Source organism: Nothobranchius furzeri, chromosome 5 (assembly GCF_043380555.1).
Source record: "Nothobranchius furzeri strain GRZ-AD chromosome 5, NfurGRZ-RIMD1, whole genome shotgun sequence".
In the NCBI taxonomy this organism is placed as follows: Eukaryota; Metazoa; Chordata; class Actinopteri; order Cyprinodontiformes; family Nothobranchiidae; genus Nothobranchius; species Nothobranchius furzeri.
Genome location: NC_091745.1, coordinates 60,762,381 through 60,817,286, shown reverse-complemented (window position 1 = coordinate 60,817,286; position 54,906 = coordinate 60,762,381). Strand labels below are relative to the sequence as shown.

General features: G+C 44.5%; 4 protein-coding genes across 9 annotated transcripts in view; 3 read left to right on the top strand and 1 right to left on the bottom strand.

Annotated features, from left to right (window-relative positions):
• Window positions 1-4,624: 4,624 nt before the first annotated feature.
• Window positions 4,625-35,949, bottom strand: bag6 (BCL2 associated athanogene 6). 4 transcript variants are annotated; one of them, XM_015976617.3, is made up of 25 exons: window positions 35,824-35,949; window positions 27,959-28,049; window positions 27,626-27,743; window positions 25,600-25,811; window positions 24,318-24,380; window positions 24,123-24,245; window positions 23,428-23,624; window positions 22,281-22,413; window positions 21,169-21,369; window positions 20,866-21,088; window positions 20,536-20,586; window positions 17,808-18,142; window positions 17,660-17,732; window positions 17,237-17,577; window positions 16,428-16,701; window positions 16,181-16,350; window positions 16,016-16,069; window positions 15,697-15,805; window positions 15,502-15,626; window positions 9,409-9,543; window positions 9,150-9,206; window positions 8,811-9,035; window positions 7,312-7,419; window positions 7,062-7,208; window positions 4,625-5,511 (listed from the first exon to the last, which is right to left on the bottom strand). In XM_015976617.3, the coding sequence occupies exons 2-25, from the start codon at window positions 28,037-28,039 to the stop codon at window positions 5,416-5,418; spliced, it is 3,651 nt and encodes a 1,216-aa protein (XP_015832103.1). In that variant the 5' UTR covers window positions 28,040-28,049; window positions 35,824-35,949; the 3' UTR covers window positions 4,625-5,415. The 4 variants fall into 4 exon arrangements, with proteins under 4 accessions (XP_015832103.1, XP_015832105.1, XP_070407081.1 ...); XM_015976619.3 differs by having other exon boundaries at window positions 20,998-21,088; XM_070550980.1 differs by having other exon boundaries at window positions 25,687-25,811.
• Window positions 35,929-37,285, top strand: glrx3 (glutaredoxin 3). The gene has a single exon (XM_015976620.3). It carries the CDS (start codon window positions 35,975-35,977, stop codon window positions 36,944-36,946), a length of 972 nt encoding a protein of 323 aa, XP_015832106.1. The 5' UTR covers window positions 35,929-35,974; the 3' UTR covers window positions 36,947-37,285.
• A 2,284-nt stretch (window positions 37,286-39,569) lies between these two features.
• apom (apolipoprotein M) lies at window positions 39,570-44,493 on the top strand. 3 transcript variants are annotated; one of them, XM_070550981.1, is made up of 8 exons: window positions 39,591-39,640; window positions 39,710-39,752; window positions 39,956-40,095; window positions 41,346-41,416; window positions 43,110-43,244; window positions 43,863-43,961; window positions 44,041-44,068; window positions 44,263-44,493. In XM_070550981.1, coding segments are annotated over exons 1-7 (510 nt in total). In that variant the 5' UTR covers window positions 39,591-39,638; the 3' UTR covers window positions 44,061-44,068; window positions 44,263-44,493. The 3 variants fall into 3 exon arrangements, with proteins under 3 accessions (XP_054594677.2, XP_054594676.2, XP_070407082.1); XM_054738702.2 differs by having other exon boundaries at window positions 39,570-39,752; window positions 44,182-44,289; XM_054738701.2 differs by having other exon boundaries at window positions 39,572-39,752.
• A 10,217-nt stretch (window positions 44,494-54,710) lies between these two features.
• Window positions 54,711-54,906, top strand: part of lta (lymphotoxin alpha (TNF superfamily, member 1)) — a 7,567-nt gene continuing 7,371 nt past the window's right edge. Inside the window, exon 1 of the mRNA XM_070551820.1 lies at window positions 54,711-54,906. This exon is cut by the window's right edge and continues 358 nt beyond it. The gene's annotated coding sequence lies outside the window, so the exon portion shown is untranslated.

Sequence of the window (54,906 nt, the reverse complement as noted above, 5' to 3'; positions counted from 1 at the left end):
TGGGTCTGCAGGTGGGTCCAGCAGAGAGCTAGCCTGGCCTGCCAGACTCCTCTGTTTAATAATTTCTGTGCAGAATTTGTTAAACAGAGGACGAGTCGGGCAGGCCTGGCTAGCAGAGAACCAGGTCCAGACTAAAGCTTGCATTAATCATCTGTTGGTGTTTAAATCACAACTTCCTGTTTTTATTGTGAATTATTTAAAATGATTTGGGTAGAACCTGAATCAGAAGCTTTTAGCTGTCATAGTCAGGTGTCAGTCATGATGCCGAGCTCACACTATGGGGCAGAACCAGGATGTTGACGTAGGAACCGGTTCCTGAGGCGGTCTGACCTGTCAGTTCAGGTGTTTGTCAGTTGTTAGTTCAGATTAACCAAACAAACATGGAGGTGTTTGTGTTCAGCCTTTTTACTCTAACAGGAAACAGGTATTTAGGATGTTTGACTTTGGTTTTAACTGTTTTTCGTCATCTCTAGGGTTTTAATGCTTTCTTAAAGTTTAAAATATCAGAAAATGTATTTGAATAGAATAGAATAGAATTTAACTTTATTGTTATTGTACAGGTACAGGGCAACGAAATGCAGTTTGCATCCATCCAGAAAGTGCTTTAGCCGTGATATAGACGTATTACAATATATGTTAGCAATAATATAGATGTGTAAGTATATTACAGAAATGGATCTATAACATATGTTATAATGTACATGGTATTAAGTATGTTATGAATATTCTATGACTATAAGTATATACAGGCTGTAGTTAATACAAGCAGTCCATGAGTTTAACGTGGGTCATATGTCAGGAGGCAGAGTTCAGGAGTCTGACAGCTGTTGGGAAGAAACTGTTCCGGCACCTGGTGGTCTTAATCCGGAGGCTCCTGTAGCGCCTCCCAGAGGGCAGCAGGGTGATCAGTGCATGTGATGGGTGACTGTGGTCTCTGATGATTTTCCTAGCCCTTTTCAGACACCGCTTCCTGTAGATGTCCTTTATGGCAGGAAGTGGTGCTCTGGCGATGCGCTGGGCAGTTTTCCCGACCCTCTGCAACGCCTTCCGGTCCGAGGCGGAGCAGTTCCCATACCAGACTGTTATACAGTTGGTCAGGATGCTCTCGATGGTGCAGCGATAGAAGTTCACCAGGATGTCTGAGGACAGGTTGTTCTTCCTCAGAGTCCTCAAGAAGAAGAGGCGCTGGTGAGCCTTCTTGACCAGCTTGAAGCAGTTGGTAGTCCAGGTGAGATCCTCGGAGATGTGGACTCCCAGGAACTTGAAGCTGCTCACACGCTCTACTGCTGTCCCCTTAATGTGGATGGGTGGATGTAGGTCAGCATTCCTCCTGTAGTCCACGATGAGCTCCTTAGTCTTCTCAGTGTTGAGCAGCAGGTTGTTTGTGTCGCACCACTCAGTCAGACGGTCCACCTCCTCCCTGTAGGCGGTCTCATCGTTGTCACTGATGAGGCCAATCACCGTGGTGTCATCTGCAAACTTAATGATGGTGTTGGAACCATCAGCAGGTCTGCAGTCGTGGGTGAAAAGGGAGTAGAGGAAAGGGCTCATCACACAGCCTTGTGGTACACCAGTGTTCATTGTGATTGTTGATGAGCAGCGGCTATCCAGTCGGACATGTTGAGGGCGGTTGGTCAGGAAGTCCAGTAACCATTTGAAGGTGAGGGAAATGATCCCCAGGTCTGTCATTTTCCTGATGAGTTGTGAGGGGTGGATTGTATTGAATGCTGAACTGAAGTCTATAAACAGCATTCTGGCGTAGGTGTTGGTGTTGTCCAGGTGTGAGAGGACAGAGTGCAGTGCAATGGAGACTGCATTCTCTGTGCTGTTCTGGCGGTATGCAAATTGGTGGGGGTCCGGGGGGGGGGGGGGGGGGGGGAAGACAGGATTTGAAGTGTGCTAAGACCAGCTGCTCTAAGCACTTAGTGATGATGGGGTTGAGTGCTACCGGGCGGTAGTCATTGACTACGTTTACATGCAGCCAATATCCGGGTTATGATCGGGTTAAGGTCGGTATTCGGGTTTCTGAGTTGATCAGAATAACCCGTTTACAAGCATAAATAGAAAGAGTTACCCCTAACTTGGATAACCCAATTTAAATGCGGACGTTGGGGTAGCGTCAGGACGTATGGACTACGTCCAGACGCAATATGCGTCATTTCCGGTTCTTCTTGTTCCGGTATACGTAAAAACAACAACATGTTTCCCAGTTCGGAAGAGATAGCGACCGCGTTTGTTTGCGCTTTCGTTTCCTCGTCACTCCAAAAGTGTGGTGCTGTGCCGCGACTCGCCATGTTGCTCCCAACTTGTTGTTTACTTCCGGAGTTCTGGCGCATACAAGATGTCTCGCTACTCAAAAGACCAAGATTCTTTGCGAACAGAGCATGCCTAGAACACACGCTTTGATGGGAATATCCCGATATGCGTTTACGTGACCAAACATTCGGGTTAGAAAAGGGTTACCCCAGGTGTAGTAACCGGGTTTTTAAAACCCGGTTATGAGTATATCCTGGTTTTTGGCGGTGTTTACATGGACCTGCGGAACCGGGTTATTGTGAATATTCGGGTTTTAAAAGGGTTACTGGCTGCATGTAAACGCACTGATTGAGGCTAGATGGGTTGGAGTTTTTGGGTATTGGGACGATGGAGGTGGATTTGAAGTAGGCCGGTACCACAGCATGGGCCAAGGACAGATTGAATATGTCTGTGAGCACTCCTGCGAGCTCCCCAGAACACACTCTGAGAACACGCCCAGGGATGCCATCAGGACCTGCAGCCTTGTGGACATTGATCCTGCTCAGCACCGCTCGTACATCGGTGGGGGAGACAGTCAGAGGTTGGTGGTCTGGCGTCATGTCTGTTATAGTTGTGGTTGTGAGGTTCCCTCGCTCAAAACGAGCATAAAAGTTGCTGAGCTCGTTGAGGAAGGAAACATCAGAGGATGCGGGGGGGAGGGTTTGGTGATCCTGTAGTCTGTGATGGTCTGGAGTCCTTGCCACATGCGTCGGGGGTTGGAGTTGGAGAAGTGTTCTTCTATCTTCTTTTTGTAATGATGTTTGGCTTTTTTGATGCCCTTCTTTAGATTAGCCCTGGCTGTACTGTAGGCGTGTGCATCTCCTGTCCTAAAAGCAGTGTTGCGGGCCTTCAGTAGGAGAAGAACATCCCGGTTCATCCAAGGCTTCTGATTGGGGTACATGGTGATCCTTTTCTGGGTGGTGACACTGTCTGTGGTCACGGAGATGTAATCCAGTACAGATGAGGCGTACTGATCCAGGTCTGTGTTGGTGAACATATTCCAGTATGTGTTTTTAAATCTGTCCTGGAGCACCGCGTCTGTCCCCTCTGACCACACTTTAATTGTCCTCACAGCAGGTTTCACACGTTGGATGAGTGGTGAATACCGAGGTGTGAGGAACAGGGAGAGATGGTCCGATTGTCCGATGTGGGGGAGGGGTGTTGATTTGTAGGCTCCAGCCAAGTTGGAATAAACATGGTCTAAAGTCTTGTCTCCTCTAGTGTGGCAGGAGACATGTTGGTGGAATCTGGGGAGGACTGTCTTTAAGTTGGTGTGGTTGAAGTTGCTTTGCTCACTTAACTAAAAATATTTAAAAGGTTAAAGGTGTGGTTAACTAGTTTACTCAGTGCATTTGCAGCATTCTCTAGTGTAAATCAATGCTGATGCTCCTGTTGAGATGCAGACGTTTGCTGGTGCAGAGGTGGGCTGAAAACAGCTGGAGCCAAGATGAGCGAGTCCATAAATGCAAATTCAGTGTGACATCCCAATGTGAGGATTTTCAAAGCCTAGCATTTCACCATCTATTTTCTACCACAAGCTAATGCAATAGATTTGCGGAAGACCATTTTCATGTTCGGCTTGCATGAAAAACTGAGATTATAATCAAATTATTTTTAAAAAAAATAACGTTTTCAGTGTTCCACACCTGAACCCGTTATTCAAACTTATAATTTTGTACAATTATGAAGATGATTCGAAAGTGAACTAAATGTGTTTGGCATCCATTGATTCTCAAACACCAGCAACGTCATGGAGTTAGTGCTGTTTCTGATGATCAGCTGTAGTGGCCATCTTTAATTGACCCCAGCAGTTTGTTATAGGCTGGATCCAGGATGACTTCCTTCGTTTGAACACACACACCCATACTTGTACTTATATGTTGGTGTGGACCGCCATTCATTTAAGTAACTCCACTATGCCCAACCTGTACCACAACCATAACCAATGCTGTTCTTTTCCTTAAACTAACCTAAAGTAAAAGTTAGTTCCCACCGTACCACTAAAAGTTTTAGGGTGCATAGCATCGTGTGGACCAGCAAAACGTTCCCACAGTACAGGTTAAAGTTAAAAGGTGTCCACTTACACATATAAAGACACACACACACACACAACCTTAAACCAGCTTTAAATAACCTGCAATCTCAGAGGTTGGTGTGTATTTCTTTATTAAGCTTGCTGTACATTCATGTACCAAACAACACATGAAAGTTTTCTGTGATCGAGGAAGAAGAGGAAAGATGATCAGGAAGATGAAGATTTGGGCCCCAGAAGAAAACCAGAGGAAAAGAGGAGCACCAAAGTTCAAACACAGTCAGACTGAAACATAAATCTGGTGATTAGAGCTCTTTAATTAGGACCGTTTAGGGTTCTTTCTGTAAGAGTTGGACCACAAAGCAATAAATAAAAACAAGAAACTGTGTGTTAGCGGTGCAGAAGCAGCAGATCTCTGATGATTATTGTTTCTGTTAACTGAGGAGCATCGGTCATTAAAACAAACTTCCCGTTAACTACATTCTCTAGTCGACGTGTTCAGACCCAAAACCGGACTCAGGTTGTTTTGAAGCATCGATGTTAAACTCCTGTGAACAAAAACAGGAAGATTATTTTATTTATTAGCAGAATTTGGGCTGGAGAGTTTTATTAAAGCTGTTGTGAACTCTGATTAAAAACTCAATTTAGATTATTTTAAGTTAAAAAAAAATCCCTGTTTAGGTGTGCGTATGCATCACCGCCACTAGGTGGCACTAGCAATCCCACAGAACCATCATGATGCGTTTATTTTGATCAGTAATAATCAGTATGGAGACCATTTCAGGAGCAGAACATAAATTAACTCCGACCTGGACGCGCAGCTGGAGCTTTTCAGCCAACGCAGAACCACTCTGGTTCTGTTTGGAGACCCAACAGCTGACTCGGCTTATGCTGCCTGTTACAGCAATACGAGTTCTAAACCAAAGGTCTGTTTGTGTAAAAATCCTCCAGAGAGGTTCTCTGTTGGCTGAAAACAGCAGCATCAGACAGAAGGTTCAAGCTTCAGCTGCTCTCTCCTTCTATAATAAAGATCCAAAGAATGTAGCTGACGGAGAAAAACAGGTTTAATGTTCAGGGATCAGTCGGGATCAGGGGTCGGAGGAGAAGGCTCTGTGGGCGTTGGGAAACTTCTGAGGACTGAAGTCAGGATCCTCCCTCAGTCGCTTCTTCACATCAGCTTTGACCTGCAAGGAGGAGGAGGAGGAACAAAAAACGATGTAATTAATTCTATACATGTCTCTAAATCTAGAGTTCAGATTTTTAAACCGTTTATAGTATTTTTTGTCTGCAATAATTTCTGGTCAGGTTAACCCGGGGGTCGGCAACCCGCGGCATCTGATGCGGCTCTCTGTGCTTGTAAAATAATGAATGGATATTTAAATAAAAAGCTTTATATTTTACTGCATTAATTTTACACCTGTAAGCTAATTCTAAATGTAAAGATTGTCTGCGTAAACCTGAACAGTTCCAACCCGGTCTTGCTGTGAGATCGGGTTGATGGGTCACGCTTGTGCGTAATCATATAGGCACTTTCTGAGCTGAAGAGGATGTGAGATTCTGGGATTCTCCTCAGACGGCTCCTGGATGTGTCGCCACATTGGAGACAGGAACAAGCGCTATTCAGCCAAAGTTTCATAATCAGGGAACATTTTCTGTGACAAGTCTCTCTGAGAGACCGGGTTTGGAAAACGCTCGCTTCAGTCGGAGGAATCTTCCCGCATGCGCTCTGGTTCTGCGATGCACTCCAAGCCCCTCTCCACATCTTGCTGTCTGAGGGTAGGCCCCGCCCACAACGCCGCAGCTGCTGTGGCTCCCAGTGTTTTCTTTACTGTGGGAAACGGGTAATAATGGCTCTTTGATGGGAACAGGTTGCCGACCCCTGGGTTAACCCATCGGTAGGGTTTGACTCCGCCCCTGCTGGTAGAAACTAAAACCTGCAGAACAACATAAACTTTTATTTGAGCCCCGTAACCAGGTAACAGCAGCTGCATCAGCCGTTAACACAAGGTAAAAATTCTAAATCTAAACCTGATGGGAAACAAAAGCAACACAATCCTATGGTTTGTGTTGCTAATACAAAATAAACTCTTCATAGTGTTGATTAGACATCACCTTTAAACAAAAGGTTAAAACGTCAGCTAAGCTACACAAAAACACCACTGATTAACAGCCTTTAGACCAAATCTACAAAGTACTCATCTTTAATTTTTTACTGAATAAATTATTATTATTATATTTGATTTAAAAAGCGCCTTTATGACACCCATGGACACTTTACAACAATGAAGATAAAATAGAACAAAATAAACACGTAGGACAGAAAAATATAAAAACACTAACATGTTAAAAATAAAAAAAAAAACTATGAAATTAATATCAAGTGGGTTTTGAGTTTTGATTTAAAAAGTGGGAGAATGAGAGGTGCGAAGGTCAGGGGAAGGGAATTCCAGAGGCGGGGAGCAGAGTGGCTGAATGCTCTACTCCCCAATAATGAAAACTCTAAAATTAATTAGAGTTACAACCTGAGATGGATCCAGATTTTGTTTAAATAAGTGTAACAAGCAAAAGCCCGTCGTGACCCGGCGCCACATTAATGAACCCAAACACTGAAACCAGATATTCACTGAGGTTCTGATTAAATATTCATAAACGCTGCATCTCGAGTCTCTTGGGACCTTCTTGTGGTTTAAACCCCGTGATGAAGATGAACCCACTGAAAGGACGAAGGTCTCACCTGCTCCGAGTAGGCTTCCTTCACCTCCTCGGTCTCCAGATCTCCCTGCAGCTGCTCGACCGACGTGATCGGCCTTACCCCGGCGGTCCTGGCTGCCTGGCTCACCGCGTCAGAGAGAGAGAGGAGGCTGCCGCTGCCCTGCCCCGTCTGAACACACACACACATACGCACACACACACACACACACGTTCAACACTTGAAAACACAACTGTGCTGTGACATCACAACAAGCCCGAGCTGCTCTGAGTACCTTCCTGCGTTTAGCCGGCATGCCGTGGAGATAGGCGTCAGAGAGCGGGGGCTGAGCCTTCATCTTCCTCTGCGTCATCATGTCACACCTGATGATGGGAACCCACTCCTGCATAACAGGAAGAGACACTAATCAGCTGTTTCAGTGACTTTATGCAGAAGAAAGACAAAAAACGTTGATTCAGAAGGTTAAAGCAGTGGTCCGCAAATGGCGGCCCGCGGGCCCTCTCTTTGTGGCCCCCAAACCCCGCGCGCACCCCCCACCCCCATCCCAGACGGCCACGGCCGACCGGAAGGTGTAGGATAGATAGAGCTGAGGAAAATAATCAAATAATCAATGCATGAGATGCGGGCTAAACGGTTTAGCATCATAGAAGAGTACCATAATCAGTTATAGTGGAATGTAGTTTTGTTATTTTAACGGCGGCAGCGCAGCATCCACATCTGTCAGAGCGGTGTTCTCCACATTTACCGGGTAGGAAACTTTGATTTTCCTTTATGTGGTACTGCAGGGCTGAGCGCTGGAGTTGAAATTTGAGACTGAACCCGAATCGAATCAGCCCAACCCGTTCTAATTATGTTAATTGAGCGGGTTGTCGCGCGGCGCGCTCCACTCGCTCGATCAGCGACTGAGAGAGAGAAAGCAGGAGACTGTCTGCTCACACAGGAGAGAGGATCGGAGGACGCTCCTCCAAACACACGTTATTATTTTCATAATATCTATTGTTTCTCCTGGAAGCACTCAGTCAGACCGAGTGCTGTGATGTCTGGAGATCCGGTCTTGGGGAGGGGGCGGGGTGAGTGACGGCGGCTGTAGCGTAATCATCTGTCTCTTTTATTTAGGGACACGGAGAAGTTAAAAGGAGAGAGAAATAGAAGATAGAAGTTCTTGATCCACTTTATTCTTTTGTTTCATGAAGATAAACTGATGTTAAATTCAGCTTAGAGAGAAACTGGGAGGAAGCTTTGGTTCATTTTAAGTTACAGGAGGTCTTGTCTCCTATCTGCTCCTCCAGAGACAGCATGGACATGAGGGCTACATGGTGAGGGTCCCACAGGACAGGTTGGTGCAGTCACACAGCCGAGCTGGAGGGGGACAGGTGTTGTCCTGCTTTATATTGCAAGCTTGTGTGTTATGTGGGTTATGTGTTGTCTAGGTCTTTTTTGTGTGTGGCCCTCAGACCATTATAATTGAGGTCCCCTGGTTAAAGGATAAAATCACTAAGTTTGTTTTTATCCTGAAATAAAAATCTCCACAGTAAAAACTCTTGATTCTACAAGATGCAACTTTGTATTTATGTTTTTAAAATAAAATATTAAAAGTATTTTTTTGTTTTTTCTTTCATAAGAAGAAAAAAAGCTTCTGTCAAACGTTTATTGCAAAAGCTTTAATGAGGATGAATAAAAACGTTCTTTATCTGGTTAATGAGCTACACATGACTTGTGTATCAGGTCCTGTGTGTGTGTGTGTGTGTGTGGGGGGGGGGGGGGTTGCCTTACAGGAGGTACCACGGCAGCCCAGGTTTCAGACTCTCCTTCAGAATCCTCGTTGCCTCCCTCTGCTCCCGCCGCTGCCATGTCTCCACCTAACGGCGCGGCTCCACCCGAGGCTCCCAGGTCTGTGGGTAACGCCCTCATCTCACGTGACGACGACGCCATGTCGCGGGACACAGACATGGCTTCCTCTGCTGTGGTGGCTGCAGCAGGTGAGAGGGTGTCCCCAATCTGTGGGGGACAAAAACATGAAGGAGGAGATGGAAATGTTGATTTGTTTAAACAAACACACACAAACTCGCTCGCTCACACACCCACTGACACACACACACACTCTGAGCTTACCGTTTCGCTTTGAGCCCGCTCAGCTCCCTGTGTGCTACTCCCAGAAGTCGGATCCATCTGAGGACAAACACCATGTAATATTTATCAGCAGCAGTAAGGTGATGCCAAGCAGCCATCAGACAGGAGGGACAGAGCATGTTACAGCTGCTGCTGCTGCTGCGTCTAACAATAAATAAATAATCTGCAGTGTTAAAATCCTCTCAGGTTGGTTTGGCTTCAGCTTTTATTCTGAAAGGAACAAACAGTAACATCCGGTCACCTGTGTGTAAACGATGTAGCTCTGGATCTGCTCCAGAGACACGGGGATGTGCTCCAGGATGACCTGCAGCCTCATGGTCATCATACTGGTCATCCAGTTCACCAGACTGGGGCTGATGTCACTCGACATCCTCCGCTGGAAGAACAAAGGTCAGACTTATCTCCCAGTTACAGCGCTGGATCAGCTGGTGGGAACATGTCAGCGCCCTGCTCTAGACGTCAACACTTCTAAACACAATCACAACTTTTATGGTCATAAAGCACAAGTGAATTTAGAGACACTTAAAGACATTTAAACACTTCTTTGTGAATTTGAGCAAAATTCCACATTTAATCACCAAAAAATGTTTTATTTAACAAGGTGGGTTTTATTCATGTTTTCATTTTTTAAAGGTGTGGTTTACTCATTTATTCAATCCATTTGCAGTGTTCTCTAGTGTACATCAATGCCTTATGAGACATTAAAAAAGCTATGCTGCTCCTGCTCTGCGATGCAGAGGTCTGCTGGTGCAGGGGTGGGCTGAAAACGGCTGGATTACTCATTATTATTAACGATATGCACTAGGGCTGCAACAAACGATTATTTGGATCATCAGTTAATCGGATGGGGTCTCGATTAATCAAATGAAACGGGAAAATCAAATCAAACTTTATTAACTCATTCACTGCCAATGATAACTAAAGTCATCATTTGCATGTTTTTGCTGTGTGGGCGTCGGAACGAGCCCCCCACACAGTGAGAACAAACATCCCAGCTCTAAAGCTGATCTTCATCCGCATACGTCACACGTCATGTGATCAGGAAGCAGAAAATCCATGTGTTAGATCGTTTGGGGCTGCTGCTGTAAAATAAGTGAGACACAAATCGGAAAAGCTTCTGCCGATCACAATTCGATAATGGATTATGAAAGAACGGATAACGCTGGAAATGTGCGGATTCTTCCTGATGTAAGAGGTGAGCCTCCTCTTTGTTTTGGTAGTTTTGGCGTCGACATAATCCTAGCGTGCAACGTTCTGTGACTCTTACAAAAACAGGAAAAACACTAAACGCAGGCGAAGGGCTTTACCGATCAGGAAACGGCTGGCAGTGAATGAGTTAAGTGCTTTTCATACAAAAAATGTAACTAAGTGCTTTACAGATTAAAAAGACTCCACATATCCCACAAATGTCATTAACTAAATTACTTAATTTAAACTGCTAGGGATTTTTTTCTCTCCTTCCTTTACTTTAACAACAGCACATGATTAGAAAACAGTTCAATAGAGTGCAAAACAACATGCTATCATCTAAATATATCCATAATTAAACAATGATCAGTAAAACTATGTATTTCATTTACATGTTCAGTACTAAGCTACTGGAAATGCCAATAACATTTCATTTCTACTGCTTAAAATGTAATGGAGACATATCCATTATGCACGGTTTGGCAACAATTCAGTTTAAATTATGTTCAGATAGACGTGTTTATGAATTACATGCTACAGTGGCTTGCCATAATCCTGCTGCAGTGTTTAGCAGAGCAGACTCGACCCCGACAGCAGCGGTTCTGCTCCATAGCGCTGCAGACAGCTAAGAATAAACAGGATGATGGGGACTTTTCTTCCGCTTGAAGAGTTTAGATGTTAATAATAATAATAATAATAATAAAATACATTTTATTTATAATGCGCTTTACATTAGAGGTAATCTCAAAGTGCTACAGAGTATAGGGGACAGGTATAAGGTACACAGCTAGTTAAAAACAGTTAAAATTTCAGAATGCTACCAAGTAAAAACAGTCCCCAGAAATAGATAAAACTAGGGCTGCACAATATATCGAAAAATTATCGTCATCGCGATAACAGTGATATGATCGTATTTGCGTCTCCTCATCTAGGCCCGGGCAGCCGAGTTCTGGATGTGCTGGAGCTTTTCTATGCTCTTGCCGGGGGCCCCAACGAGGAGGACATTGCAATAGTCCAACTTGGAGGAGATAAATGCATGGACCAACTTCTCTGCATCTGGCTTGGAAAGAGTGGGGTGGAGTTTCGCAATATTTTTGAGGTGAAGAAAAGAGACCTTGCAGAGGTGGCGGATGTGGGTGTTAAATGTAAGATGTTCTTCGTTTCATGGCCATCATGTTTTTTCAGAACCCCACTTGATCGTGAGCCTGCTACCCGCTAGCATTAGCTAATCTGCCTGTAGTTTCGCTTTTGATCCCAAACCGTTTCTGCCTTTGTGTCTTTGCTAGTTTCTGTTTTCCTCCACACCACTTAGATTAGCACATGGTGCGTCGGTAATCAACTTCATCAATTTTAGCGATTCGTTGTTGCAGCCCTAATATGCACACACCTCGCTTCTGATTGGCTAACCATGATATATTGCAAAGTCACTGTCACTATCACCAAGACATAATCTGCTCTCTCTCCTCACTGCAAAATAATTTTTTTAAAAGCATTCCTGTGGGCAGGCGCGAGCCAAGATGGGCAAGGCCATGAATGCAAATTCACAGTGTGACATCACAGAGTGAGGATTTTCAAATCCTGAGTTTTACTGTCTATTATCTATCAGAAACTAATGCAGGAGTTAAGTGTAGAGCACTATTTTCATGTTCAGCCTGTATGAAAAACTCAAGAGTGTCTTCGTCTTCGTCCGCTTATCCGGGTCCGGGTCGCGGGGGCAGCATCCCAACTAGGGAGCTCCAGGCCATCCTCTCCCCGGCCTTGTCCACCAGCTCCTCCGGCAGGACCCCAAGGCGTTCCCGGACCAGATTGGAGATGTAACCTCTCCAACGTGTCCTGGGTCGACCCGGGGGCCTTCTGCCGGCAGGACATGCCTGAAACACCTCCCCGGGAAGGCGTCCAGGAGGCATCCTGACCAGATGCCCAAACCACCTCAACTGGCTCCTTTCGATCCGGAGGAGCAGCGGTTCTACTCCGAGTCCCTCCCGAATGTCCGAGCTCCTCACCCCATCTCTAAGGCTGAGCCCGGCCACCCTACGGAGGAAACTCATTTCGGCCGCTTGTATCCGCGATCTCGTTCTTTCGGTCATTACCCAAAGCTCATGACCATAGGTGAGGATTGGGACGTAGATCGACCGGTAAATCGAGAGCCTGGCTTTCTGGCTCAGCTCCCTCTTCACCACGACAGATCGGCTCGGCGTCCGCATCACTGCAGACGCCGAACCAATCCGCCTGTCGATCTCCCGATCCCTCCTACCCTCACTCGTGAACAAGACCCCGAGATACTTAAACTCCTCCACTTGAGGTAGGACCTCTCCCCCGACCCGGAGGTGGCAAGCCACCCTTTTCCGGTCGAGAACCATGGTCTCAGATTTGGAGGTGCTGATCCTCATCCCAGCCGCTTCACATTCGGCCGCGAACCTACCCAGCAAGAGCTGAAGGTCAGAGCTGGATGAAGCTAGGAGGACCACATCATCCGCAAAAAGCAGAGACGAGATTCTCCTGCCACCAAACTCGACACACTCCACACCACGGCTGCGTCTAGAAATTCTGTCCATAAAAGTGATGAACAGAACCGGTGACAAAGGGCAGCCCTGGCGGAGTCCAACCCTCACTGGGAACAGGTCCGACTTACTACCGGCTATGCGGACCAAACTCACGCTCCTCTGGTAAAGGGACTGAATGGCCCTTAACAGAAAGCCACCCACCCCATACTCCTGGAGCGTCCCCCACAGGGTGCCCCTGGGGGCACGGTCATAAGCCTTCTCCAAATCCACAGAGCACATGTGGATTGGTTGGGCAAACTCCCATGCCCCCTCCATCACCCTTGCAAGGGTATAGAGCTGGTCCACAGTTCCACGGCCAGGACGAAAACCACATTGCTCCTCCTCTATCTGAGATTCAACTATCGATCGGACCCTCCTCTCCAGTACCTTGGAGTAGACCTTTCCAGGGAGGCTGAGGAGTGTGATCCCCCTATAGTTGGAACACACCCTCAGGTCACCCTTCTTAAAGATGGGGACCACCACCCCGGTCTGCCACTCCCTAGGAACTGCCCCCGATGACCACGCAATGTTGTAGAGACGTGTCAACCATGACAGCCCTACAACATCCATAGCCTTGAGATACCCAGGACGAACCTCATCCGCCCCCGGGGCTCCGCCGCTGTGTAGTTGTTTGACTACCTCAGCAACTTCTGCCCCCGAGATCGGACAGTCCATCCCCAGGCCTCCCAGCTCTGGTTCCTCCTCGGAATGCGCATTGGTGGGATTGAGGAGCTCCTCAAAGTATTCCTTCCACCGTCCGACTATAGCCTCAGTTGACGTCAGCAGCTCCCCATCCCCACTGTAAACAGTGTGAGCGAGTTGCTGCCTTCCTCTCCTGAGGCGCCGGACAGTTTGCCAGAACCTCTTTGGAGCCGATCGATAGTCTTTCTCCATGGACTCCTCCTTGAACCGTCACCTTATCGTGGTGGAGGAGTTTGAGTGCCCTAATGATCCTAGGAGCTATGTTGTCTGGGGCACTTAGTGCCCCTGGTAGGGTCTCCCATGACAAATTGGTCTTAGGTGAAGGGTGAGACAAAGAACGGTTCGAAGGATCTTTCATGGCGGTTAAAACGAAGAGTCGGAGTACCCGGCCCGGAGGGTTACCGGGGTCCCACCCTGGAGCCAGGCTTGGGGTTGGGGCCCGTGAGCGAGCGCCTGGTGGCCGGGCTTTCGCCCATGGGGCCCGGCCGGGCCCAGCCCGAACCGGATACATGGGCTCGTCCAACTGTGGACCCACCACCCGCAGGAGGAACATGAAGGGTCCGGTGCAATGCGAATCGGGTGGCAGACCAAGGCGGGAGCCTTGGCGGTTCAATCCCCGGACAAGAAAACTAGTTTTTGGGACATGGAACGTCACCTCGCTGGCGGGGAAGGAGCCGGAGCTTGTGGCAGAGGTTGAGCGGTACCGGCTAGATATAGTCGGACTCACCTCGACACATTGCATTGGCTCTGGAACCCGAGACCTGGAGAGGGGTTGGACACTCTACTTTGCTGGAGTTGCTCCGGGTGAGAGGCGGAGGGCTGGGGTTGGCTGTTTGTTAGCCCCGAGACTCTCTGCCTGTGTGTTGGGGTTTACCCCGGGGGACAAGAGGGTAGCTTCCTTGCGCCTTCGGGTCGGGGAACGGGTCCTGACTGTTGTTTGTGCTTATGGGCCAAATATCAGTTCAGAGTACCCACCCTTTTTGGAGTCCCTGGGACGAGTGCTAGATAGTGCTCCATCAGGGGACTCCATTGTCCTGCTGGGGGACTTCAATGCTCACGTGGGCAATGACAGCTTGACCTGGAGGGGTGTGATTGGGAGGAACGGCCCACCTAATCAGAACTCGAGCGGCGTTTTGTTATTGGACTTCTGTGCAAGCCGCAGTTTGGCCATAACACCATGTTCGAACATAAGGATGCCCACCGGTACACTTGGTACCAGGGCAGCCTAGGTCACAGGTCGATGATAGATTTTGTAGTCGTATCATCTGACCTGCGGCCGTATGTTTTGGACACCCGAGTGAAGAGAGGGGCGGAGCTGTCAACTGATCACCACCTGGTGGTGAGTTGGATCAGATGGCAAGGGAACATGCCGCGTAGACCTGGCAGACCCAAACGCATAGTGAGGGTCTGCTGGGAACGCCTGGCAGAAGAACCTGTCAAGACGGTCTTCAACTCCCACCTCCGGCAGAGCTTTGACCACGTCCCGAGAGCAGTGGGGGACATTGAGTCCGAGTGGGCCTTGTTCCACTCTGCGATTGTCGAGGCGGCTGTTGCTAGCTGTGGTCGTAAGGTGGCCGGTGCCAGTCGTGGTGGCAACCCCCGTACCCGCTGGTGGACACCAGAGGTTCGGGGAGCCGTCAGGCTGAAGAAGGAGGCCTACAGGGCGTGGCTGGTCTGTGGGTCTCCGGAGGCAGCAGACAAGTACCGGATAGCCAAGCGTGGTGCAGCAGTGGCAGTTGCCGAGGCAAAATCTCGGGCGTGGGAGGAATTTGGTGAGGCCATGGGGAAAAACTCGAGTGACCAATTATAATCAAAAATGATAAAAATGGTTTTCAGTGAACCACACCTTTAAGGAAAACTAACAGTTCTAGTAAATACAATAAATCTCGACTCAAACTCACGATTCTGTGGTTGATGACGGCCGTTAGAGCTCGCTGGTCTCCTCTAAGGCAGTGCATGTTGAGGGCGAGACACTCAAACAGAGCCTGGTTACACATCTGCAGGAGCCTGGGCCCAAACGTCTCGTCTAGATGTAAAACAGCAAACCTTTAGCTCAGCGCGTTTCCTGTGAGAAACTAAACGTCACCTGGGCCCACCTGTGCAGCGCAGGATGTGTGTGGCAATTTGAGTCAGCTGCTGTCTGAAAAAAGACATGTTGGTCTGTGTGACGTCGACGCCGTCCAACACAGTGACTGAGGACTCTCTCTGCAGGAGACAAGGAGACAGAACCTCCATCGTTAGCGTCTCACACACTTTGATTTATTACTGGTCAAGTTAAAATAAAGAGCTGAAGCCTTCTGCTGCAGGGACTTCAAACACAACAGATTTGCTTCACTGGTTGTTTCTGACCTTTGACCTTTTCTAGAACCCAGATCTTGGAACATTGAATCTGTGAAAAGCATCAGTGGAACTCACAAAGCTCTCTGTGATGTACTCCTCCAGCTCGTTGACGAGCGTGTCGGCAGCAGCCTGCAGAGGAAAAACATTTAAACATCAAACCTGATTTTTAAACCACAAAGTAATGAACTAATGTGAATTTAAAGTTAGTTAAAAGTAATCAGATTCCTGAGTCCTACTGACAGTGATGTTCTCATCGGTGGGCTCTCTGCCGTTGAGGTAGTTCTGGGTGAAGAACTGGGACAGCTGAGGCTGGATCCGGCTCAGGGGCTGGTGCTGGCCGTGAAGCAGCATCACCAGATCAGACATGGTGAAGGTCTGACACACCAGCATCAGCAGCTCTCCGAAGAACCCTGGGGAGGAGAAGGGAGGGGTAAAGAGTGACCCAGATGAATCTAGCAGCTGAAAGAGGAGGACAGGTGTGTTGTACCTGTTGGGTCTTCAGGGCTAATGAAGATGTTGGTGGCCTGAGAGAGCCTCTGCATGAACTGAGCGATGCTCTCCGTGTCGTTCTGAGCCTGACCCAGAGAACCCATCATAGTACTGAGGACACCGCGGACGATGCCCGTAAACAGCTCTGGGTTCAGGGACTCAGCGCCAGCGGTGGCTGCTGTAGGGGGGTTTCCTGCTGTGTTGGGTTCTGACCCAGGAGCTGGAGCGGTACCAGAGGGATGTGGGGGAGGGGAGAAAATGGGCTGGGAGGCCTAGAAAGAGAAGCAGATGAGTGACCTGAGCTGCAGTTTCTATGTTTGTTTAGGATTTTTTTTTTCACATTTAACTAAAGAAAAAAAAACATTTTATGTAAAAACACAAATTTTAAGACAAAGCAGGTGTGAGACGTTTTTCTAGTTTAAAACTGAGTGACCTCTAAAAGCTGCAGCAACACCAGGCTCTGGTTCTGGAGCAGCTCTGACCCGTTGATACTGATTCACTTTAATAACAGAACATTTTATTTTTACAAAGGGGATTACTCAGCAATGATGCATTCAAGGGCTAGGAACAAGTCTGAAATGTTGCATTCATGAGCCCCAAAAGCACTCTGATTTCTGATTTAACCGATCAGGATGACTTCTGGATGATTCCAATAACCAGATGGTTTTCCAGGAGTTAAAGAGCAGACATGTTTAGTTGCATTACTACAGCTCCTCAGTTTGTTTTTCAGGACAAAAATCTCAAAATTTAGAATCTGATCTGAGCAGCTTATTGAGTTTGTGTGAGCCCCGCCGCTTGTGCACCCACCTGCTGCATGAATTCAGTCATTCCCTGGAAGAAGGCTGGAACACCGGATGTGGTGACTGTGATTGAGGGGGCCCCTGTGGGGCCACCACCTGCCCCTCCAGCCATCCCTAGGAGGGAACCGAGGAGCTGACGGAGATCCGGTGCCAAGTCCTGAGGCTCGCCACTGGTGGTCCCTGCTTGGTTCTGAGTAGAAGCAGCACTGGCAGCAGGAGGAGGCGTTGGACCAGTGGCAGCAAACGTAAAGGAGGTAGAGGAGGAAGAGGTTTCAGAGGAGGAGGAAGAAGAGGATGAAGTGGTTGTAAAAGTGGACGTAGAGGAGTTGGACGTGACTGCTTGACCAGCTGATAGAAACATAATAAAGATGTATTATTGCTCTGGTGTGTTATTTAAAGATTCTAATCTAACTAAGGAGGAAGAGCGTACCCAGCTGTCCCGGCAGCAGGAGTTGTCCCACCAGTCCACTGATCATCTGGTTCAGAGCAGCAGGGTTGAAAGCCTGAGATGAAAAAGTTTATTTTAGTTGCTAAAGTCCACGAGAACCCCAAGACCAGCAGGTGAACGTCATTCCCACCTGTCCTGGCTGCTGGGCCGGCATGGCAGCCCTCACGTTGATGGTGGTTCCCCGAGGCCCGAAGGCTGGAGGGGGCATGTTGGAGCCAAAGGGGGGTCGGGTAAACACAACTCTGGCCAGGGGCTGCTGGGGGCCAGCATGGGAAGGTGGTGGGGGGGCAGTAGGGGTGGTGGTGGGTGTGTTTGGACCAGTGGTAGTAGCTGAGGAGGTGGGTGTGGTGTTGGGAGGGGTGGGCTGAGGAGGGACTGGCTGACCAGTGGGAGCTGTGGCAAAGGCGGTGGCGTACTGGCTGACTTGCTGCATCAGATTCCTCATAAAGTCAGGAGGGACGGCACCTAGAGGGGGAGGGGCAAAGGTTACTAAATGTTTCCCCTTTAAGCATCCATTTATTCTCAACATTAAAGAGAAAACACACATAAATACAGACTCAGCCTTTTGTTAATGTTTCTCAGAAAACAGCTAATCCAATTAATGGGGGCGGAGCTACAGATCACATTTGACAGGTTATGTGGATCACAGAGCTGAACGATTTTTGGACCAAAACTGCGATTTCAAAAAACGCGATCACGTGATCGTCAAAGCTGCGATTTTTTGTAGTGCTTCTGACTGACCCAAGATCTGTTGTGTGAACTATTTTAGACATCCGGGGTTTAACCGTGTAATGGTGGTGGCAGCAAGCACAGGGGGAGTACCAGTACCGGAGCCGAGACCAATTCTTCAGCTGACAGAACTGCACACTTCGGTTATTTCCCTGTTTTTTTCCCTTACATAGCTCAGCTACAGTAAATATTAAAGGCTGTGGCCGTATGTCTTTGAGCGACCTCGAGTTGAAGAAAATCATGAATCAAACTTAAATCGCAATTTCTCCTAGAAAAATCTCAATTCGATCTTTTCCTGAGATCGTTCAGTCCTGAGGATTATTATTACGGACACGTTTGTGATGTCACATCCAGGGTTTCCCCCAGAAAATAAGTTAAACATGGCGGATTCGGCTATTGGGGAGCAGCTCTGTCCCGCAGCGCTCCTCCGTGAGAGCGGGGGTTGCACATGTTCCACTGCTGTTTCTCACCAGTATCAGCTGATGGAGGGCTCTAGTTTTGTTGCGCCATTCGTGTCAGCGGACACGGTAGGGTCTGGGAGGGGGGCGGGGCATGACGCTTAGCCTGGCGGGCCGCCAGACTTATAAAGCACTGGGGGAAACCCTGCACATCATCGTCGGAACAAAGAACCTGTAAATGTTGGGGGGAAATTAGACTCGAATTGGGCGGGTTCAAATGGCGATGGAGCAAGGCAGGAACGACTGGTTTGGTCTGAACTCTGAACTTCTCTCTATTGGATGGATCATCCACCAACCACATCAATACTGTACCGGTCCATGTACCAGTTCGAGTTAATTTACAGAGTACAACTTACAAAGCATTCAGTCCCACTAGAGACCACTGCAAATGTATCGATTAAACAAGTGAACCGCACCTTTAAAACAAAGAGTTGAAGAGGTATTCAAGCTAATCTGAAGTGTATGATTAATATTGAGTTCACATTTTTCTGATCCTGCACATCACAGATAAGACTCGTGAGCAGCCTTTCTTCTTAGAAAATGTAACATCTTTGATGACTGATAAGTAGGGTTGGGCATCAAGCATCGATTGGAACCGGGACCGACTTTAAAAGTTTTTTTTTTTATTTTGATTCCTAGCATGCCGACCAGAAGAGGAATTTGCAGCCGATCTCCGTGAAAAATAAACCTGATCTGCAAATTGTGATCAAAACCTTTCAGAGCTGATCACACCAGCTGTCTGTGTGCAGCACCGAGCCCCCCTGACTTTAATGTTTAAAATCGGTTAGATTGTTACTGACAAGCAGCTTCATTTAGGTTTCAGTTTCTGTTCTGACTGAATGCTGCTGCAGCATGGAGGTGTAGTTGTCAGTCATCCTGGACATGATCATCCTGAGAGTTTTAGCTGAAAACAGCTGGACGTTTCTGGATATGTTGGAGACATTTAGCCTCTCATCCCAGAGGCTTCTTCCAGACTTTGGTTGTGGTCAGAAACAAACACACTGGTTGTGCTGCAAGTCTTTTTCTTTTTATCTCCAAAACATGTTTTTGTCTAAATGAAGGTGATGTTAGTGTTCATAGAATTAAAATTCATGTTGAAGTTAAGATTATTTCATTCAAGTAGAACCTGTGGTTGGCTAGCTCGTTTAAAACATGTAATGTCTTAAAAGAATCGGAATCAGGAATCAATAGGAACAGGAATCGAAACGAGGAATCGGAATCGTTCAAAATCAAACGATGCCCAACCCTACGATAAGCAAAAAGCCAACTCAGAGTGGACAAGTGTGTTGCAGCCAACTTCAAATCCCAAACTTTAACCTCTCCATCATTTTTGGTTTCATATCCTGTGGTTGTTTGCATGGATTTCGGCAATTATTTACAAATGTAAACATCTCCAGGTGAATGTAGCGCTTCCAGGCCATCCTGGACTCGAGTCCCGCAGGAAGTTCTAAATAGTCTGATTCAAACTAAAAAGTCACATTTTATGAACTAAACTGCTGAAAAATCCAGATCAGAGTTGCTTACTTGGACTAGCCGTTAGCTTATCAGTCCTCAAAGTGTTAAACTTTTTCTGTGACCAAAGGCCAGTCAGAAACAGGTAAGGCAGGATTTATTTAGAACTTTTATAAAGTAACAAGAATCTTGGATCCAGTTAGAGTGGGGACTCTTTACCTGGCTGTCCGGGCATTTGTGGAGTACCTGCAGCTGAGTTTCCACTTGGGCCTGCAAATAACAGAAATAAACAGAAAAACTAGTATCAAGTGCTTTGGAAAAGCTCTACACAAGTGCAAGTCATTTATAATTACAACCCAAACAATCTATGCAGTTTTTCTAACAATGTGCCTTTCCAACATCAGAGTCATGGCTGGTTTAACAAACATGGGAGAAAACTTCTCATTAGTCTGGTTAGATCCACGCTTCGTCTTTCAGCAACTCTTATGGATGAAGTCCTCTGAGACACAAACACAGGACTCAATCAGTGGCGGGGAGGGGACAACACACCGTCCGTGTTCATCTGCATCATGACCACCGGGACTGCCTGGTGGCTGATCCTGATGACCCGGGGGCCAGCCTGTCCCTGTCCAGCCTGCTGATTGGACGGGGTAGTCTGTGAGGGGGAGGTCTGTCCCTGACCTGCCTGCTCCGACTGGCTGGCTGGCTGGGTGGGCGGAGTTTGTCCCTCAGTGCTGTTACCTGCAACAGTCACTGTGGCACCCAAGTTCATCTGTGGGTGACAGAAGCTCATTCAGTGTGGCGCAACCAGAGACACAACACCAATCAGCTGAACACCCCAACACCTCGTACTTGCACTGGGATGTGATGGTGCACGGCTCCAGGGAGGGTGACGGGGCTGGTGTAGTGAGAAAATGGCCGCATCACATGAAGGTGACGAGGGACTGGAGTCATGAGGTTCAGCCGCAGGTCACTCAGGGCAACCAGGGCGTTGCCAAGGAGACGAAAACACTCACAAATCTGGAAGAGTGTTCTTTGGTCTTCCTCTCTTTCCTGTGTGAAAAAAAAAAATCTGCTTTTAGTTCATGTTAGATGTTTAAAACCCTTTAGAACAAGAACCAAAAGCGATTTCACCTCAGGATAAGTAAAACAGAGCTAACCACATTCATAACAAAAACTACATATGCATCTAAGGTTGCATTATTTCGTCTTTTAAAACAAAGCTAAAATCACCAACAAGCTGGTTGACTAATTATTAAAGGTAGATGTTCAAGATTCAAGATGATTTTTGTTGTCATTGCACACGTCAACGACACTGACTTTGTGCTCATTAACTCATTCCCTGCCAGCCGTTTCCTGATTGCCAGCGGTTTTCGCCGTCACAGAACGTTACGCGCTACGATGATGTCAACGCCAAAACTACCACAACAAAGAGTAAACTCACCTCTTACATCAAGAAGAATCCACAAGTTTCCAGCGTTATCCGTTCTTTCATAATCCGTTGTCGAATTGTGATCGGCAGAAGCTTTTCCGGTTCGCGCCTCACTTATTTTACAGCAACGGTCCAAAACGATCTCCTAACACATGGGTTTTCTGCTTACTGATCACGTGACGTGTAACGTACGTGGATGAAGATCGACTTTAGAGCTGGGATGTTTGTTCACGCGGTGCGGGGGCTCGTTCGGACGCCCACACAGTAAAAAAATGCAAACGACGAATTTAGTCGTCAATGGCAGTGAATGAGTTAAAGACAGCTCATGTAAGGAGGTAGTAAAATATAAGCTACATAAAATAACAAGGCTAAAATAGAAGTCATGCCCACACAATCACACACACACACTGAGCCAGTTTAAGGAGCAAAATAATTTGAAGTATGTGCTGCTGATTCAGAAGTGTACGGATCTAAAAGCAGCTCTTCTGGTCATTCAGATGTATTTATGGTGGCGGGAGAGTTTGGACCCTACCGTGTTGTTGTTGTACTCTGCCGTGGTGGCCGTCTCCAGAATAGTGTGACCCCTCTGGATAAAAGGCTGCAGCCTCTCTTCAACTCGCCGCAGTTCAGACAGCATCTCTGCCAGTTCAGCTGGACTGGGATGACTGGAGGAGGACAAGAAAACAAACTGGTCAGAGTGACGGAAACCCATTACACGTTAAAAACAACCGCACCAGTTCAGATGAGGCTGTTTGACACATTTATAGAATTACCGAAGACTGGTCGTGTGAACTATAACTAATTCCCTCGAACAACAAACAAAACGCACCGCTGTAATGATTCTAACCTTGTAGCATTTATGGAGAACACCTGAATGATGCTCCACCTATTACCTGTTTCACACTGGAGGCATCAGCGGCGTGGAACGTTTTACTCCCAGTTCAATGTGGTCCATTACACACCGGGAGTGTGTAAGCTGTGGAACGGCTTTCTCGCTGTGCTCCTCTCTGGACTCGCAAGACCACAAAATCCCTCGAGACTTCAAGGTTGGTTTGTTTACGCGATTTACGATAAAACCAAATAGAAGAAAATAGCATTTGATGTCGTATGATGTTGTTCCTCTCCACTGCAGGGATTAAAGCCATGAAAAACACACCGCTGCACTTCTGGAACGATGCCGGGAGTAAATAAGCCATTGGGTCACACGTAAGCTTCATATATAAGAAAATGCATCACTGGAGTACTTTTATTTTGACATTTACCGAGGATTTTACACTGAAACTGTGTGTAATTTCCTGTTAAGTCCTTTGTTAACTGCAGAAATTGACGTGTCCCAGAAGCGGCTCACAGCAAAAATAGAGTGCAGTCCTATCTTTAGCGGCACTGCGCTCCTGGGACGCACCTGAAAATTGCAACGATGCGACTGGAAACACTCCATAGACTATAATGGATTCTATTTGAAGCAGCGCTGTTACGAATCGTTGATGATTTCAGTGTGAATTAGGCTTTTTTCTGACCTCTGTGGTCTAGTTTAAAGAACTTTTGCAAAAGCAGCTCAGATTAAAGCAGGTTAAAGAAGCAAATGCAATCGGAACACATGGAAGACAACACTCAGGCCTAGAATAATCTGGAGTGGCTGAGTCTGAACCAATCTCAGACTGAATAAAAATTTGTCTCACTGGGGTCCGGGTTGTGGAGTTGGTCCCTCGGACTCAGCAGAAGAAGTGGAAGGAGGTGGGGGGGTTGTTGGTGGTGGGGAGGTGTCCATAGGCTGGGCTGATGGAGATGGAGTGGAAGTGGTGGATGAAGAAGAGGGAGGTGGCGGAGGGGCAGCAGCAGATGTTGTCTCAGTTTGGGAGGAGTCACTTGTCCGACCCTGGAAGGACAGTAGATGATTTGTATTTGTTTGTGTGTGTGTGTGCGTGTGTGTGTGTGTGTGTAAACAAGGTCACAGAGGGTTCTCCTTGGATCTTTTAATGATCGTGCTTTTATTTCCTGTCTGTTGTTGCAGATGTAAACAAATCAAGGAAATTTACCTGATTTAACTGGAAGATGAAATAAAACAATGCTTAAATGTTTCTGTTATTTTCAGCTCTGAGATGCAGATCTGCAGCTGAGTGGAGAAAAGACAAATGTATTTATGTAGGAAAACCTATGAAAACAGGAAATTCCAGTGAAAATGTCTGTAAAGACTCTGGATTTAACTGGATTAAATGTCATTTAATTTAATTATACTTTTACATTTGTGGAAAACACTTGAGTTTTGTCATGAATTGGCTCTGAATACATTGTGTGTGTGTGTGTGTGTGTGTGTGTGTGTGTGTGTGTGAGCGTCCCTCTGCAGCACGACCGACGCCAAAGGCTGGGATCTCACCTCCATTCTGTTGATGACATTATTAACATCTCGCAGCAGGTTTTCTGCCAACACCAGCCTCAGCCTGGGCTCGCTCTGGATGGGCTGGTCCATGTCGATGTGGACGTTGACCGACCCGTTGGTCTGAAACAAGAACAGCATCGGTTAAAACCTCATCAGGTGTGGTTGAGTAGAGCCACAGGAATGGAGCCTCACCCCGGAGCTGGTGGTGACTCTGGCATTCTCTCCCATTCCAGACACCATCTGCTGGACTGTCATCTACATCAGAACAGAATCACACAGTTTATCCCACATCTACTGACCCACCAACAAAACAAATGCTAGAACGCTCATTTAAAAAACCTGCCACAATCTTCACGGCCCTGGCAGCTTTGCAGTATTTATGATAGTATTTAGATAGTAATTAGCAAGGTATAGGGCTGGGCGATACATCGAAAATTTATCATTATCGAAATTTCTGACTATTATCGAGATCATTTTTCCCACGTCAATAAATTTGATAATAAAAAAATGAAAAGATGTGTGTAGGTTGGCAACATTCATGTCCCTTCAAGAAGCTGTACCACCTTGAGTCACTAAAAAATGTGACTCAACATAATACTTGCGACAGCTCCATCTGGTGGACAACTTTTGTCTCTGCGCACACCTGTAGTTATTGTCCATTTATTGTTATCGAGGTGAAATCCTCAATATATCGTGATATTGATTTTAGGCCATATCGCCCAGCCCTTGCATGATGGTTAATCAGCCTCCACGTCTTCTCTTCCCACCTTCACACCTCTCAAAAAAACCCAACCCAACATGTAACTCAACACTCTAAAGTTTGGTTGAACAACCTAATTATTCAAAACTGATCGACTACAACCTGTACTCCAACTCTGGAAACTCCGCTGCCCACGCGTTTAGATGTTTGACGATTAATGCCATTATCGCCTGTTATTTGTTACTTTCCGGCACATAATCTGATAAATGCCCACTTCACACCGCAGTGGGAAACTTCTGTCTAGGTGAAAGTGCAGCTGGCCAATTTACCTGCAACACTCCTGGTTTGTCTCTGAATAAGCAGCCTGAAAATGTCCTTTTATAAATGTTAAACCCAACTTCTATCAAATATTCAGTAACTCCACCAAGACCATTTACACACAAACAGAAAATCTAACTCTACAAACTGAGATTAGGGTGAAAATATTAGACTTTTGAATTCCTAAAAGAAAATTTGAAAGTGTGAGGATTACATGCAAGAATGAAGGAAAGTAGATCGGAAAGAAAAATGGTTAATTTTAGACATAAAGGAATGAGAGGCTATGAAAATACAAAAACACAAACTTTAATCTTGATTAGTTTTTAATTTGTTAAAATAAAAAAAAGTTAATTCAATGGAAGATGAGTCTCGTTGAGGTGGTAGAGCTGATCAGATTCATGAGATGTTAGCCTGAAATGACCTTTAAAGGAGAGTAAAGCCCAGATGCAGACCAACCTGTATCTGCTGGGGATCCATGATGTTCACAGGCAGGTTGAATGTACCTAGCATAACGTAGCTGTTAGCATTGCGATCGTGTGGCACCTGTGACGTTCCCTGGGAGGATGAAGATGGCCCGCTGTCGGCTGAAGTGCCCCCTGACCCTGAGCCAGCCTGGGAGGGTGGAGGCGGGGCCCGCTCCACAAGATGGATCACCTTTCCGCCCACATCTGCAAAAACACCAGAACATTTTCAGTTTAAGTGTCTGGAAAAGCAGAACACCAGGGGAAATTAACCATTAAAGTATTGAAATCATAAAATTGTTCATGGATTAAAACAGCAGCTAAATATCTCCAGTCAGCTGGTTTTTCACTAGTTGTTCACTGGACTCCAGCTTTAGGCGACAAGTCAGAGATGCACAATCAGCTAAAATGAGCTAATTAAACACAGAAAGGGTAGGTGTGACAGCTTTGCAAAGAGTTTTGATTACAGCCAAGACACAAGAATTTCAACTGAGCGTTTTGCTAAGGATTCCATGCAGTTTAGTAACAGTGAGTCTTAATTGTGTCCCCCATGTCAGGGCTGTCGCGGTTGAGGAATTCCTCCTGCGGTGATTCAGGGTGGCTTAATATTGCGGTGTGCGATATTATTGCAGCCCTTTTTTTTTTATTGCAGTACTATCTAAACATAATGTTTACACATTTAAAAAAGGTTAAAAATTGCCATGCCTTCTTTTATAACACTTTACTGAATGCAGATCAAAGGGCAGTAACAACACAGATCGCAGTAACGTTTGTTTCTCCGACAGTCGGAGTCCGACTGAACTTAAAAACAACAAAATTCAGGAGAAGGTTAAACTTTTAAATGCAAATTTGGCTGCAGCATCTAACAAATAAGAAACAAGTCCACATTTTGTTTAGTTGTTTAAAATCAAGCATAAAAAAATTACATGTACCGGGCGCGCGCGCGCCAGGGGGGTGGGGGGTGGGCGCACTATCATTTCACTTTCACACACACGAATGACGGTGATTTATAGCTCGGTAACGTCCTTGTTACCCACAAGCAAAACCAGCATGTTAACCATATACGGTTTGAGAGAGGATCTGAGAGGGGTGGCAACATTTCCAGCAACACTGAAAACCCTCTCGGATGGTGCGCTCGTTGCACTAACGCACACGTACTTGCGTGCGACTCTGGCGAGCAAAGGGAATCTCTCCCGGTTGTTGCTCCACCATGTCAGGGGGGTTTCTTTAGGGTGGATGCGTTCCTCCTGCAGGTAGCGAGTGAGCTCCAGCTCGGCTCAAACTCTCTTCAGGACGGTTGCAGAAGCAGTGCTTGTCTGGGACTTCAGCAGGTCTCCCAGCGTTTATTATTATTTTTTGCCGCTGGTGGCAGCTCTGTCTCGGCCAAGGACTCTGGCTGCGCAGCAGCTGACGTACTGAAAACCAAAGTGCTCCCAAAGGAGCGAAGTTGATACCAGTGCAGCCATCCTTCTCAACATGCATCACTGAGTTGAACCAAGTTCAGTAATCGCGGTGGCCCATGATGCAGCGCGGTGGGTTTCTTCATATTGCGATATTTCATTTTTGCGGTTACTGCGACAGCCCTACCCCATGTCCCACTTTAATTCCAATTTGGTTACCAACTCCTGTACAGAGCTGTCTGTCATCTTCTGATGCACACAAATGAAGTAGAAAACAACTGAGATGGTTTTGGTTTGAGGTGAGATACTTGTGTGAACTCTGATTTGCTCATTTTTCCTCATTTTCAAGCATCTCAGCAGGAAATCTCCTCAGGAAATTTAGATTCCTGATGAATATTCGGAGACATTTTAAAAACTCTTTCATGGATCTTGTTTGCAACTTGTCTCCCACAGTTGCAGCCCAGTGAGACAAATGTAATTAACCCACTCATAGTAATCACATCAACATAAATATCAGCATGAAACATATCACTAAGAATAACCCAAAAATTTTGATTTCTGTCTGTATAAAGGGATAAAATTATCTCCTGAGCTAAAGCTGAATGGAGTCAAAAGGTTTACTGTAATCTGCCAGCGTCCGTTCATCCTGCAGCACTCTGCCTTGGTAGATGAGTCTTTGTTTATCTACAGGGATGCCAACTGAGGGGGCAATGTGCTCCTTGAACTCTTTCACCGTCAGCTGCAAAATGATAGAACAAAATGTGTGAGTTTATCTCTTTTTAAGTGCCCAAGTACAGAAACATCATTCAAATAGAGCTGTGCTGCACCAGATTACAGCTAAACATCAGCTGAAGTCTTGACTGCAACACAATCATTACATCATGAGCTACAATAAGATACACAGACAAAATTATGAACCTCTGAGTAAAAGTGAAGCAGCAACTTTGCCGTTACCTGAGAACCAACCGTGTACGTTCTGCTCCGGGAGTCGAGTGTTTTCACCGTCACTTCTATGTCAGACGTTTGTTCTGCCATGGTGATCCTGCTTTAAAAATAAAAAGTTTATGTGAAATAGACTTCTAACGATTCCCTCGGACTGGTTACAGGACAAGTCAAAGATTTAATTTTATTAGTGAGTCAATTCTAATCTAATTCAATTAGTCAAAGTGGATGGACACACAGAATATGTCCAGTAGGGCTGCAACAAACGATTATTTGGATAATCGATTAATCGGATGGGGTCTCGACACGATTAATCGATTAATCGGATTACATGGGGAAATTTTTAAAAACTGCTAGGGAAACGTTATTTCTCTCCTTCCTTCACTTTATTTAACACAACATTATTAGAAAACAGTTCAATAGCAGAAAAACAACATGCCATCACCTAAATTGTCTTATAAGGTGTATAGACAGAGACCCTAAGCTACATCTATCTGTGACCTAAAATGCTTGGTCCAAGTTAAACAGCTTAAGGGCAATTCTCATCTGTTTTGTTTGATCTCATCTGTTGACATTTATTTTAAATGTAATTAAACATAGGCTGTGAATTAATCAAAATTGATCACTATTTCCAAAAATGACTGAAAAAATACCAAATAAAACAAAAGTAAATGAATGCCATCCTCCTTGCGATGATGCCCTGGGCAACTGCCATAAAGTCACATCAAGAAATGCTGCTGATCATTCCAATGATCCCAAATAGACTCACATTAGGCCACATGAAAGCAACTGAACCCAAAAATATATTAACCAGTATATAACTGCACTCTCACACAACACGCCTGCAGCAACAGTTAGGACTCCTCCCTCCCTTTTAAAAGCGTTTTTGCTTCTGAGGACATTGTGGTTGTAAAACCACACGCTAGTAGTCTGGCCCCGGTGTGATCAACCAGTTTCTGCGGGAATGTGACGGCGGAACCAGGGCCAGATTAACACTTTGTTGTACCCTGGGCAACAATATTCAAGGGCTCCATCATCACGACCCAAGGATCACCATAATGTGGTCACATACAGAATATTTTACTGTAATATGCAGTAAATATACTCAATACTTGAATGCCTGACAACACGTAACCCGCCCAGAGTAACCTTTGACCCACCTCGTGTGGACTGACCAATGAGGAGAGGGTCTTAACTTGAGGCCCTCTCTTCATTGGTTAGTCTGCATGAGACTGACTCTCAACTGACGTTCAGTCATAGGCAGCGAAGCGTCTCTGTGCAGTGCAAAAGCCCGGGTGGACAGTTTAATGTAGGGTGATCATATCTCCATTTCCAAACAAGAGGACAGGGGATCTGTGCCTATGACGTCACACTATGGCAACGCCACACAAACCATGTTGGGACCCATTTTTTGTAAGAACTAAATTAATATCAGATTCTGCCAATTAAAGGGCTCTAAAACAATTCATATGTAAATATTTTGCATATTTACTGCAAAATCTAATTTTTCTGCTTTAGTGCTGCAACAAGGTTTTATTAATAATAAATTATTATACCTTTTGTTTTACTACAGCATCGGTAAGCTTCCTATGCACAGATTATTAAGGATGCTTGTTTCAGCTGTGAGATTAGACGATAGGATCAATGAAAAAATAAGTTGTCACACACTCCATGGAAACTTTCAGAGAATCCACAAATAGTGGCTTTCAAATGGTTTTGTTACTTTTTGCAAGTTTATAAAAGAAGCAGATGAGACAGCATGTCTGATAATTTAGTTTTTCATCTGATAATATTAGAACATGTCAGTAATGTCTGAGGGGCTTTTATAAACACCATATAACTAACACTACTGGAGAGGGCATGAATTACACAGAGGCTTCTGGGGAGCCCAGTTATTTGGGGGGGGGGGGGGGCATTTTGCCTTGGCCCCCAAAATGTCTTGAAACGGCCCTGGGTGTGTGACTGAGTTTTGAAGGTGATCTGAATTGTATCAGATGTGTAAATATGGCATGTGTATAACTTATTGTTTTTTTATAGGTAAAAACGTGTAGTGGTGATAAATCTACCTACATTTTACTTTTCAACACTTTGTTTTGTTTTCTTGTTTTTATTGAACTATTTTCCTGTCCTGTCTGTCTCTCATCTTCCTGCATCTCCTCTACTCTCCAGAAAATCTGTTGCCTGGATTCTTACCTTTTCACCTCATCAGTTACTTTTGAGCAGATCAAAGGGATCTCCTGACCGAAAAGCGCAGAGCGCGTTTTCGATGCTGCGTGAGGTGACATCACCACAGCACAGGTGATGAGCTCCGCAGTAGCGAGCTTCAGGCACAAATAAGACAGAAAATAGAGAACATGTGCGGACATGAACGATCGTGTGCTAATTATAGTTTTTTGGTTGCGCCACTTTGAGAATGGACCGTGCGCTGGAAGCAGCTGCCTGGATCGCTGTGCAACAATGCGGAACCGGTTTGCAGCAGCTCAAGTCTGCCGGCTCTCCCTCGCGCTGATCTGCCGCTACCGGCTCTCCCTCACGCTGATCTGCGGCTCTCCCTCGCGCTGATCTGCGGCTCTCCCTTGCGCTGATCTGCCGGCTCTCCCTTGCGCTGATCTGCGGCTCTCCCTCGCGCTGATCTGCGGCTCTCCCTCGCGCTGATCTGCCGGCTCTCCCTCGCGCTGATCTGCGGCTCTCCCTCGCGCTGATCTGCGGCTCTCCCTCGCGCTGATCTGACTTGCTCTGGTCTGCGCGCAACGGCGGGCGGGAAGGGGGGGGGGGGGGGCGCTTTTGGAAGAGTTGTGCGACACAACGAATCGATGACGCAATTCGTTGCCAACGCTTTTAGTAATCGATTTTCATCGAATTTATCGATTCGTTGTTGCAGCCCTAATGTCCAGTAGGAAATATATATATATAGGAGTTGCACATCAGGTACCAACCGGCCCAGATTACATATATTGTTTTCATACCTCTGTCAGAGCGCTCCAGGGCAGCTGTGGCTACATTGTAGCTCATCCCCACCAGCGTGTGAATGTGTGTGTGAATGAGTGAATGACCGATTGTGTTGTAAAGCGCCATGGGGGGTTCCAGGACTCTAGAAGGCGCTATATCAAATACAGGCCATTTACCATTTACCTGGGTGGCCTGGTACTTTTCCCCATCCTACTGGGCAGTTTTTCAGCCCTTATCCTCTGGTGGTCTTCTCAGGGCTTGTCCGGGCTAACACACCCACCACAACTGATTGGCCGGCTCAAATGCACACCTATTTGGAGGGGGAGCCTCTGATTGGTGAATAGAATAAACCAGCGGGGGCTTTTTGCGACTGCGCAATTCATTATCACTCTGGATGCTAGGAAGTAAACGTCGCCTTTGACTGAAGCTGCGGCAGCTCTGTCCCTCTTTTTCACTGCTGTGAGGAGCACACATGCTCACGGCCGCCTTTAGTGAGACACCACAGCCTTTTCCACAGTCCTTTGCCCCGCCCACATGCTTGAAATTTCCCATTCCTTAGAAGTGTGTGTGAACAAACCCTATCAGTGCTGGGGCTGGACCAACGCCACCCAGCCCAGTCTATGCTGGTCCAGATGGGAAACTGATAAAAGACTGATCCAGGAACTACTAGGCTGACTTGTTGCTGTCATGGTGAAAGGTCTGAAATAAAGTTTAGAGTTTTACCTTCAGAAAGTATGCCAAATTCAATTCAATTCAAAAATACTTTATTAATCCCAGAGGGAAATTAGAGATGAAATGTGGACGTTGTCGTCAGTAAGTTGTATTTTGAACAAATAAACCACATTATTCACTTCCCTTTTCAGAGGTAATTGAGGTTTTTAATAGTCAATGTGTTTGCGATTCTGCTCACATCAGGTCATTCTACAGAACGTGTTTCATATCATTTACCCGGGTACTGACAGCAGAATGATGTATTAGGTAAAATCTCTGCTGACTGGTTGTTTCAGTATGAACACTGTTCCCTTTATTGACTCACTGCAGAAGTTTTAGTGGTTAAGATTTTAGTAGAAAATCTAAAGTTGGACCAAACATGAATTTTTGGAAACATGTTGCAATAATTACCCGCTCAATCTGATGTGGCTTGCTATGGATAGTGACTAAGATCAATCAATCAATCAATCAATCAAAGCTTTATTTATAAAGCGCCTTCCGCAACCCTGTCAGGAAGCCCAAAGCGCTGAACATGGTACAGTTGTAAGTAATTATACTGAATAAATCAAAATAAAAGAAATTCAAATTACAAAATAAAAATTACAAAATACAAAATGGAAATAACAAAATAGATGAAACATTCCGGTAAAATACAAATGTGTGAAACACAATTGGATTGAGTGGATGGATTGAGTGTACCAATGAAAACTGTGGAATGGATTCAACATAATAGAGGGCCATAATCAAACATGTTCTGGAAACGCCAAGCGGAGGAGGTGTGTTTTTAGGTGATTCTTAAAGACTGGCAGAGAAGGGGACAGCTTGATTGAGGGTGGCAACTGGTTCCAGAGTAACGGTGCTAGGACTGAGAAAGCCCGGTCCCCACGGGTACGACACCTAGACCGAGGGACAGCGAGCAGGCCTTGGTCAGAGGAGCGCAGAGCGCGTGATGGGGAATGTCTGTTCAGGAGTGTGGCAAGATAGGGGGGAGCACCACCCTGGAAGAAATGATAAACAAAGACGAGTATTTTGAATTGTGAGCGATAGGAAATCGGAAGCCAGTGCAGGGAGGCCAGAACTGGACTGATGTGGTCCCGTTTCCTGGTCCCAGTCAGGAACCTGGCAGCGCTGTTCTGCACAACCTGTAGGCGACGCAGTGTTGACTGACACAACCCTGCATAGAGAGAGTTGCAGTAGTCAAGCCGAGAAATTACAAAGGCATGCAGTACCCGCTCCAGGTGGGCTCTCGACAGCATATGCTTGATTTTAGCAAGGCGTCTCAGGTGAAAGAAACTGGACCGGATCACAGAATTGATGTGAGCATCAAATTTAAGTCCTACATCAAGTTTCACCCCCAAAATGGTAACAACTGGTTTTGAGTATGGAGAAAGAGGGCCAAGATCAGCATAACGATCCACATTCCTGCTGTTGGGGTGAAAAACAATGAGCTCTGTCTTTCCCTCATTCAGATGTAGATAGTTGGACATTAGCCAAGACTTCACCTCATTAACACAGGAGACAAAGGACTGAATAGAGTGACCTTTCTCCTGACACAATGGAGAGTAAATCTGGCAATCGTCAGCATACAGATGGAATGATAGGCCATGTTTACGAAAGATTGACCCCAGAGGTAGCAGATAAATGGCAAACAAAAGTGGACCAAGGATCGACCCCTGCGGGACCCCCCACCGGAGCCCCTCCCAAGAAGAAAAAACATCACCCAGTTTAACACAGAATGTCCTGTTTTGGAGATACGATCTAAACCAGTCCAGAGCTGACCCTTTGATCCCAACCCATCGTTCCAAGCGATCGAGTAGAATCGCGTGGTCAACTGTGTCGAAGGCTGCTGTCAGGTCTAATAACAGAAGCAGCACAGATGTTCCCTGATCTAGTGATAGATAGATGTCATTTAGGACCCTCAGTAGAGCAGACTCTGTGCTATGGCCAGACCTGAACCCTGATTGGAAAACCTCAAACAGATCAGAGTCAGCTAAATGTGAGACCAGCTGCTGATAAACGACTTTCTCAAGCAGTTTAGATGTAAAGGGCAGGGTAGAGATAGGCCTGTAATTTTCTATCACAGAGACATCAGCACCAGGTTTCTTCAGGGTCGGCCGAATAACTGCTGCTTTCAAAGCAGCTGGGACCACACCTGTGCTGAGGCTCCCATTGATAATCTGACCAAGTGAAGGGCCAAGGCACGGAAAGGCAGCCTTCCAGAGACGAGGCGGTAGAACATCAAGTGGAGAGCCAGATGGCTTCTGCCTCGCAACTGGCTTACTCAGCTCGGAGTATGAAACAGTATTGAGGGAGCTCAGGGTGGGTGGTAATGTAGGAACTGGAACAGGGTCAATTGTTCCTAAGATGTGACAGTTGATCTTGCAGGGATCTCAAAATTAAATTTAAGACTTTTTAAGACCTTCTAAATATAAAAATTATCGCAATGAACTAATCAACTGTTAAACACTCATTGTTTTGAAATACTGCATTGCTTTGTTTTTCACTTAATCAACTGGCAGGTTATGCCACATCTGGGATAGCAAAGCTGTAGCAATGGTACGTAAAGCCACATGGTACAAAAACACAAGCAAATAGCTGGTATAGAAGAACAAAAAATAATTGTATTAGTTGCATCTATTTTCTCATACCTGCAAACTCAGAAGCTGAGAAAAAGGTGACAACTAAAATCACCCCACCCCCTCAAACATGGTCCTTGCATGCTGCAGATTTGCATCTATTCTACAGTGGGTTTGGTGGTGACCTCTGACATTTACATACTTTTATTTCATTAAGAATATATGTTTTTAAATATTTAATGTGATTTCTTTGCAAAATGCAAGCAATGTTCTACCAGTCGTACTGTTCAAATGAGCTAAGAAATATAATAAACTTTAAATAAAAAACTTAGGTTTTGTGTGAAAATAAGGACTACAGTATTGGGGCAGCAGTAGCTCCACAGGTTGAGTGGGTTGTCCAGTAATCGGAAGGTTGCAGGTTCGATCCCGGCTCCAACAGAGAATTCCTTGGGCAAGACACTTAACCCACCTTGCCTGCTGGTGGTGGTCAGAAGGACCGGTGACGCCTGTGCTTGGCAGCCTCGCCTCTGTCAGTGCAAACCCCCCCCCCCCCCCCAGGGCAGCTGTGGCTACATTGTAGCTCATCACCATCATTGTGTGAATGTGTGTGAATGGATGAATGATACACTGTAGTGTAAAGCGCTTTGGAGTCCATACTCTGAGAGGTGCTATACAAGTGCGGGTCATTTATCATTTACAATGCGCTTCACGAAAGTGACGTCATCAAACCAGCCACGGAGAAAAACAGAAATGGCTGTAAGTTTAGCCAACTTAAAATCCTTCCTTCGGGAGGAAAAAAAAACACCATAAATCTGGCCATTTTGTAAATAGCAGCTATTCTAGATGAGAAGAGATTCTGTGGTAACGTCATATACTGTATGTGACGTGCTGATGTCTAATTTGTAGTTATGCTAATTACAAACTTTTACAAGCTGATAAATCTCAAAGTATGTCACTTGCATGGTCCAAACACCCATTATTAGTTTTCGTTTAAATTGCAGTGCAACATATGTGTGACACTGGGCCTAAGGCAAAGCGGATTAGAAAATAGCTCTTTTAGCCGCATTGAGTTGCATTCATTTTTTCGTTTTTCCGGGAACCCATGAGCTGACCGGAAAGGGATGAGACTTCTCCCTACTGCTACGGTTGGTCTGGATTTCTAGGCTAAAAAACACCCCATTTTAAAAATTTTACGGAGAGTTTTTGTTGCGTCACTAAAATATTACAAGCTGAGCATAAAGTTAGAAAAATTCACATGTGAATACAGAAATTTGTTTTACAGTCTGTTCAATTAATATTTTAAGTCATGTACAGATGTTTACCAACAACCTAAAAGGCTAACGGTAGCCCCTTAGCAACCGAAGCTACATCCCGACAACTAGACACCAGAACAACGTAGCTCTTGCACTAAATTCCTCTTGCATTTTAATCCCGACTAAACAAACAACACGTCTAACGTTTAGCAGTAGTGAGTTACTACTAAGAGCCAATAAACCTGGAAATATCTGAGTTTCAACCATCGGCATATATACGGCTAACTGGTCAAATGGCTAAGCTCGTGCTAAAGCAACTGAGCGTAACAAGAAAAGAAAAACATTTGGAAAGTTGGATTTACAAAACGATGTTTCATTTAATGCTTACTTTGTCGTTGCAACTTATCCGGGACGCGCAGCTGGTTTTTATCTCCCGGTAACAGAAAACTTTCCGGTAGTTCTTACCTCCGGTTCGTGCTACTAGGCTACACGGAAGTGACGTCAGATCGGCAGCGGAAAAAGCTCAAGGAGAAGAAAAGATGGCGAATCTCGTGGAAGCGACAAGTCAACAACAGTTTGAGGATATCCTCTCTAAAGCTGGAAAACGACTGACCGTGGTCCACTTCTACGCTCCATGGGCTCCTCAGTGCGGCCAGATGAACGAGGTGATGACCGTGCTGGCCAAGGAGCACGCGCACACCACGTTCGTGAAGCTAGAAGCGGAGACGCTCCCGGAGGTTTCGGAGAAGTATGAAATCTCCTCGGTGCCAACGGTCGTTTTCTTTAAGGCGGGAGAGAAAGTGGACCGACTGGACGGGGCGCATGCGGCGGAGTTGACCAAGATGGTTCAAAGGTTGGCGGTGGCCGGGAGCCCGAATGAGTCATCGGGAGGAGAGGACCTGAACCAGCGGCTAAAGAAGCTGATTAACGCGGCCCCCTGCATGCTGTTCATGAAGGGCGCCCCACAGGAGCCCCGCTGCGGCTTCAGCCGGCAGATAGTGGCGCTGCTGAAGGAGCACAGCATCCAGTTCAGCAGTTTCGACATCCTGTCCGATGAAGAGGTCCGGCAGGGCCTGAAGACCTACTCCAACTGGCCCACATACCCGCAGCTGTACGTGAACGGGGAGCTAGTGGGGGGACTGGACATCGTGAAGGAGCTGGCGGAGTCAGGGGAGCTGGAGAACGCCTGCCCCAAGGCCGTGAACTTGGATCACCGTCTGAAGACCATCATCAACCAGAGTCCAGTAATGCTGTTCATGAAGGGCAACAAGGAGGCTGCAAAGTGCGGCTTCAGCAGGCAGATCCTGGAGATTTTAAACGCCTCTGGGGTGGACTATGACACCTTTGATATCCTGCAGGATGAAGAGGTCCGTCAGGGGCTCAAGACTTACTCCAACTGGCCCACTTATCCCCAGCTGTATGTGAAAGGGGAGCTGATCGGAGGCTTGGACATAGTCAAGGAGCTGAAGGAGAGCGGGGAGCTGGCAGCAGTGCTGAAGGGGGAGTCGTAGATGGATCCAGACAGGAACAGGCAGCATCTTATCTAAAGAGGGGTCAGGAAGGGACACAAACAAACAAAACATCACTATCAGATTAGAACATGGAGCTGCAGAGAATAAAAATCACTCTTGGTTTTTATTTTGATTGTTGTAGTTTAGCTCATTCATGAAAGTCACGTGTCAGGAACAATTTGTTGATTAAATAAAACTGGGAACCGCTGACTCTAGGTCAGATTTTCCTCTTCTGTTTTCTTATCCTCATTCTTCAGATATGTTTGGGTTAAAAGTGTTTCCTCTGTTATGGCACCTGTTCCACGAAAACATGAGTAAATAAAAAAAAACATCAAGATGCTTCCTTTTGCTTTTCTCAATCATTTAACAAATTAAATGTAGAAGAAAGTTCCGTCTTTTCAGTTTCCTTGAGAAATAAAACAAACTTAGAACATAGATCGGCTAAGAATTTTTCATGAGGAGAAGCTACATGTTGAAGATAAACGTGATGCAAATCTCAAAACTATTAAACTTACTTCAAATTATAAAGAGTATTACCCCAAAACATTTAAATATTAAATCCAAACAGGAAACTCGGGGTATGAGAGTTGTTTTGTCGCCACCCAGTGGACTAATTAGAGAGCAACAATCCTTGTGTGCTCCAGAAGCTGCTCAGGAAATCAAACAGATTTAACAAGTTGTGTAAGCTCAAACCAACCACTGGAGACATTTGCATTATGGAGACTTGTTTTTGACAGGCAGCATACACTGACCCTGAAATGCATCACATAATTTATTTAACAGTTCATAAGGTGACTTTCTACAGCTCAAGTTTTAAACACCACCTAATGTGATTGTGATGTCACTATGTGTTAACACATGCAGATGTGCAATAAGGGCTGAATTTCTGCAGCCAATTAATCACTTTTATTATATTGTTAACAGTTTGTATTAAACACCAGAGGTTTTTTTGTAAACCTATTTAGAAATCTAACCTATGAGGATGCATGACAAAAGTTAGATTTGAGAAAAGAGTTCAAAATCAGGTTACAAAAATATGATTTATGATAAATGTCATCAATAAAAGATTTAAAAGGCTCTTTTTCAAATGAAAACATTAAAAATGTGATTTAATAGTTTTTTTTCTTTCAATAAACAATAGAAACTTTGGGTTCACCACAATTATCTAATCAGGCAACAGCTGACGATCACACTGAGCATCATGGATTGGAGATTTAAGGGAATTAACATGGCATTGTTGTTTATGCTGATCTACTGGGATTTGAACCCACATACTGGTCAGACTGGATCTATGACAGCAGCTCAGATCAGCTCTAGATCCTACCAAGCTCTGCAGCAGCTCACCTGCTGCTCCTGATGGACTCCAGCAGCAGAACACCACAGGAACAGGAACCTGAGGCTAAATGTCACACAGGATCACAGAACTGGACCAAAAGAGACTGAAAACACCTTTGCTGGTTCTGATGAGTCTGGATTTCAGAATTTAGTGTTACCAGCATGAAATTATGGATCCATCCTGCCTGGTATCAATGCTTCAGGCTGCAGCTGGTGGCGTAATGGTGGAGGTGTTCTTGTCCTATGTTGGTCCACTTAACTCCACCTGAGTTGACTGACCATGTCCAACCCATATTCTTATGGCTACTTCCAGCAGGATAAAGCACCATGTCATAAAGCGATCTCTAACTGGTTCCTAGAACATGACCACGAGTTCACTGGTCTCCAACTGTCTCCATCAGACCTCAGTCCAGTCCAGAACCTTTGGGCTGTAGGGAAATTGTATGGATTGCGCTGATGCTGCAATGTCAGGATGGAGCAGAACCTCAGAGGATTGTTCAGTTATTTGGATCCATGACATGAAGAATTAAGGCGGTTCTGAAGGTAAAAGACGGGTCTGACCTGGTACCGGCCTGGTGGGCTGAATAAAGCATAAATTTAGTCAAACATTATGGAAATAAATACATTTCAAAATCAACAACTTCTTGAGAACCAAATGATAGTTTTATTAAACCATGAAACAAAGTTGTTGCTGGTTTTCTTGTAGGACCGCTGGGCCGAAGTTAATGATTCCTAGCAGAAACAAATCATGTTGACAGAGTCAACCTGACAGCAAACACTAATATTCTGCTTCTGTAGAGTTTCTAAACGGAAGTCAAAGTCATGTAAGTTAACCAGACTGTCTATAATTAAATGATGTTTATTTGAAGAGGGTGGAAGAAAACCACAACCTCCTGCATGACAGCGATCCACACAGAGAGAGCTTTTTCGAGGCGGGTTTCACAAAGAAACCTCACCTTGGTGATCGTTTGATTAAGCTTACAAAGTTTTGATGCCAAACCTCAGCGTTTGCTCTGAAGATGAAGAAGAAAAGATCTTTTTTATAGCGCCTGTCAAGATAAAAATCACGAGGCGCTTCATCAAAAACAAAACATGCAAAATACAAAAAAGAATTTAGGAAATTATTACAAATATGTTTTAAATGAGCAAAAAATAGACAATTGTGATTAAAAAATGTAAAGAAAGAGCGAGAGTGAATAGGAAAGAGGGAAATCAGCGCTGCAGGAAACCTCACATTTCACCTGAAACCAGAGATTAGCAGCAGACAGAAGTTAATCATTACTGCTGCATGCTGGGACATTAAACACAGTCCAAGGGAATATTTGATCATCACTAGGTGTTGATCCCCGCAGTAGTTATGTTAAGTGAAGCCGGCACTTATTTCTTGTATCTTTTGACTTTTTTATATCAGGTTTTTGTTCCCTGCAGGAATCCCGAGCAGCTGTTTGTGAACTCAGTCGATCGTCAGCAGGTGAGAGGACCAGCTGTGTGATTTCTGTCAACAGCTGTTTATGTTGCATCACGGTTAAACTCGCCGTGTGCGTGGTGGCTCAGGTCTCTCACTCCCCCTCTGCTGTTTCCATAAGTGGTCTGCAGCAGGCTGTGGGCTCAGGTCTTCGTTGTGTTCCATTAATGTTCTCGCCCCACGCTGACACCTCTGCTTCTCGGTTTTAGTACCTGGGAAGATGGTTCTTCCAGGCCGCCGTCAGCCACAGAGAAGCTGACATCCAGAGGTTCAAAGCGCTCGACAGCACTGTGTTCATCATGGAGGAAACGGCCAACGACACCCTGGTTCTGACCGGAAACATGCGCGTGTGAAGAGGCACATTCACACAAAAACACACAAAGACATTAAAGGGATGCTTTGGAATTTTTTCATATTTTGAAATCATTTTCTTGAGCCAGTATGTGCTAAAATGACCCTTTACAAGGGTAATGAAATGTTAGTCAGACCCCACTGCTCCCTGTGGCACATTACACTTGCAACTTCAGAGTTGACAGGCTGGGAGTGGGGGGGTGGGGGTGGGGGGTTTCGGAGTGGCTCGGAGCTGACACACCTGGCGCTGCAGTCTGCTTCCAGCTCGTTTCCTGCATGTTTTAGATCATGAACACAGCTGATTTGCTTAATTGATGAATTACTCCTCTAGAAACCATTGTAAAGTGGGAGGGATTTCAGCAGTTAGATTAAGGTGTTAAAAAGACAAACGCACAGCGAAGAGGAACGTTTCATTTTTGGTTTAACCACAGAGGATTATTAACAGACACTAGAGAGTGCTAAAAGCAAGCAATCCTGCCTAGTACCCCTTTAATCTGACTTAGCTAAAGTGGCCATCTTGAAATGGACTAACACCAGGAAATAATCAGTTGTTGACAGTAGTGGACAGGTGTTATGTCGAAATGAGTCCTCCAGTCAAGATTTGTGTATTTTCCATCCAGCTGCAAGTTGGAATCATCCACTCACAAAAAAATAACCCTCACTCTAACCCTAACCACCCCATCACCAAAAACGTACGTTTTGCATAATTATACTTTATAAAATTCATCTGCGTAGGGTGAGGTGGGGGGACAGATATCCACAGGGGGACTCATATTGACAAAACACCAGAACTGGGAGTTTCATTAAAATCCACCCGGATGTTCTCAAGATATCTAGCTAGCAGGCTAATGCACGGCACCCAGTGTTTAGGACTAGTTATAGACAGCTTTGCTCTAAATAGCTTGTCAATTATTAGACATTAAATGGAATTCATTTTGTAATTTAACCAAAAATTAAGTGAATTGAAATGACACAACATAAAACATAACCTCTAATTTCTGCAGGAGCCCTGAATGTCCAACACAGATGACGTGTTGCTGAATTTTGACAAGAATAAAACTTTTAATTGTTGTTGAAAACAAACATGAGAAGGAAAACAAGAAACCCGGGATTGTAAATAGGTACCAGGACAGAAGAAGTCATTTAAAGGAAGTTAAAATTTAAACAATATACGTGTTCCAAAACTGAAAGTTGAACTCATCTTTGTTGGAACAGCTTCACTTCTATTTTTAACTTTTTTCTTCATAGAGGAGAAGATTGCAGGAAACAAATGTGGACCTATCTCATCAAACCTGAGAGGGGAGATTTGGAGCTATTAGGTAAAACAACAGATTAAACACCATTCATCTTTTAGAGTAATCTACCTGATGCAGGTGTGGATCTGATTCTCAGCCAAAGAAAAATCATTTCACTTTTTGCTTGTTTCACCTCCAAATTTAAGTCTTTGTGTAAAAACCTCACAATGCGTCTGTCCCTTTGACATTTATGGGAAACTGCTTCATAGTAGAAAAGAATAAAAATATCCTTTACTCGTTTAAAACTGGACATTTGTGTTTATTTATTCATCCGACACCAAAACTAAACAATTAATCTAACATGCATGTTTTTGGTCTGTCGGGGGACACCAAAGTTCCCAGAGTAAACCCACTCACACATTCATTTCTGTTGAATGTAAAAAAACAAAACATTTTAATGGGAGACATTTTATTATAAAACTGGTGTGTAGTTTAGTTGTATTAAACAAGGACAACACAAAAAGGAAAATGTACACGTAGGAACAATGCAGCCGCGGTTGTCTAGAGGTTTTCTGGCCAATGACAAATCTGCAAACCTAGTTCTGGTTGGAATAACAATAACAGCGCTTACTAGTACACACACACACACACACACACACACACACACACACACACACACACACACACACACACACACACACACACACACACACACACACACACATAATTACAGCAATATTGAGGCTAAGTCTGATCAGCTTGGTGCCACCTGTTTCCACAAACCACCAGAAAGGGGAAAAACAGATGAATATTTGTCTTTCTGAGAGCTAAAACTGGGATGGGTTTTGTCTGTACATGTGTTAGAGAAAAACTACCCAACAGCAAAATAACATTTCATTCTCCAGAACTATACTCTGAGGTTTTTGGGAAAACCTCAGAAATTATTTTACGTTGTCAACATGAAAACTTGAATAAAGTGAATATTGTCAATATTTAAATGAATTTAGTTCCAACCTAAATTATAATAAGTGTCTTGAGCATCTTAATGGATTTGTTGTTGTGGCTTTATCTCATAGCAAGATTATAATTTTAGTGGATGACAATGTGGAGCACCACAGGGTCCCATGTTTGACCCCGCTGTTTTGAAAAGATCTTATGATCCAAATATTAATTAATATATTGGCTTTACTTTCTCAAGATTTTTACAGCTTATTTAGCCAAAGTTCATCTAACATTTGTGAGGGATCTAAAACCCTAATTTAAAGGGACTTTCTGGCCATTCTGAGGTGATTTTCCATTTTGTAAAGTATACTTATCTCAGCTGTTTATTGACAGCTTCTGAACAGCCTCTGTTCAGAGAAATGCATTGAGTTGGCCAATTTGAGTCTAAACAGGAACAAAGGGGTCTCGGTGAAAGAACGACTGAAAATCTCCCAAGCGAGTGGAGCCACCAGCCAGGTGGATGTGTGTTTCCTTAATCTAAAACTTGTTCTCAATGCAGATGAAGCCAAGCTGATTCAAGGAAGTGACCAGTAACAAATCCCTCTGTAGGGGTGATAAAAGAGAGCTGGTTCACACATCTGGATGTCTTGTTTGATGACTCGTTCACCTTCAAACCACCTGTAGACAAACCCATGAAGACACTGGAGTTAAAAATAGGGTTTTATTGTAATACAAACAAGGGAAAGCATTTTTTATTTAAATGGAATAAAAATAACGAAATCAAATCCATCTAAGTCTAGGCTTACTGGTGTCTTCTCTGATGGTTTTATTCTAGGTAGGCCCCAGCGTAGAAACCTGCTCTGGAGTGGAGTGTGGGCCAACTGCCTTGACTGCATCGTTTTCCAGGAGATAGAGCCACCGCTGAGGGAGACGGACTCAGAGGACTCGCTCAACAGATTCATGCTCTACGGTTAGGCAGCATCAGCCAGTTAAACAGATTATAACCTCTACAAAGCTAACGGTGACTAAAAATATCAATAATCTCACAGTGGAGGTAAAATTAAGTCTCGGGAGAGTTTTTGGAGGACGGTTGGGTCTCTCTCTTATCTAGATCATTTATTATTTATTGCCATTTATCTCTTTTGTGGTCAGTGTCATTTTTCAGATTTGCTTTAAAAAAGGGCACATAGAATGTTTTTTGTCAGATTTTACCCACAATTCTCGGTTTGAATCTATCTTGTTGGGAACAGAGTGAATAAATCAAACAGGTCTGAAATTCTGCATGTTGGGTCATGTGACCTGATAACGACTGTGAGCGCGCATCACTAACACCTAATGGGACACATGTCAGTAGTCTGAAGCCAAGTTTTAATATTTTTAGTGAGTTAAAAAGAAAATGTTGAAAATTCCTCAAGAGGAGTTTTGTTCCTGAGTTATGATGGGATGGAGGAGAACTGGATTGGTGGTTCGGAGCATCGTCTGCCCTGGTCTGGTTCCAACCCTCATCTGCGCGATGCGTGAAGCTCAAATAAACTCTTTAAATAGTTTGCTTCCATAAAATTTATGTAGAACTTGTTTCTCTTTCAAGCTCGACAAAAGGATGTCCCTCCTGAGATGCTAACAGCATTTCTACGCAACTCTGCTTGCCATAAGATGACGGAGAGCGTCAGACTTCCTCAGGAGAAAGGTTTGGACGGAAGAAGAAAATCGCCTGAGAGTAAAAATGCTTTCGTATTTATTATAGATATTTTATCCTTTTTCCCCAGAGTTTTGTTCCCAGTTGTGAACACAAAGGTAAGAACAATTAAGACGTGTAATAATGTTTTTATTTTAGCTGAACAAGGTCACAGAGGGTCTTCCTTGGATCTTTTAATAACCGTGCTTTTATTTCCTGTCTGTTGTTGCAGATGTAAACAAATCAAGGAAATTTACCTGATTAAACTGGTAGATGAAATAAAACAATGCTTACATTTTTCTGTCATTTTCAGCTCTGAGATGCAGATCTGCAGCTGAGCGGAGAAAAGACAAATTTATTTATGGAGGAAAACCTATGAAAACAGGAAATTCCAGTGAAAACGTCTTAGACTCCAGATTTAACTGGATTAAATGTCATTTAATATAAATTATACTTTAACATTTGTGGAAAACACAGAGTTTTGTCATGAATTGGCTATGAATAAATTAAACTGACTTGTTTAATGAAATATAATTATTTGTTTTAAAATGTTTTACATTTCATCCTTTTAAATTTATTTGTCTTATTTAAATAATAAATTTAAATTCAAAATGTAATCTTATTTCATAAAGTCCAATTCAAAACAAACCAATTTCACTGATGCTGTAACGGGCGGAACATGAGGACCCTTGAGGACACCAAGACACAGTAAGGCACTTTGAAAGTCTTTATTAGCAAGACGCTAATAGGCGACATTACCGGAGAAAACTCAGGTAAGGGCAGAGTCGAAGGCAGGCGTGGGTCGAAACCACATCGGAACTAAGCAAGTATAGGGAGCAGACTGGAGACATGGTCATAGACAGGCTAGGGTCGTGATGGCAGAGTTCTTGGTGATGGTCAAGGCGTGGAAACAAAGTCAAAGGACTGTGATCAGGCAGGCAGGCAAGAAGGAAGGAAGGAAGGAAGGAAGGCAGGCAGGCAGGCAGGCAGGCAGGAAGGAAGGAAGGAAGGAAGGAAGTGTTGGGGTTATTAGGAGCGAACAATTAGTAAGCTTCAACTTACTTTTGGATTCTTCAATAAATTCTGTAAATATGGGAATATTTACTGATTTATTAATTAATTAAGATATTCTTAGATATACGGGGCACCATTCCCCTTTTACCGGGGAAAAATTGAATCCAAAACTCTTATCAGTCTTTCTTGAAGTTCGTAGAATCCTTGGAGCAGAGACTTCTCTTCGACACAACAAAGCTACTGGAGACGAAAATCTGAATTTTATAACGTTTAATTAACAATTTGTCAAATGAATAAACAGTGGCATAAATGAATAATAACCATGTGATATAATAAAAGGATGTATATTCAAAATAATGTTCAAGGTGTTTGTGTGGTGTGTGTGAGTGAGTGTGTGTGTGTGTGTGTGTGTGTGTGTGTGTGTGTGTGAGAGATGAATGGGTCTTTGTTTCCCCAGAGTAGGTGGGGAAAAGTGAGCTGTGAGTGTGTGTGGGGCTCTTCCCCTCCCCTCGCATTCAACAGGAGACCTGGATGTGTAAAGTTTTCTACTTTCCCGAACACTTAGTGGCTTAGAATCACAGTAAAACTTAACTCAAACACTTCAAAAGTTAACAAACAACAAAAGGTCACTTGTAAATTATTTAATCTAAAAGGAGTCGGCAGCCTGGCCAGAGCTGACGACTAAAAGCGATGATCAATAAGCAGTTTATTCTTTCAAAATGACCCGAAGGACGAATTGGGAGCGAAAGAGGAAAACACGAAGCTACTTTTTAAGCAATAGCGCGGTTTTATTGCTTATTCTGGACTATAGAGGAAACGGGAGAAGAAAAGGAGAGAAAAAAAATGAGTTTTCTGATCACCAGATGAGCAGCAAGGCGTCCCCCGCTGTTATGACTTGACGGTTCTCCGTTTTTCTCCGCAGTTTTCAGCGTCATCCGTCGGTTTGATGCTTTCTCCGTTGTTTGGCTCCACGTGTGTTTCTCCACGGCTGGACACAAAGAGAACGAAGTTTCTTTTGTGCTGAGTTTGACAACCTACAGCGTCTCTGAGAGCTGAATGGAGCTCCGCTCGTTCCCAGTCAGGTCCCGATGGAGTTGAGTGTAGTTTCCAGCGGTTGCGTGGGCTCAACTTGGCACTTAGAGCTTCCGCGTGCTCAAGTTGTCGGAGCGTTGACAAGCATGTCCTTACCGCCAGGTATCCTGGGCAAAAGAACGAGGATTCTTTGTCTCTGCTGAAGATTTATGGTCTTAGTTCGCGGGAAAAGCTCCACGGCTTCCCGCACATGCGCAGAACGTGTTTCTGGTACTAGGCGGTGACGTCATCACAATGCTTCCGTGTGCAAAGCATCATGGGAAATGAAGTTTCTTGGCGCTGATGTGATTATTTGCTTTTCAGAGCAATTTAAGCACAGTCATTTTGGAGAAAATCACTGCATAGTAATTTCCTCATGAGGTCAGACCCTCAACATTCCCCCTTTTGGTTTCGGGGATCGCGCCCAAAGCTCGATCGTCGGAAGCACAGATGGGTTTGTTCCTCATGAACGTAGGTCGACTTGATTGTCGGAAGCACAGGTGGGTTTGTCCCTTAGGACGTTGGTCTCCTTGGACGCCTTTGTCTTTGGTCTTTGTCTTGGATCCTGGCGCCTTTGGTCTTTGATCCTGGTCAGGCACAAAGAGGATAGGAAACGGGATAGTCCCCAACGCGCATAACGAGAAGAAGCCACTCACGCAGGTGGTACGCAATGATGATGTCGTCCATGCGAGAGGTAGTAGTGTAGAAGGAGGAAGGTCGGTGGGCGGTAAACTCCACGAGGGGACACAAAGGCATCTCACCGCCGGCCATACAGTTCAGTTTATGGATCACGCGGTGATGTACGAGGTCCATAGTTCGCAAACGCGCATTGACCTATGTGGTCCCAAGAGAAGGAAGGAAGATTTAATGGCAAAAGCATTCAATAATCTAGCACCGGTTGGAGAGCAGGCTGGGTCTTATAGAGCAGAGAAGGCAGGTGTGTGGCATGAGCTGATGACAGGGTGCAGGTGATGATAATTAAGTGGCTGAGGGCTTGATTGAGGAGGCAGTTGAGGCAGAGGAGGGTGGCAGCCTGGGAGCCATGACAGATGCAGCTTTACATTATCGTGTGATCTTCAAGATCCTGGTGCTGACTCAGAGAGCTCTGCATGGACAAATGCTGTGTGTGTGTGTGTGTGTGTGTATGTGTGTGTGTGTGTGTGTGTGTGTGTGTGTGTGTGTGTGCGTGAGTGCGTGTGTGTGTGTGTGTGTGTGTGTGTGTGTGTGTGTGTGTGTGTGTGGGTTGGGTTGGGTTGGTCTTGTTCTACATTAATGTTTCAAATTTTTTTCTACTTGAGATTTTTTCTGTTCTGAAAAGAATAAAACAAGTTTATTTTCTTATAAAACTTCTAAATAATAATACAATTTGACAAATTAAACTTTATTTAATGTGTAAAAAAGCTGAGAAACGAATAAACGCACAAAGATGAAATTGGACTCTTTGGATGGTCTCTAAAAAGTGACTCAGCATCTGACATCATCTGACAGCTGTGGATCATACATGGGAATTTGTCAAGATCTGTGTGTGTTACATGAGAACCTAGAATGATTGTGGAAAGAACGAGCTTTCCCGTCTACTTTTATACTGGACAGATACAAAACAAGGGCATGCCCTAGGTCATGTCTCAGATCCAACAGATCGTTTGTGAGAATACTGATGTTTGTGATGTTTGTGATGTTTTTTACCACAAAGGAGAACGCACCGACATCACAGTCTGTGGAAGTAAGCCCATCCATCTTCTCATTTTGAAGTTTGAACTTTGATGACACAAACTGTGTCCTAAAACAGAAAAATGTGGTGATCTGTGGGTGGGAAGTTACTGTTGGTGCTGAAGTTTTAGCAGAATTACCTGCAGTTTCATCAGACACCTGGCTGCTACAAGTAGGAAGCAAGGGAAGCCTCCGTGAATTCTTCCTCCATGGTTCTGAGTGGGGACAGCACCGCGCTGCACATGATCAACACTCTTGTCTCTCATGTTGCATGTGTAGGTGTGTAACCTGGTGTGCATGTGTGTATGTATACAATTGTGCATTTGAAAGCCAAAGAAACAAATAAGGGTAGGGGATATGTTTTCAGAATCCAGAGGAAGCCACCTTGGCTGCATGGGGACATCCCATTGAGCCTGAAACCAGCGCCTGAAAAGTGAAATCTGACTCTGCAACTTTCGGCGTGCAGCTCTCACTTCTGTATTCATCGTCATGTCTTCATTTAAGCTTCAACAAGTCCAAAAGCAACACTTCTTAAAAGAAGGAACAAAGTTTCTGCCTGAAACCAAATCTGAGATTGAATTTGCATCCAGAATTTTGTCGGTGAGAAAGGCTTCTTCCTGGAGGGAAAACTGGACTTTTCTCACTTAATCCTTTCTTAGTTCCACATGAGGAGCAAACACACAAACTTTCAGTTTTCTTCCATTCCACTTTAGTCGGGAACCACAGAAGTGAAAAGCTGCTTTTAGACAATTTTACTTTTTTTGAAACCAGAACATTCGGTCTCAATTTTTATCATTTCTGTCAACAAAGCAGAAATGATTGGGATTGAAAATAAATCAGATTAGTAGAATCTTAGTTAATACGATCAGGATCTAAGTGTCGTAAATGTTTCACCACATAAAAAATTAAGTTTAGCGTTTTACACACACACACACACACACACACACACACACACACACACACACACACACACACACACACACACACACACACACACACACACACACACACACACACACACACACACTCACATACACTCACACACACTCACACACACACACACACACACACCAATAAATATACAACTTTGCCTAAAGTGCATGGGATTGAACCTTAGAAGTAAACTAAATAAAAAGCGATCTAATATGCTAAAAATTATTTTGTTGCTTTAAACGTTTTAAGCAAGAACCTTTTTAAAACTTTTCCGAGGACGTTTAGGGCTGGGGTTGCAGCTACGGCTCAGAAACATCAACTGTGTGATAATCTAATAAACATTCAACATTCTCATTTCTAAACTTCATTAAATTCTTGTTTATTTCAACAGAAATGGTGAAGCATCTGCCAGTGGCTCATGGGAGTTACCATGGTAATCACCTGTGGCTCATTAGAATCTCCATGTTAACCATGTGTGCTCATTATGGTCACCATGGTAACAAGCCGCTTGTTTCTCACCTATTATCCATCCTCTAATGGGGCCATATCATGAAAAATCCACCATGTGATATTGTTCTTTCCGCTAAACCCATTTTTGGCTGCATTCATGCATTTTCCTGTCTCAAGGGCAATTTTCCAGATTCTGTGCTGAAACCTGCAAACACAAGTGTATCATCAGGCATTGCTCCTTCCCCTGAAGATCGTCTCGGACGTGGAACCTGCCTCCACTGGAACTAGGTCACTAATGTCCACTTTCTCCGAGTTGTGGGCTGCAGTTGAGATTGTGACCTTCGTGTTGCAGATGAGTTTTAAACTTCCACAGCTTTAAAACCATGTGTCCTGTCTAAAAAGCTGCACGTAATGTGACACTGGCTGAGCACTAGGGCCAAGCTGAAAAAAAACGCTTGTGTTGAGCCTGTTTCCCATTAGAACCGTCCATAAGCTCATCTATTGGCTCTGCTGATACTTGCTAACGTGTGATTGGCCGTTCCTGCCTAAGGTGTTGCAATAAAGAACCTCTAGGCTGTAGTTTTATGCATATTTTATATACATTTTTGTATACTTACTGTAAAGACCCCCCTCCCAGTGTCGGTACAGGATCTGCTCGGGTGCAGGATCGGCTCGGGGTCCTTCGACTGTCGATGACGTCAAAGTAGTTGATTGGCTGAACATGAAGCTTACGAAAGTTACGTTACCACGTTATGATTTTGATTGGTCAGAACAAATTAGAGGTCGTAGTCTTAGCGGTTGTAGTCCTGTAGTCTAAAAATCAACACTTTTTGGAGAAAATATGTTTGAATTTCTAAAGGAAATGTAAAATATAAGCAAATGATAAACGGTGACCCTCAAAAGCTCTTGATGTTGATGAAATGGGGCAAAATAAAATATAAGAACTTTATTGAAAGACACCAAGCAATATTTTGAGTCAAAGAATGTATTTAGATAACAACTAAGGAAATATACAGACGAACTCCACATTAATACAAACATATATGGCTTTACACATAAGAACTGTTCTAGTTATTGTCAGTCCGATGTTGGTTTTATGTAGTTTCACATTCTTTACAAAACAAAGATAATATGGTGTTTTATTAACAAATTACAATTATAAAGAAAACATTTAGGTGTTAACAAACAAGAATTTATTAACAAAACTGCTGATGTCTTTCCAAAACGTATGTGTGAAAGCCGAGTAGATTTGCTGACATGTGACGTCATCGGCAGTCGAAGGACCCCGATCCGATCCTGCACCCGAGCAGATCCTGTACCGACACCGGTCCTCATGCCGGTTGAGCCCCCCCCCCCCCCCCCCCCACACACACACACACACACAGAGACACTTCTAAAATCAAAACTACATCCATGGTTAGAGCTAAAATGCAGAATAGAAGTTTTTTTTTTGTTTTTTAACTTTTTTAATTATATCATTGCATTGGAATTTTACTTTGCCCCACATTTAGTGAGTTGGGATCGGGTCACCCCAAGCACAGGATATGTTTGTTAGGAAACTGGTTAGTGACTAACTCGGTAGCCTAGTGGTTAGAGTAACTGGCTGACCGGTGTGACTCCTAGTCACGGTAGTAACTTTTTTCTTTCTTTTTTTAAGCTACACTTGTCCGGATGATGTTTTCAGCCCTTTATTGGTAATCTGTTTAAAATATAAGGACTAAACTGCTGTTGTTTATTATTATTTTTTTGTTTATTTAGCCAATCTGAGTCCAAATCAACTAAAATGTTGCTGGTAATGACCAAATTCAGAGATCTTCAGAGGCACAAAATGTTTAGCAGAAAATAATCAATAAAACTAAAATAGTTAAAAATTGAAATCTGCTTCAGCTGGCTAAATACATTTCTCAGGAGTCAAACTGGTGCCAGCACATGGCAAAAGAAGATGACGGGCAGATGCTTGAAGCCATAGGCCACCATAGCCAATGCAATGATTATCTCACCTAAGACGCTGTTGAAGGTGTGTGTTGTTAGAGCTCCACTGAAACAGACTGCTTCATTTCCAACTATAAAATCAAATTGACAAAAATAACTCATATTTAGCATAAATGACATCTCTATAGTGCCACTGGTAATATTTTATCATAGAGTGTGCCTACCTTTGCTCTCAAGGATTTAAAACAGCATGATCTGGCTCCTTTAACTTAAGTTGGTGGGGCGACAGTGGCACAGGGGTTAAGCGCTCGCCCCGTCTTTAGAAGGTTGCAGGTTCAAGCCCTGCTCAGTCTGTCGCTGTGTAATTGGGCAACGCACTTAACCCCCCTTGCCTGGTGGTGGCGCCAGTGCTCGACAGCCTCACCTCTGTCAGTGCACCCCTGGGCAGCTGTGGCTACATTGTAGCTCATCCCCACCAGGGTGTGAATGGGTGAATGACTGGTTGGGTTGTAAAGTGCCTTGGGGGGGTTCCAGGACTAGAAGGTGCTGTATCAAATACAGGCCATTTTCCATCCCCTGTAGGATCTCAGGGAGCTGGTGTCATTTCCAGTTGTCCTCAGATGAGAAGCTGGACACAATGAGACAAACAATCAGCCACACCATGGGACAACATAGATAGCAGCAGAAGCTCTGATGGTTCCACTGGGGAATGTTGATGTTTCTGCTGGGTTTCATGGAGGTGGTAAAACAGCCTCCCTTTCTGTTTGGAGCTGTGAGAATGGAACACGGACTGTGGACTCTCTGGACTCTGAGGGGACCTGAGAGGCCACCATCAGTCCAGAGAGACACAGTAGGTGTCACCTATGATGAGTGACATCATCAGCAGGCAGGTGAACAGTCTGTGTAAAGCCATCACAAAATCCAAAACACATGAAAGTCTACCTGAGCTGAAGAGCCCCAGAGGGGGTGGGACTTCTTCACCTGGTTCACCAGAACTCCAGCGATTTTCTTCTTTTCAGATTGGGGGTGCTTCATATTTTGTAGCAATCTCAAAAGTCTAAGCACCCCACAGCTGACTGAAACACGGATTTTCAGCCAGAGTTTGAATGTTTTGGTTTAATTTACTTAAGTTGAAAATGATTTCAGAGACGTAGTAGAAGGTCTTCATTCTTCAAAATAATCCTGCATGATCTCAAACACCAGCTCCCTCATCAAGTAGCTGCTGACTGAATTTACGCCTCGGTCTGAGCTCCAATGTCGCACAAGATTAATTCACAACCGATAGTCTCGTTGACGTCTAAAGGTGATCAAATCACTGATCATCCTGATCTCAGAGCAGACTAAAAGTCTTCAGCTGCCCACTTTAAAAATCAAGCTGAAGTGATGAAGACGAGTCGAGGCTCTGTGGAGCCTCAGACCACAGCTCACCAAGAGAAAAATTCCCTGTCATGTTTGTTTGTTGCACGCTGACCTAGAAACGTGGGAAATCACAAATCACCCACAACAAACATGAGTGTGTCAGCAAGGGACTGCACCACACACTCTCTCTCTCACCCACACACGCGCACACACACATGGGATTTGAACCATCACCCTCCATCAGCAGCAGAAACACTTTCTTCTGTCTTTATGAAGGAAACTGAGCTGCTGTTTGGTTTCATGAATTCAGTAAACGTGTTCCGAACAAGTGGAGCTTCTTGGTTTCACAGCAGCGAGTTAAGCCACCTACCCCCCCCCACCCCCCGTCCTTTTTTTTAAAACCACATTTCTATTCAGTTCTGAATAGAACTGAAAAAGAAAACTCCTTTTCTGAACGTAGAAGGGAAAACCCGGCGAGGCTGGCATGTCTGAGAGACGAGCGGCACATTAGTCTGGACTCTGAGGCTGCAGCACACAACAGGTGAGTCTACCTTAAATCCGCTCTAACATTCCTCAGCAGGATTTCTGTCGTCCTGGAATTCCAAACTCATGAAATTCTTCAGGGAGTTTTAGTTTGGAAACAGTTGAATTTTACTTCTTGCTTTTTATTAAATCTGATTCTTAATTATTTTATTTTAGCAGTAATTATTAAAATAACTGCTCTTTACTTTCATTTAATCACTTTTATTTTGAGTTTTGACCTTTTCGGACCCTCGTATGGATTTATTCTCTCTTTAATGATACACGAGAGGCTCCAGAGTGTTTGTTTGGATTGCTTCTGGATCATCCTGGCCTGTTAGCCTGGACTCCCTTGAAAATTTGATTTTTAATCTCAATGACCTTACATAAAGAATACATGGATAATTTCATAGTTTAATTTCATAGTTTTGGTTTCCATACTTAATATAACTGTGTTTTTCTGTAATGAAACACTAGAGCATCCTCTGATAGAGCGTAAAGAATTATTCTTTTTAGCTGCAAAACCTTTTAGTTTAGCCTTCATTTCTTATTAAGAGTCTTTTAAATGTGCAGAAAATAGAACCATTATTGTTAAATTATTTATAAATGAGCTCACTCGTCCGGTTGAATTAAAAGTAGCATGAAAAACGTCAAATTTGACCCAAAAAAGAGCAAACAAGATAAACAACAGCTTTACTTTTTGTGAATAACAAAATGAAAGATGTCATATGAAAAATTTTCATTTTCATGCAACTTTTACAAAAAAATTGTGACTAAACATAAAGTTTGAATCCGCTTTAAGAGTTTTGGTCACATGAGCAGCTTCCCCTTCTTGGACACACGGTCCTGCAGTCCTGAGTTCGTGTTTCATCACTCTGTGAGGATGACAGGCAAGACAGGCACAAATATTTTAGCATGCAGAAGAGTAAAAGGTTTTGGGGGGGGGGGGGGGGGGGGGCGTACAGCTGGGAACTACACCAGTGAAGATGTGGAGTTTGATTGACAGCTGCTTCACATCATTCAAGGTCAGCAAAAAGTTTTACTTTATGTCAACAATAAAACACTTTAGACCACAAACAGGATCGCTCTCTGAGTGCAGGACAGAACACGCCCACTGAGGTAAAATCCCAGAGAACCTGTGGGTGTTTGGGTCCTGTGTGCTCAGGCCACGTTTACTCACAATGCACCACAGGATACTCTGTAAATGCATCTCATGCCGCAAGTATTTCTAGGTTGAAACATTTTTTTTTGTCATGCACGTGGAGAATGAGGTCATCGTGAGAAGCTTCTGTTTCCCATTCGTGCTTCTGTTAGACAATAAACTTCTAATAGAGGTCTAAAAAGAGGAAACAAAAGAAAAAACAAAATGAAAACAGAAAACACATCGCACCATTTCTGCAGATTCACCAGAGCTGCACCTTTCTCCATATGCAGCTTCTTATAGGAGCTGCTGCAGGCCAAGCGCTCCAAAGCACCTGGATGGTTGAGAACAGGAGTCTTCAACTACATTTGTTCAAGGGCCGGAGTTATTTTCTAGCCAACACTGTGAGATATAGATAAAGTATTGTCATTTAATAGTATTAAAAATGTTTTGGTTTTCCATCTAAACTGCTTTGAGTGTAGTTTTAGTTGTTTAGAGAACATTAACATTTATTAATACATTATTAATATTTGAGACATGAATTTTGCTGCTAAACTTTAAAGTCCCCCATTTGGACGGCATTAGTGCTCAAAGGGTTGGGGGACCGGGTGGAGAGGTCTGGTGGGCCGGATGTGGCCCACGGGCCAGCATTGAAGTTCACTGGTTTAGATGATGGAAAACCTCTGATGCAGAATCCTGGAGGAATAAAGATAACTTACTGGAACACTTGAATTGATGTTTTTTGGTGCCTGCTGGGAAAAACAAAGTCCTTTCTTTATGTTAAACATTTAAGATTTGACATCATGTGATGCACACACCTGTTTTTTC

Bases quoted from the DNA above. Each gene is read 5' to 3' on its own strand.
- bag6 (XM_015976617.3), bottom strand. From the start codon at position 28,039: ATGGCAGAACAAACGTCTGACATAGAAGTGACGGTGAAAACACTCGAC. The intron at 16,702-17,236 runs GTGGGTGCACAA...TTCTCTTTCTAG, and splicing joins TGACTGAATTCATGCAGCAG to GCCTCCCAGCCCATTTTCTC. The intron at 9,036-9,149 runs GTAAGCTCAGAG...TGTCCCCCACAG, and splicing joins AGCGGGCTCAAAGCGAAACG to ATTGGGGACACCCTCTCACC.
- glrx3 (XM_015976620.3), top strand. From the start codon at position 35,975: ATGGCGAATCTCGTGGAAGCGACAAGTCAACAACAGTTTGAGGATATC.
- apom (XM_054738701.2), top strand. From the start codon at position 39,639: ATGTTAAGTGAAGCCGGCACTTATTTCTTGTATCTTTTGACTTTTTTA. The intron at 43,245-43,862 runs GTTAGGCAGCAT...TTCTCTTTCAAG, and splicing joins CAACAGATTCATGCTCTACG to CTCGACAAAAGGATGTCCCT. The intron at 43,962-44,040 runs GTTTGGACGGAA...CTTTTTCCCCAG, and splicing joins CAGACTTCCTCAGGAGAAAG to AGTTTTGTTCCCAGTTGTGA.